At 38.6% G+C, this 53,632-nt stretch overlaps 1 protein-coding gene across 1 annotated transcript; it reads right to left on the bottom strand.

Moving 5' to 3' along the window:
* Positions 1 to 18,467: 18,467 nt before the first annotated feature.
* Positions 18,468 to 52,474, bottom strand: LOC140154546 (uncharacterized). The gene is made up of 3 exons (XM_072177112.1): positions 52,053 to 52,474; positions 19,928 to 20,021; positions 18,468 to 19,881 (listed from the first exon to the last, which is right to left on the bottom strand). The coding sequence occupies exons 1-3, from the start codon at positions 52,472 to 52,474 to the stop codon at positions 18,469 to 18,471; spliced, it is 1,929 nt and encodes a 642-aa protein (XP_072033213.1). The 3' UTR covers position 18,468.
* Positions 52,475 to 53,632: the final 1,158 nt, after the last annotated feature.

Below are 53,632 nucleotides of genomic sequence, written 5' to 3'. Positions count from 1 at the left end.
TCACGTTAATAATAGTCATGACGTCATCTGTACCATGGTTCATTGGCGCAATAGGAAAGAAAATATTACATGTAGGAGTGATGTCCGCATTGCTATGCCATGACCTACTTGCCATGATCATGTCAAAGAAAATAGAACAAAAAGAGGGATGCGCTGAACTACACGAAACAAACAAACAAATAAACAAACAGACCACTAGTAGCGGAACTTATAGGGTCACACTTTTGGGGAGGCTGCATGGGGCCGGGGTGTGCGATATCATCATAGTTATTGGAAGCCGAAGTACGATGATCCATCAGGCCCATTCTCCGATACATGGATGGTTTTGCAAGATAGTATGCAGTAAATCAATTTTGATGCCGTAATTGAGCCCAAGCTGATATCAAGCAGCAGAATTAGCAGAATTATATGTGACGTGTCATGTCAAAAGGAGACACTTTTTTGTGCAGGTTATTTTTGAGGTTTTTACATATTTTAAATATAGAGATATTTTGTTCCACAACGCCGTTATCCCCAATGAAATTGGACATTCCTAAGCGAAGATATTGACTTCGTAAGTTATGGTATCATAAAATTGGAAATTGAGATATCGGCCTTTAAAAAATGTTATTGACAATGTTGAGAGTAGGAATTACCTTCAAAATGTCTCAAAAAATACAAAATGCCAGTTATATTCCGGTCTGAAACTATCAGACAATATTTTAAACATTAATAACATCACAAATTCGCAACAAATCCAAATTGTGAAAAAATCACCCGGGCAGATCCTGCCCAAAAGTGTCTCCTTGTGGGTCACCTATGGTTTAACCAACAAGTTAGCCCCTTGTGTAATCCTAAAATTCCAAGGTCAACGTTTATATTGGGGTCAAAGTTGCTCAGGTTTGTTAAACTTATTCCAATAATATATTCCCCGGGTCATATACAGAAAATCTACGAGTTATGAGCTATACATGGGTCAAAACAGACAATTCCGTCCGATTTTATGAAATTGGCCTCAACATTTTCGTCTTGTAATAGCAATCAAGAAAAAGAATAGTTTGCACTATATTGAACATTTGGTTACCTAGGTAACACAGGAAAGTATAGTATTGGACAATACATTCAAAAACCGTCTAAACATTATTTAATCCTGTTACATCACTACTTCTACGGCGAATAGCTATATAATTTTAAAGAAATGTCAGTGCTTGTATGTGATCATGCCATGATATGTATGCCATACATGCAGGCACTGACATCCAGTCAGATTTCAGATTTAATATGAACGAATTTACATGGCAAATTATAATTTTCATCGCTTGTCGTTACTTCCGGCCTCTATTACATTATTTATGACAGAGAATATTTTAAATTATCAGAATATCTCTTAAAGACGAATCCAATTACACGCATTCCTATACCTCAATCAATGGCAGCCATAGCTGGGTCCCCCGTTAGGTCTGAAATGTGAAATGATGTGGCCTTGGCGGGGATGTTAAACTGCATTCTATCACCCGTGTTACACGTAGACAAAAGAATGATGAAAGTTTACAACACAATACAATTCAACATCGATTTTTAAGCGGATTTAATCCAACCAATTGGGCAGTAACAACACCAGTTTGGTGCAAACGGGACCCAGTAATGGCCGACTGAATTCTGACCATCACTTGGCTCGTTGGATTCGTCTGTAAGTCGAGAAATTACAGGACAATAAATATCTTTACTGGCGGCATTACTAAAGATATCAACAGACCTGTGCTGAACAGTTCCCAATAATAGAATAAGGCCCTCTCTTTGCCGGTGGTGTATTACTATTAAAGATATCAACAGACCTGTGCTGAACAGTTCTCAATATTAGAATAGGGCCCTCTCTTTACCGGTGGTGCGTTACTTAAGGTATCAACAGACCTGTGCTGAACAGTTCTCAATAATAGAATAAGGCCCTTTCTTTACCAGTGGACGGTGTATTACTAAATATATCAACAGACCTGTGCTGAACAGTTCCCAATAATAGAATAGGTCCCTCTCTTTACCAGTGGTGTATTACTAAATATATCAACATACCTGTGCTGAACAGTTCTCAATAATAGAATAGGGCCCTCTCTTTACCGGTGGTGTATTACTAAATATATCAACAGACCTGTGCTGAACAGTTCCCAATAATAGAATAGGGCCCTCTCTTTACCGGTGGTGTATTACTAAATATATCAGCAGACCTGTGCTGGACAGTTCTCAATAATAGAATAGGGCCCTCTCTTTACCGGTGGTGCATTACTAAAGGTATCAACAGACCTGTGCTGAACAGTTCTCAATAATAGAATAAGGCCCTTTTTTTTACCAGTGGACGGTGTATTACTAAATATATCAACAGACCTGTGCTGAACAGTTCCCAATAATAGAATAGGGCCCTCTCTTTACCGGTGGTGTATTACTAAATATATCAACAGACCTGTGCTGGACAGTTCCCAATAATAGAATAGGGCCCTCTCTTTACCGGTGGTGTATTAATAAATATATCAACAGACCTGTGCTGAACATATAACAGTTCCCAATAATAGAATAGGGCCCTCTCTTTACCGGTGGTGCATTACTAAAGGTATCAACAGACCTCCCGGACAGACCTGTGCTGAACAGTTCCCAATAATAGAATAAGGCCCTCTCTTTACCGGTGGTGTATTACTAAATATATCAACAGACCTGTGCTGAACAGTTCCCAATAATAGAATAGGGCCCTCTCTTTACCGGTGGTGTATTACTAAATATATCAGCAGACCTGTGCTGGACAGTTCTCAATAATAGAATAGGGCCCTCTCTTTACCGGTGGTGCATTACTAAAGGTATCAACAGACCTGTGCTGAACAGTTCTCAATAATAGAATAAGGCCCTTTTTTTTACCAGTGGACGGTGTATTACTAAATATATCAACAGACCTGTGCTGGACAGTTCCCAATAATAGAATAGGGCCCTCTCTTTACCGGTGGTGTATTACTAAATATATCAACAGACCTGTGCTGGACAGTTCCCAATAATAGAATAGGGCCCTCTCTTTACCGGTGGTGTATTAATAAATATATCAACAGACCTGTGCTGAACATATAACAGTTCCCAATAATAGAATAGGGCCCTTTCTTTACCGGTGGTGCATTACTAAAGGTATCAACAGACCTCCCGGACAGACCTGTGCTGAACAGTTCCCAATAATAGAATAAGGCTCTCTCTTTACCGGTGGTGTATTACTAAATATATCAACAGACCTGTGCTGAACAGTATCATATGGTACTTCAATACTAAAGATATTAACAAACCTGTGCTAAAGCGAGCAGTTCCCAATAATAGATTAGAGCCCTCTCTTTACTGTTGGTGTATAAGCAAACTTAGACTCAAACTTAGACATTTATTACAATGGGAAATTGAAAAGACTAAATTTCACTATCTTGCCACCAGAATTATGAACTTACAAACAACAGAACCTATGAAATGACATCAACAAATTAGAACTGTTACAATCTCCAGTAAACCTGATCTCAAGATAAACATCCAGGGTATTGTGGACAAAGATAAAGGCATTGCCAATGTTATTAATTCCAAGTTCGCTCATGTGTCTGATTGTTTAGATTCCCTCGACTAGCAGGTTGCCATCATACCTTCCTGCTGAAGAGCCAGGTCCTCCGTTATACCCATGGGAAGTTTATGCTGAGACGCAGTCTGCTAGATCTAGCGGCCTTGATCAAGTTCTAGGCAAAGAGTTTGCGTGTGAGTTAAGTATGCCTCTTACCCCGGGCACATTGTCATCGCCCCGATATCTTCATGGCAGAAAATGCCATGGTAGGTTGAATCCACAGCCACGCATGGCATTGTGTTACCACCTGTTTAATAGTTTTTAAATGCATAGTGGGCTGAAGGACATCCGACTAAGGCTAATGACATTAGCCTGTGACTGACCTCTGTACGGTCAGCGAGCATACATTCGCCATTGTCATCTGCCTATAGACTGCCTCTACTATAGACGAATCCAAGTAGCCAAGTCATGGTCAGGATTTGGTCGGACATCTTTGGGTAGCCGTTTGCACCAACCTGGTGTTTTGAGCGCTCCATTGTGCAAATAAAAGCACTCATCACCTGTGTATGTCTGCAATCATAGATTGAATACAATACCGCTTTTTTCAAAGATACTTATCGTACATGTGTGAGTGATCAGAATGATATGGTTCAATGCATAGATACCGCGTGTAGTTAATCCGATTATTATGTCACTTCAACAGCGAATAGACCATGTAAGCTCATGTAAAAGCTGTGTGTTTTGCCGAAGGGAACTGTAGGGCCTAAACTAATCATTCTTTTGTCTACCTGTGTTTTCGCGGAAGGTATAAAACGGGTGATGGAATGCAGTTTAAAATTTCCGCCAAGGGCGAATCATTTCACATTTTGGGTGCATTGTAGCCGACGGCTACCCAACTAAAGGCTGCTAGTCAGGTGTAGGAGTGCGTGGATTTGGATTCGTCTATAGTCTCCTACACAGCCAGTGTGTGTCAGTCGGTCTGACACTCGTCGATCCTGTATGTTCGTGATAGCTACATACAGTCTGGCCCGAGACTACCTCCACGAGGGTCTACGCTGCGCTATTTAAAATCTTGAATTTTGGTCACTTTTTCAGCTCAAGACGCAAGCTACTCTCTCAAAGCGCAAACTAACGACTATCATATCTGTTCAAAATATATATTCAAGTGCAAGGAACCACATCTGGTTTCTTTATACGAAATCATTTACGGGAGATATTCATCATTTTCCACCCCGGTATCCAAAGATTTATCGTCTGAATATCAATCGTGCATAGCACATTTACGTGTATCGATCCCGTTCCCGTATATTCATTTCAGTGTCTCTGGTTGAATAATGTCATTATTAACCGGGCGATGTCGGTGTGCCGGGGCCTCTTACCGATATTTAATTCATATTTCGAAGGTTATGTTCCTGAGCATTGGAAGCAATTGTCATTCCTATTCTTAAACAGTATCCACCAAGTATGGACAAATTGAGACCAACTCTGTTTCGCTCACTTCAATTTTTGTCCATTCATTTTGTTCATTTTCTCTTCCAGGGAGCAGAGAGGAGTCACAACATAGGGACAGTGGTACTTTCGGACTTCTCGAAGGCGTTTGACCTCGTTGACCACACGCTTCTTATTGGTAAGATCATCGATATTGGAATCTATACATCCATTGTTCCTTGGATTTGCGATTTCCCACACAACCGTCAACAGTGTTGTCTGATACAACAGTGCGCTTTCAGAGTAAAGAGCTATTCATGGTGGTGTACCCCAGGGTACAAAATTTGGCCCAATTGGGTTCTTGTTCTTAAAAATGAAGCTGCCCAAGACGACAAAAACAACCGTCTCTTAACACGCGATATTCAAAATTCCCGGTGATCGAAATTGTCTGGGGCAATGACGTCCCAGTATACAGTGATGGCTAACGACAATTGAGCACAAATAACCACGACGTCAATGTCCTGGACAATTTCAGAGCGGGAATTTTGAATATCCCGTGTTGAGAGCCGGCTGTTTTTATTCGTTTTTATGGTCAATATGAGTTTGTTTTAAATAAAACTATGTGATTCGTTTTTAACAATTATTTTTCTAACATAAATAAAGGCATACTGTTGTGATTCAGTATACTGTTCTGAACAGTTCCCAATAATAGAATAGTGCCCTCTCTTAACTAGTGGTGCATTACTGAAGATGTCAACGGACCTCGTGCTGAACAGTATCGTATAATAGAATAGGACACTCTCTTTACCAGTGGTACATTACTAAAGATATCAACATAACCGTCCTGAACAATCCATATACTAGAATATCGTCAGCCTCATATTCATAACAAAATTTCCAAAAAAGTCATTTTTCCATGTTACTTGTTTGCAATTACAATATAACCCAATAAATTGTTTACCACTCTCAAACCAAATGTCTAGTCCGTGGACTTTTGAATAGGCCAGTTTGTCACTTTTAAAACGGGACATTCGTCTAATCAAATGCTGCGGTTAAAAAGCACAGTGCAAGACCACTATGCCAGCTAAATATCTGATGTGAGACGTGTAACATTAAATCAGTAATAAAAGAAGTAGATTCTTATTTTGGGCTCAAATTGTAGAAAAGGGGAAATATTTGTCTCTGCTCTAAAGAAAATAAAAAATTGAGATCTTTAAACAAAACGGCTCTATTGAAAAAAAAAAGATTGATATCAAAATAACTTTAAATTCTTTTCACGAGGCGGCATTGTCACAGACGAACACTGTATAGGCTAAAAACTAGATCCTCACCACGAGACGATTCGTAGCACAGTGGTAGAGCATCAGACTGGTGATGCAAAGATTGTTGGTTCGAGTCCTCCTGTCAGCAATGTTTGTTTTTGTGAATGCAATGCTACGATACCATTTGTTCAAATTTTTCTTATTTATTTATTTTTTTTTTTATTTCTTTCTTTCTTTATTTGTTTATTTGTTTATTTATGTAAATAATTATGCATGTATTTATTTTGTTTAATCACTCACTCACACTCTTTAGAAAAAAGGGCTCTTGGTCGATCAGTTCATTTATTCGTTGTTTGATTGTTTGATATGATATGTCTATTGATCGAAATTGAATATCATATAATTTATTCATATTCATTGTTTGTGAATTGATTGATTAATTAACTGATTGATTGATTTGTTGAGCCGGTGCAAGTGAGTGCGTGAAATGTTAGAGGTGAGTTACTTGAACAAGCCTTAATAATTATAATAAATAAATAAATAAATAAATAAATAAATAAATAAATAAATAAATAAATAAATAAATAAATAAATAAATAAATAAATAAATAAATAAATAAATCGCTTTCCCCCTCTCAGCCTCCCAAAAATATTGTGACCACCCCCCCTGTTGGACATTCAAATTATTGGGATCCCAAATAATGATTAAATACATCAGATTTGTAGATGTAGGCCTACAGTAAAAAAAGTTTTTTTCTAAACTAAACCGATATTTTACTCATTATTGACCATGGTAGGCGAAACCGTCAATAGTGATTAAAGAATTTTTGTTCAAAATAAAATTTGCATATCATAAGCGTTTCCGGACCTTTACTATTATCCTCACGTATAAGGTTTTCCACGAAAAATCCTCAGACATGGGTCTCCCTTTTAGATTTTCCGTGCTATGTGTGAAAAACATGCCGGAAAACATGTTGCTTTTACTATTTTCAAGCTCAAATCCTTAGATATGGGTCCTTACTTTTCTGACAATCCTTAGATATGGGTAGGGGCCTACCTATTTTCGGTAAAATCGTGACCCTTAGAAATGGTTATGGGTTCGGAAGCTCGGGCCGCACATCTCCGTCGAAAAATAAGCCAAGTACCCGCCCCCCCCCCGGTTATCCTAAGCCTTTTAAAGCGTTTAGGCCAAAATCGCACCCCTCTCACCCCAATTTTACCCTCCCCATGACTCATAATTATTCACAGCCCCTGATAATCTCCTAAATTATTCAATTGTTTTTTCGATGGGCCTAAACTCCTGTATTATGCATGCACATATTGAATACAGCAAGCTACATTCAAATTATACATGCACGATGCAAGTGCTATTCCAGAAACGCTGCACATCAGTGACATCACTTAATTAATATTACTACCGGTAGTGAATAACAAGCTGCGAAGGTTGAAAGTGCGACCGCTTTACTACCTGAGAGCAATCCGGTAGTGGCGTTTTAATTTATTACGTGTTGGGAAATCCACAAGATCAAATAGAACGGTGAGTGATGATTATTTACTTGTTTTAAAACAAACTTCTTAGGCCAGTAATAAACTACGTTCACGGCCGACAACTATAGTTTGAATGATATTTATTATCACACGAGGAAATAAAAACAAACGAATATGGCGCCTCACGTGCTTCAAGTCAGGTCAGTGGTCAAAGGTTTTTTTATCGCTAAATCGCTGGCTGAATATCGTATCAAATTCAAGTGATACACTACCGTCGTATTATTGACACCAATTCGACATTACTATTGCGAAAGGTTATTCCTTTATCAAATTAGTAGACTTTCTGTAAAAAGCAAATCACTGGTGCCTGATGGGAAATACTAGTGCGCCATCACCGGATTGCTCCCTGCTCTGCTATAGCTGGCGCACTTTCAAGCTTGCTACTCGCATTGAACAGGCAGAGTTCGCAAAACTAACGGCGTCGTTATTTGCCAACCCTAAAAGGGATCGAAATTAATTATTTATAACCGATCGATAACTGGCCTCATTTTCTAACTAGCAAACCAGCGGGATTTGTCATAGGTTTGCGTTGATAATAGAACAACCGTGAAGTTAGTGTCACCCCCTTGACAGGACCCTCTCTTTACAGGTGCATTACTTAAGATATTAACAGACCTGTGCTGAACAGTATCATTTAATAGGGTCCGATTGAACAGATCTATCAGGATCGGTATGGTAAACTGATAAACAAAGTTCTTCGTATCTGATCCAGAATGTTCACTTACGTGTGTACGTTTCAACAACACCTTTTATAAACATTAATTTTCACCAGGTTCGCCGTCGCAAATAATAAAGGAGACAAGGAGAAAAAGTGATCCCGCCTGGGAATCGAACCCAGGACCTCAGGTTTACGAGACCTATGCCTTAACCACTTGGCCACGGGAGCTTCATGATTAGGCTGGTTGAAATTCGAACCCATAAGCGGTTACTGAAACTTATCTCCTCCCCACAAATAACCCATAGTAGCTAGGGCCGTAAATGCGAGAAATAAATTGCCGTCCTCCCTGTGAGGAAATATAACACGGAAAAACAGTGGCATGATCTTTGCGGGGAGGAGATAAGTTTAAGTGACCGCTTATGGGTTCGAATTTCAACCAGCCTAATCATGAAGCTCCCGTGGCCAAGTGGTTAAGGCATAGGTCTCGTAAACCTGAGGTTCTGGGTTCGATTCCCAGGCGGGATCACTTTTTCTCCTTGTCTCCTTTATTATTTGCGACGGCGAACCTGGTGAAAATTAATGTTTATTTTTTATAATTCCCGTCGATCATGCCACTGTTTTTCCGTGTAACACCTTTTATCTTATCAACACTGGTCTTGATGGGTAGTGACTGCTGTTAGCAAGCGACGCTAGAAGTAGTTCCAGCATTGATCTTGGAGTTGCGAGAGGGATTTTTATATCCCTGTTTCAGAAACTCATCAAGTATGTGAGATAGTTGGTATTGTCCTTCTTCTCTATTCATGGTGGTGCCCCCTTTCTTATTTTTATAGCCTCCTTTATCCAGCGAATGTATCTATTTTGCTCCGTGCCGATGACCTCCGCTTCGGCCCCAACCAAAGACGTGATTCTTGTCGACGACATGGTCATTTATCATGTTTATGGCTGACCTGTGCGTTGTTGCTAGCGATTCCTTTCTGTCTGCTCTGGTGTTTTGGTTTTTTTTTTTGCTCACTTTCTCTGCCTCACTTCTGTGCTCTTCAAGTCGCGTGCCAAACTTTGTATCTGTTTCACCTACAGGGTGTATCAAAATGATTGTACCCATCAATATCGAGTGAGTATGGCCAAGACTGCCAAATCAAAACGCAGTAAAATATCCACCGTGTTTGTAGATGTATGTCATAAAAGTTTATAAAACTATAAATTGTAATCATTTCAAGAGAATCTAATGTAGGACAAATCGCAATGTATCTGGTCTTTGGCCTTTTATAAAGGTCCAATCAGGATACCCATGTTCTAAAAGCTTCGATGGCTCTCTTCTCTTCTTCCACTTTGTCCTCCTCTTCCGTCACAACGCTATAGTTCCTGTTGTACAATGTGCGTATCACACTCTCAGAAAACAGCTGGTACATCCAAAAGACACGCTGCGACTTGTCCTACATAGGTGAAACAGGCACAACGTTTGGCACAGGAGTGAGGCAAAGAAAGTGAGCAAAACAGTAACCACCAGAGCAGACAGAAGGGAATCGCTAACAACACTTCTATAAGGAGTTTTTGCCCCCCCCCTTTGAAGACCTAAAACTTTTTGACCCCCTACATTTTGCCCAGCCTCCCCACCAAAGTATTTATGAACATTTACTAAAGATATCAACATGCCTGTGCTGAACAGTGCATCATACAGATGAGGAGCTAATGGGGCTCTATCTCTCTTTACCGGTATTACTTAAGATATTAACAGAATAGGGTCCTCTCTTTACCGGTGGTGCATTTAAAGATATAAGATCCCAGCAAACACAAAAACGTTTTAAATAAGTTATATTTTGGCTTTTGGTTTAGGTAAAAACGTTTTAATAACATTAAAATGTCGGGTTATATAAAGGTCATGATGACGTTTTAAAACCTTTTGTATGAAAACACACTACAACAATATTGTTAAATGTTTTCAAAAAATGTTATTGTAAACTATTTTTGCAAACATTTTTGCCAAATATTGTGTCAATACTAAATAACATTATGTTAAAATATTTGAACCCAGCAAACACAGAAATGTTCTTAAAATGTTTTTTCAAAACCTTTTAATAACATTTAAATGTCGGGTTATATAAAGGTCATGAAAACATTTTAAAACGTTATTGAAAATATTTTGGGCAAACATTTTTCGCAAAATATTTTTTCAACTAAAATAACATTCTGTTTAGAATGTTTTGTATCAAGTTTTCAAGAATGTTTTTGGAATGTTATTAAAACGTTTTTATACCCTTTATATAACCCAACATTTAAATGTTTTCTGTAAAACATTTTTGTTTGAATGTGCAATATTTTATAAAAAATGTTTTTTACAGAAAACGTTTTATACTCTTTATATACCCTTTATATAACCCGACATTTAAACGTTTTCTGACAACCTTTTATAACCTTTTGCGAATGATGTCGAAAACGTTTTGTGTTTGCTGGGATAGGACTCAAGTAGTACACAAGTACACGTCATAAACCCCCTCCTCCCCATACACACACCCTATCTCATTATAATGATTAATGTAAAGTAAATATTTTAATATGTTTGATATCAATGTTTTTTGCAAAAACATAATTACATAAATAACAATGCAGAACTAAATGTTGATCTTGAAATACCATCAAAGTAACGCAGGTTGAAACCATTTCTGGAATGTTGAGATGACGTTATGCTTGGTATGTTGAAATTACCGATGACTGTGCGAAAGTCACCAATAATCAATGTTATCCCAGCAAACACAAAACGTTTTCGACATCATTCGCAAAAGGTTATAAAAGGTTGTCAGAAAACGTTTAAATGTCGGGTTATATAAAGGGTATATTAAGAGTATAAAACGTTTTCATAACCTTAAAAACATTTCTTGATAATCAACTGCTCAGTAAACACAAAATGTTTTATAGAAAACGTTTAAATGTCGGGTTATATTAAGGGTATAAAAACGTTTTTATAACGTTTCAAAAACATTTTTGAAAACTTGATACAAAACATTCTAAACAGAATGTTATTTTGGGGTTGACAAAATATTTTGCGAAAAATGTTTGCCCAAAATATTTGCAATAACGTTTTAAAAACGTTTTCATGACCTTTATATAACCCGACATTTAAATGTTATTAAAACGTTTTGAAAAATACATTTTAAGAACATTGGGAAAAAATGTTTGTAAAAATAGTTTAGAATAACATTTTGAAAACATTTTAAAAATATTGTTGTAGTGTGTTTTCATACCAAACGTTTTAAAACGTTTTCATGACCTTTATATAACCCGACATTTTAATGTTATTAAAACGTTTTTACTGAAACCAAAAGCCAAAATAAAACTTTTTTAAAACGTTTTTAAAACGTTTTTGTGTTTGCTGGGATACTACTACGACGACGACGTATTTAGATTCACACACGAATTACGCGTACAAAGCAAAGGGATATATATAATGAGATCCAGTCAAATTAAAAAATACACTTAGAATAAAATGAGTCTTTATTGTAGCTTTACTGGGGTTTGCTTGCTGTTTGTTTGTTTTAAATGGTCTTTCCTTAGAAACTTGACAACAACCTATTATAGGAGAGGGTTACGGCTCGCACTACCCCCGGTCCTGGTCTATGCCAAGATTAAACACAACTTCTACAATCATTCCTTTCTCGTTGCCCAAAAGGCTAGAGCAAATACTGTACCGTCCAAAAAAGGATTGCTAATAAGCAAGTCTTACAAAATGGCATTTGCTGAAAGACGTAAAAGTTTGTAGAAATTGACCAAGTTGTGCCAAATTGGCGTAGACCGGCGATGGGGGTAGTGCGAGCTGTAACCCTTTCATATTATGGGTCGTTGTCGAGCTCCTATGGGAAGATCATTTTTAAAAAGCAAACAAACCTCACAAAAGCTACATCTGTCTTTTCATACAAGACCCACCCTCGTACGCTCGTATGTATGGTTGTACAAACATAAAATATCCATCTGAAACATAGGTGTAACGCTTGGGCCTCTACCATGTCTACTCTACGGCTGACAGCAAATATCTGCTTTTACATAAGACGATTTATACCTATAATTCATTCAATAACCATTTACACGTTTGGAGTAACCTGTATTTTAGGTATTATTATCAATTAAGGGTCTCATTAACTGCGAGCTACCGAGCTATACTGCTAAGAAGAGTTCAGTATTGTTTACTGGCTCCTTCCTCCCTATTTTGGGTAATGGTTAAGGTCCTACAAATATCTTCATGCTTAATTTTATAATCTTTTCTTGAAATTTCACTCAGTTAAAACTGTATACTTTGATCAGCTCGCAATCGGCGGGCCTTATAACATCGCGGATTAATATCAAAGTATTAAGACCAGACAGGTTAACTAATTGTAATCTAACGTGGATCTACTTTTCAGCGTAGTGGTAAAAGTTTAACACTTCCCGCCTATTACGAGCTGATCAAACTATAGTTATATTTTTGAAACCGTATGTATCACGGGTGTTAATTGACTGCATGACGCGCACTTCCAACCTTTGCTGTGCTCTCCCTACCTAACCCCTCTTTCTCCCTGCATGCTCTTGCCTTCCTCCCGCATGCTACTTACCCTTTGCTTGCTTTGCTATTCTTACTATACTATAAGGTTGTAGGCGCAGGAGGCAATACCATCAGCCCTCCTGTTCCTAATCGCCTCTCTGTAGTTACCAACCCCACGTTCACGAAGATTGCTAGTCAATCGCGTATCACCTGTTACGGCTTTGCCTTGCGGCATAGTTAACAGACAGGGGGCTCTGGGGGCAATACTCTATGACCTGAAGGCTGTTGGAGCAGTCTGAAGGTTATAGAGTATTGCTTGCTCGCTGTAGTGACATCTTACAGTTTCAAGAAATCTACATTCAACATCTGTAGTGACCTGTAGGGAGAGAAGTCAAGGTCCTTCGCTCTACCATGGTAAAAGACCACTGAAACCGAAAAACCATGAAGAAATCCAATAGCACTCGGGTTAAAGCCCCGACTAATAGACTAACTCCACGACCTCAGAGCCTGCAGGAAGCAGAGCATCATGATGCATCAGCCCCAAACCTAATCGGAAGGAATGATGGTCCTCCTACAGCAGGGCGAACACCATCCCGAGCCCCAATTAGAAGGACTGATGCTGACAAACCTGATGGGAATAGAGCCTTATTAAATGCGAAAAAAACCATAGGTATAGGTACGTGGAATGTAAGGACACTCCACCAAGGGGGAACTTGGAACACCTTTTACATGAGTTAGATCATCTGCAATGGGAAATACTTGGGATCTCAGAAACCCACTGGTGCGACTCAGGGGAGTTTACGAAAGATGGGTATCAAATATTGAGCTCAGGAAATGAGTCCATCCACAGAAAAGGAGTTGCTATCATCCTCAACAAGACAGCTCAACGATCACTGATGGGCTATAACCCAATCTCAGAGAGACTGATATCAGCCAGACTTCGCACGCAAATTGGTGCAGCGACAATTATTCAAGCGTATGCTCCAACTTCCTCATCAACCGAAGAAGAAGCGGATCAATTTTATGATCAGCTGCAACAGACTATTGACAATACACCTTCACAAGACATCTTGATCACAATGGGAGATTTTAATTCCAAAGTTGGAACTGACTGGGAAAGGAAAGCAGAGAGTGGACGTGGGAGTCCCCAGATGGTAAAACCAAGAACAAGATTGATTTCATCCTGATAAAGCAAAGGTGGAAAAGTAGCATTTCTATGGCCAGAAGTTTTCCCAGTGTTGACACAGGTTCCGACCACCAATTGGTACTCGCCAACTTCAAGCTTAGACTTAAAGTCAAGCCCAAACCATTGAGACAGAGTAAATATGACATTCAAAAACTTCAGGATTCTACAACCAGAAGTTCATTTGAGATCCAAATAGGGGGCAGATTTGAACCACTTCTAGATGTACCAGACACAGACCTTGAGGTGGAGGACCTATGGGACTCAATAAAACAAAGCTTCAAGGAAACATCTGAAAACGTACTAGGCCTCAAGAAACCAAAGCCACAAAAGCCTTGGATTTCAGCAGAAGTACTCAAATTATGTGACGAAAGGAGAGAGATTAAGCAACAAAAGCTTACAGACAACTCAAAAACAGTAGATACAACTTCCTGAACAGAGAGATCAAAAGACAGTCAAAACAGTGTAAGGACATCTGGATCAACAATCTGTGCAAGGAGGTAGATCATTGCCACCAAGCCTCTAAAACTAGACAGGTCTACCAAACAATCAAAACCCTAACAGGGAAACAAACTCTCCGTATGAAAAGTGTAAAAGATAAAGCAGGAAATATTCTCACTGACGAGGAAAAAATCAAGGATAGATGGAGAGAAATTATTCGGACTTGTATAACATGCCAGGTCCAACTGACTCAACCATACTACAGACATTATCCAGTACTCAATCCAGTGATACTGAACCAGGAATAATCAGAGAGGAAGTGGAACTAGCCTTGAAACACCTTAAGGAAGGGAAAGCAGCTGGACATGATGGTATCACAGCAGAGGAATTAAAAGCTGCTGGTGATACAGGAATAGACATGATTCATAAATTATGCCGAAGGATCTGGGAATCCGAATGTGTACCAGAGGACTGGGGCAAAGCAATCATTGTCCCCATTTTCAAAAAGAAGGACAAATTAGACTGTGCCAACTATAGAGGCATAAGCCTACTAAGTCTCGCAGGGAAAGTCTTCTGCAGCATACTTCACAGCCGGATGAAAAAGCAAACTGAGGAGATACTCTCCGAATCACAAGCAGGGTTTAGACCAGGCCGTAGCACTGTTGACCAGCTTTTTACACTAAGACAAATAACAGAAAAATACACCGAAATAGACAAGGCGCTGTATCTCTGCTACATAGATTACCAGAAGGCCTTTGACACCGTGTGGCAAGATGGACTTTGGGCAGCAATGAAGCACCTAGGTTACCCGGACAAGATAGTCCGACTCTTACAGGCTTTGTATGGCACATCAAAAAGTGCAGTGAGGGTGGACAAAGATATCACAGAGTGGTTCAGGACTGCCACAGGAGTAAGGCAGGGTTGCATCCTATCGCCACAGTTATTCAACATACTACTGGAATTAGTCATCAGTTTAGCAATCCAGGATCTGGACACTGGCATCAAAATCCAAGGCAAAACCCTCAACAATCTGCGGTTTGCCGATGACATTGTTTTAATGGCAGATTCAGAGGAAGATCTTCAATCACTTGTAACTCTAGTCCACACTCAAAGTAAGAAATTTGGCCTCACTCTAAATAAGGGGAAAACTGAAGTTCAGATCATCAACAAAGTCAGCCACCCAATAACCATCTTCATAGAAAGTGACCAACTGAAGCAAGTCCAAACCTTCACCTACCTGGGAGGAGTTATCACAGAGAATTCAACCAGTACGGAAGACATCAAACGGAGGATTGGACTGGCAATGGGAAGCATGCGGAAGTTAACCACAATATGGAAGTCAAAAGAAATTAGTATCAACACAAAAATGGAACTCTACCAGGTGCTAATCTTGTCAATAGCAACATATAGGGCAGAAGCTTGGACGCTTAAGAAAAGAGACGAGAAGAGATTGTTGGTGTTCGAGATGTCTTGTTTAAGGTGGATAATGGGAGTCTCCAGAAGAGATAGGCTACGGAACACATCAATAAGAGAGGCAACAAGCAGCCAGGTCACAATACTAGACAAAATCAAAGCCAAACAACTGTTCTACTTTGGACACATCGTACGGATGCCAAAGGACAGATACCCTAAACATGCCCTAGAAGGTAGAATACCTGGACACAGGCCTAGAGGTAGACCCCCAAAGCGCTGGCTTGACAACATAAAAAGCAGCTGCCAAGAACTTGGGATTACATCAATTTACAATGCAAGGAGTATGGTCACAAACAGAGGCATATGGACTTCCATGGTGAAACGGCTGCTAGCTCCAAGGTTCCCAGGATCCGAGGGAGGAAAGCAATAAGTCCAAGTAAGTCCAATGTATCACGCGGATTAAGAAAATTTCCAGAAATCTAATTTGGATGTGACAGTAATCTGTAATGATCACAGAACCGTCCAGAAGTTTTTCTTTCTTGTATATTAATAAGGTTATAAAATGCATCTCAATGTGGCCTCAAAAAGGAAGCGGGAGGGCGAGAAACATGTTTTACTCGCGGCCTATTCAATTTTTACGGGTTTAGTTCGATTGATTGTACTCTCATGGAAGAATCGGAAGTTTATCCGCGTTTCATTCTTCCGAAGAGAAGAAACAAGGTCCAATCGCTGTCAGGGCGCCGGCGGTTGAGTTTGAAGCCATCCCTTACAAATTGCTGACTCCATCTTAATAGACATAGTGATTGTCACGTCGTGCACGAAATCTTTAAGTTTATCAACTTCTGCAGTCGAATAGTTGTATACACAATCATACTGTAGAGATTCGCCTAATGGCGCATATGGGCTTCTTGACTTAACTTGAATTTTAGGCACAAAGTAAAAGTGCCCTTCCGTACAAATCCCACCAGCAAATAAGGACACGAACCCTTAATTCTTGTTTAGATTTCAAGGGGAAGTATAGCTCCTATTTGTGTGTGAAAATAACCTTTAGTCAAAGTAACCCCTTCGCGCCATTTGGCGAAACTTTACGGTATTGCGCATGATGCGCTAAAACATCATCCTATTATCCTATACTATTTGAGTTTATTAAAATATCTCAAAATTGAGTTTTATAGCTTTCAGTAATTTATTTTAAACAACTTCACACTATCTTCATCTGCTACTGCAAGTTTTGGAACAGCGTCTCTTGTAAACACCATATTCTGCGGATTTTGAAGGCCTTCGGCAACACAGCTTAGGAACTTTCCTGCCTCATTGTACTGTCTTATCTGCGCTGTGCCTTTATCCGGATAGTGAACCGCGACGTATAGATTACCATTACCATCGCTGCATACTCCTGAAGCCTTGAGACGATTGCCTTGCGTCATTGTATCAATGCTTGCTAGTCTTTGGCCCGTTAGACTTAAGACGACCACCGTTCCTGCGTCGTAATCACTCACAAGTATACGATTATCTTGCGTCACAGCGAGACAACCTGGGCGAATAGCTGGTGATAGTTTAGCGAGAACGGAACCTGTTTCTAGATTATGGATGGTGAGGGCAGATACTCCGTGGTAGCCAACAATCATATAATCTTTCTCACCCATCTGGTAAGCAGTGACAGAGCGAGGTCTTCCGATTGGATCCGGTTTGTCACCGATTTTAGGCGTAGCAATCTTGCGTAGAAACTTGCCTTCTTTTTTGAAACCGTATGTATCACGCGGATTAAGAAAATTTCCAGAAATCTAATTTGGATGTGACAGTAATCTGTAATGATCACAGAACCGTCCAGAAGTTTTTCTTTCTTGTATATTAATAAGGTTATAAAATGCATCTCAATGTGGCCTCAAAAAAGGAAGCGGGAGGGGCGAGAAACATGTTTTACTCGCGGCCTATTCAATTTTTACGGGTTTAGTTCGATTGATTGTACTCTCATGGAAGAATCGGAAGTTTATCCGCGTTTCATTCTTCCGAAGAGAAGAAACAAGGTCCAATCGCTGTCAGGGCGCCGGCGGTTGAGTTTGAAGCCATCCCTTACAAATTGCTGACTCCATCTTAATAGACATAGTGATTGTCACGTCGTGCACGAAATCTTTAAGTTTATCAACTTCTGCAGTCGAATAGTTGTATACACAATCATACGTAGAGATTCGCCTAATGGCGCATATGGGCTTCTTGACTTAACTTGAATTTTAGGCACAAAGTAAAAGTGCCCTTCCGTACAAATCCCACCAGCAAATAAGGACACGAACCCTTAATTCTTGTTTAGATTTCAAGGGGAAGTATAGCTCCTATTTGTGTGTGAAAATAACATTTAGTCAAAGTAACCCCTTCGCGCCATTTGGCGAAACTTTACAGTATTGCGCATGATGCGCTAAAACATCATCCTATTATCCTATACTATTTGAGTTTATTAAAATATCTCAAAATTGAGTTTTATAGCTTTCAGTAATTTATTTTAAACAACTTCACACTATCTTCATCTGCTACTGCAAGTTTTGGAACAGCGTCTCTTGTAAACACCATATTCTGCGGATTTTGAAGGCCTTCGGCAACACAGCTAAGGAACTTTCCTGCCTCATTGTACTGTCTTATCTGCGCTGTGCCTTTATCCGGATAGTGAACCGCGACGTATAGATTACCATTACCATCGCTGCATACTCCTGAAGCCTTGAGACGATTGCCTTGCGTCATTGTATCAATGCTTGCTAGTCTTTGGCCCGTTAGACTTAAGACGACCACCGTTCCTGCGTCGTAATCACTCACAAGTATACGATTATCTTGCGTCACAGCGAGACAACCTGGGCGAATAGCTGGTGATAGTTTAGCGAGAACGGAACCTGTTTCTAGATTATGGATGGTGAGGGCAGATACTCCGTGGTAGCCAACAATCATATAATCTTTCTCACCCATCTGGTAAGCAGTGACAGAGCGAGGTCTTCCGATTGGATCCGGTTTGTCACCGATTTTAGGCGTAGCAATCTTGCGTAGAAACTTGCCTTCTTTGTTGAACACCCTTACGTTGTGTGATTTATCGACTAAAAGAAGGGTTTCGTTTGAGGTGACTGCTACATCTGTAACATTGTGAATGCCATCACTAGGGTTTGGTGTCTGGAGAGTTAATTTAGATTGTCCAGCAACATTGAAGACAGAAACGCAGTCCATGTCATGATCAGCTATGACTAAGTCTCCATTTGGACATGCGGCTATTCCACAAGCGCTCTTGAAACGAACCGGAAATTCTCGACACTCCTCTACTATGGTACCGAGCTGGAGGTCGTCATCCCTGGAATTATTGGGGACAAATGCAAATGGTTTTGGATTTCTGTCTATTGGACGGGGCCTGAATTTCCCGTCGCAAAGATCTTGTATCTTGCTGTCTAATGATGGATACAGCGACAGGAAAGCCGCGGCGGGAGCTTGTGTTATGGCGTTCTTAGCGACGTCGTAAACGTTCTGAGCTTGCTTTCTCATGTACGAAGTTTTGTTCTTGTGGTCTTGCAATCCTCGAAGTCTAGCCGATTTGATGTCATTCACTTCAGCTAACATTTTTCGTTTTTCTTGATCTATCTTGGCATGCATAGCCGTGGCCGCTTCGTCCAGCTGGGCTTGAACAAGCTGTGCTCTGGCCTCGATGCTATGCTTGGTTTCACCGTCTTGTCTTTCAGCAACAAGCAGAGCCTCACATACGCGTGCCAAAGATGGTACTCGCTTCTGTAGCTCGACTTTCTTCAGTTTGGCAGCTTGTTGTGGATCAATGTGATGATGTTTGGAGGATTTGGATCCCGCTGGTTTACAATCTTTACAGATGAGTTCCTCACATGTGAGGCAGTATACTTCTGCTTTCCTGTCGGATGTCTCGAGCAGGTTGGTTGGGTACGGGCGTTGCTGAACGAGGAACTACCTTCCCAGAGCGCATGTCATCCATGGAGGCCACCTGGTGATGACGTAATGCATCAAGTCCTTGATGAGCTGTCTTGCATGCTTTGCATAGATACCTGTGTTGAGTAAGATAAAACAACACACACAATTAATACTTTTCAATTTCAGAAAGCATACAATACAAAATGAAACGGAACAGTTAAGTTTGATGCCTCATTTGCCTTAAAGATGATGCCCCACTTTTGGTCTAAGTTCCTTAGGGAATTAGTCCAGGTTAAAATGTATCCATGTAAATTCTGTTCTGTCTATCATCAAAGTAACAGGTGTAAGTCAGTTCTTCACAGAAGAACTGGCCAAGCGGGGCGTCCTCTTTAACATGTTTAATATTCAAAAGTTGCACCTAAACCCTTGTTGCTTTAGTTGCTTTAGTTGCCAGAGTGCCAACTCACCGCGGATATCCTTTATCAGTCATGTCAGGAAGATCTTCCCTGGTCAAGTAGAGAATGTAATCATGGTGGTACACCATGCATGGTACACGGGTAATGGTGGTACACGGGTAATGGTGGTACACCATGGTACACGGGTAATGGTGGTACACCATTGTACACGGGTAATGGTGGTACACCATGGTACGCGGGTAATGGTGGTACACCATGGTACACGGGTAATGGTGGTACACCATGGTACACGGGTAATGGTGGTACACCATGGTACACGGGTAATGGTGGTACACCATGGTACACGGGTAATGGTGGTACACCATGGTACACGAGTAATGGTAAACTTTTTTATCTGTTTCTTGTTTCATTCAAGTAGTCACCGTGGCTTCAATGTTGTGATTTATTTTTGGTTTATTCCAGGCGATTTTAACCACAAATCGGTACGTCGTCAGCTTTCACAGACCCGTCACCTCAAAATTCCGAGGGAGCATACCCGTACCCACCAAAAATGATTGAGGTTCCCTGAGTTCGAATCCCGGGTTCGATCCGACGAAATGCATATATCAATTAGGTAAGTAGGCCTACTCGTATTTTGGAGTTGGCATTTTCTGCAGACCATGTCCCAGTTGAATTTAACCCACTGTTCAATTGCATACAATTTTCTTGTTTACAAATACACCTTTAATTGTATCATTATACGGACCCTGATTCAATTGTATTCACGTGAACTTCAGACGTCATGCTTTAAGTTCGAGGTCATTTGCAGGTGTTTGTTTGTATATTTGGATAGTATTATTTCTAACTTTGACTTTGACATGTAAAATAATAGACTGCTGTAGAGAGAACTTGTCGAGGGACATCCACAAATTAAACTTTCCGATGAAAATTCAAGTCTTGTCTGTGACATGTACTCGATGTACACTCCTAGCAATAAAAATCAGTTTACGAGATGTAGGCCTACTATAATAAGGGTTGATGTGGGGATAGATCATAATTCATTGTTTTCAACCATAAGCAAAATGTTGACAGATATTTCTGGTCCTTAAGTATGTTAGGAATGCTCCAAAACTGTGTTTAACAATTAAACAATTTTTGTTGTTGTTTTTTTTGTTTTTGGGTTTTTGGGGGTTTTTTGGGTTTTTAGAGGAAAAGCATTTATTCAAATATAAACATTCCACATGTAAAGGTATTTTTCTAATTTATAATGATTTTCCAATAATCTTGCTTGAACATTGATCGAAGGATTGATTATTTTCTTTCATTTTCATTTTCTATAATTATATGAAATCCGCATAAAATTAGATACAATATAATTAGGACAAATGCAAAAAAAGCAAATTGTCTTTTTTCCAAGAAAGATTTATGTTAACTTTGTGCTCGATCAAAAATTTGCTAACCTCGTGACAATTGCAGAATGTATGAAGTCGTGATTTAGGAAATGGAGACATACTTTTCCATGAGAATTCGGTTTAGTTTTGGTTCGCATCATCATGTCAATGAAGTCAAAGAAATGAGCATGAATTGTTTTGAGGCTTAAGGGATGGGGTATGAACGTTTGGACAGTATTTATTGTGGGACATTAGAGCACATCAGACATATCGAATTGTATTCTGAATACGAAGAATGTCCTTCTGATATCAAATAATTTAGATTTTTGAAATTCGCAATGTAATACACATTTTATGGCAAATGATTAAAAATTTATATTTTGATATTTAACAGTACTCAAGTAAAATTTTGACCTTTCGTATTGAAGATATGGATTTTTTCCCCAAACACAAAAAATAGGTCTTTTGGGGAAAAATCCATATCTTCAATATGAAAGGTCAAAATTTTCAATTGATCATCGGCTTTTCCTCCCAGCTACATATACTTTAAGAATATATCATATATAAAATTTACTTCGAGGACTGTTATATATCAAAAATGTGAAAAATATCAAATTTTAATAATTTGTCATAATGCTAGCTCCAAGGTTCCCAGGATCCGAGGGAGGAAAGCAATAAGTCCAAATATCGTGAATTCCAAAAATGAAAATAATTTGATATCAGAAAGACATTCTTCGTATTCAGAATGCAATTCGATATGTCTGATGTGCTATCATGTCCCACAAAAAATAATGTCGAAACGCTCAAAACGCGCATTCCAGATCCCGTAAGTCACAATTCCTAATTTTTTGTTCTTATTTATAGTATATTGTATATAGCAAATTATATTGCATGTTTTGAATTGTGTCATCATGATTAGGTTCATTAAACATTTTCCATACGCGTATGATTTTGTGTATTATTATTTACTCTCTGTTTGACGTAAGTGATCTAGGAGGGAGTTGTCAATTTATACCAACGCTCCATGGTGACAGTGTCAAAATGCATGATCCAAAGGGTAAGGGAGTGTATTTTTAGTGGATCGCTAAATAAACATCTCAAAAAAAGTAACTACCCCCCTTAAATAATGACCATTATTCAAAAACGGGAGAGTGTATTACAAATCTGTAAAATGCGTTGGAAGCAGAATTAATTTCTGCACATTTTGACACCTCACTAGCAATTGACTAAATATTGACGTCACAGCGTACATTTAAATCAATGTAACCCAAGATTTGAAAGTTGCAGTAAATTGTATTGATTTTGTATTCAGTGTAATGGAAGGAAATCTGTGTAATGATATCTGAGTGTTTTTGTATTGTAAAAATTTGTATTCAAGTGCAACTTTCAAATCTGGACCTCACTACATTAAATTGACCGGTGTTTTATTGTTTTCTAGGCTATCGTATCAAATGAGGTGTCAAAATGTGCAGAAATAAATTCTGCTTCCAACGCATTTTACAGATTTGTAATACAATAGCCCTTTTTGAATAATGGCCATTATTTAAGGGGGTTATCTACTTCTTTTGAGATGTTTATTGCTGATTTATTTATTTGTTTAACATAAAAGATTCCATGGTTTCAGTATTTTCTTTCATACAGTGTGTTTTTTTAAAAGAAAATACGATTTAAATAACTTTTTTTCGACTGAAAAAAGGGATATCGGGAATATTTTGCCATAGGTGGTTTTGTTACATGCTGTTGGCCAAGGCAGCATTAATTGTTTCGTGTGGTCTTTTAGAGCTGTCTTTGGAGAACAAAGAATGATATCAGCAAATTCAGGGAATCCCCCGACTGAACACCGAAGCGACAGGTATTTCATTTTATTTGTTGGTAAGGTGGTATGTGAGGCATTTCAAACTTGATAAAGAATGTGGAAATATAATGAAAATGAAATGATAAGGGAGATGTATGTATTAGAATCATAAATAGGCTAAATTGTTTAGATGAGGTCATTTCCTATTTCACAAACAATGCATTTTAAAGCCATAAATATGTATGATTTTTGTCTAATTTTAATTTGTAATATTAGATTAGCAATAAATGATAGGAAGCTGTTCTATCCATTTTAAATGCCCATTCAGTGATTTGCTCATCCGGTCGATCGTAAAAATCATCAAAATTCAGACTTTGGTACCTTTATCGTACATAAATATGTAAACATAGCCTGCTAGTGGTTCTGCCGAAAGCCGTGTATTTAAGACAAAAATAACGAATTTACATGAATCTATAAATGTAGATACTGACAGTATCTAAATTAGCTACATGTATTCGAATGGGGCTTCAACTTCGTTATTACTGCTGTTTTCTTTGTTTTTTGCCAAATTTTTCCATTTCAAATATACCAAATGACAATTTGAATGACTTATCCTTCACTTTTAAGCAATTTATTAACAATTTTATTTTTATACACTTTCGCTGGGATCACTGAATGGGTCTTCAAGTCTAAATTAAAACAACGTAAATATTACTAATAGTCCAAAAAACTAGGTTTGAAAACAAAAATTAACTAACATCATTTTGAAAGTTTTGACGTCGCGTACCTAGAAAGAGCGCGCAATTCTTTTTCCAAGAAAATAGTTCACAAAACAGTTTTGGTTCACTGAAATGAAACTAAAGAAACAATTTCTCAAGTAATTTTGTGTGCATGTATATCACACTTCGGTTAAACTTTGAAACTCAATTTCATTAAGGGGGTACTACACCCCTAGCCAATTTTTTGTTTATTTTTGTATTTTTTCAAAAATGATAGCGCATTGTGACAAGTAAGATATGTATATTATAGGGGCAAGGACTACAACTACTGCACTGAAAATTCAGCAACTCAAGACAAGTAGTTATTGATTTATTGATCAAATATTGGTTTTCCCTCATTTTTGACTGTAACTCCACAGCTGTTGTCTGTGCTGAAATAAAATTTCCAGTGTAGCAGTTGTAGACCTTGCCCCTACATATCTTACTTGTCACCAATGCTCTATAAGTTTTGAGAAAAATGCAAAAATAGGCACAAAATTGGCCAGGGGTGTAGTACCCCCTTAAAGCGGTGGACAATCACTAAAATGTCAATTTAATATGTTTAATATATTTTAACATTCGCACCTTCATAACATTTAAATAGCATGTGAACTGCTGTACGTGTAGTAGTCACGACTACACGAGTGTTAAAATTCTAACATTTTTGTATTAAAATTAGTGATAAAATTCGTGAAATAAAAGTGTCATGTGTTAAACTTTCAACGAAATAATGTGTTAATAACAGTGTTAGTTACGTGTTTGAAAGGTGTTGCTCAAATAGTTTTCATGGGGCCTATTTAACACTATTTTTTTTAATAGTGATGCATGGTATGCTCGCGGTGAGTCACAAATGGTAGCAATGGTCAATTATTGACAAGTAGGTCCTATTGTGAGGAAAAGTATAAAAACTTCTATTTTAAATATGCGAAATTTATATAGCGGTTTAGGCAAAAATATTTCTTAGGCAAGAAATTCTATTCCTATGTGATGTCACAAACGTTATCTGGTCATTGGCCTTTATTTGACACCTGCTCTTGAACCAAATATTCGGAGCTTTTGTTGTTTGGTAGCTTTTGGTGTGACTTAACTAGACATTCAACAAACTTAGCCCTCTCCATGCTGGTGTTGACTGCAGACGACAAATTTGAAAAAAATAATTCATGACCATATTTTGGAATCAGCATGAGAAGTGCATTAAAATGAGCACAAACAAGCCTAATATTGGTTCAGTGGTTCTTAAAATAACTCAAAACTTGGGACTTTTTATGTTGAAGCCTATGGGTAGCATGGCACACCGTAGCATAATATGCGAGTGGAATGTCAGAAACTATATTTTACCAGTTTTAGCCATTTAACTTTTTTATAAGTTTAAAACTTAAAAGTTTAAAACTTAAAAGTCTAAAAGACATGCAGTGTAAAATATTAAATATAATACACATTGATCTTATATAGGAAATGAGTCAGAGCATCTGCATTTCAATAGGTCTCGGGGTTCTTGAGTTAAGGCCAATAGTAGGCCTATATCAAATCGAAAGTCACGTGAAATTACAATTCATTATGTCAAGCCTTGGGATATTCTTTATTTAGACCTCTCTCAGGTTTTTTGTCTCAATATTTGAGTGTAAACACCGCTATGCCATACTCCCCACCAACCCACCTTAAAGTTATTATATACACGTATTACACGTTATTACACGTATCATGAACAGTGGCGGCGCTACGGGTGGTAAGGGGCATCCCCCAATATTTTTCTTGCCCCCTCCACACTTTTGAGGCAAAAAACCCAAATCACGTAAATTTCCACTTTTTGCGGCAATTTTACGGAAAATTTGCCAATTCCCCCCCCCCCTGAAATTCACTTTGCCCCCCACCCCCGGATGCCCCCCCGAAAAAATTCCTAGCGCCGCCACTGATCATTAAGTCAATTATTATAACTATAATATATAATATATAAAATAAATTAAAAGTTACCTTTTTGTCACAAAGGTGACAAAGGTCATCAATATGTGACTCTGAAGAAATCACTCTCAAATCAACGTTTCACCATGAAAACATATAATCCAAACATTATAATTAAACAAAAGGCCTACACTCCTAAAAGGCCAGTCGAATTTGACTATTGTAGATTCCTAATGAAATAAAATCTCACTAGCTTCACATGATGTCCAGTCAAATTTGACTGGCAATCATGTCAAATTTGACTGGCAATCATGTCAAATGTGACTGGCAATCATGTCAAATTTGACTATGAAACCATGTCAAATTTGACTAGAAACCATGTCAAATTTGACTAGACTAACGAGATGCTATTTTACTATAGTTTCGACTAAACCTTTTAAGAGTGTACATAATGCTTATTCTGTGTTATAACATACCTGTTACAATCCAAACACCTCGCTACAGCTGGTATTTGTTTCTTACAACAATTACACATTAATGGTTGTTTGGTCTTTGTCATCATTAACTGACTCCTCACTTTGGCATTATCAATTAGTGAATTCATGAGAAAATTATCCTTCAAATTGCCCACTCCACCTCGAGGAACTCTTGTCTTATGCCGGCATTCTGGACAAGTTATCCAGCCTTCTTGTTGTGGAGTTCGCTCTAAACACGATTCACAATACGAATGTAGACATTTTAACACTTTAGGTCGAGTAAATTTCTCGAAACAAATTCCACATTGTAAGAAATTATAGTCAATTTCGGCCACTTTCTTGGAGGAGACCGCCATTGTCCTTTAAATTCACTCGCGAAGGTGTATAACCGAATATGTTGCAAGTTCTTAAAATCTGACAGTAATATATGCGCCTTGTACAGTACAGTATACTAATTAACCTTAACCAATGCCCTTGTCAGTGAGTCTGTTCTTGTACAGCTGAACAGCTGAAAGGTTCGGTAATTTTGCAATTCATGCAAATTTTGTTTAAGAATTAAATCTTTGGAGCGTAAGATTTTGTTTTGTTATTAAAATCACATGACCCTAGTCGTCATTTGTATTTGCAAATTCATTTGGCAGCCAAGTTCAAGTCCGAACCCAGTCATACGTGACATTGAGAAAGTTTGATGACTTATAGAATTGTGTAAGCATAATAAATAGACATGATGAATTTGAAAATGATCTGGCAACTGGTGTATTAAGGTTGATTCTAATAAATATACATTCGAGTTTAGACATGTAAACGGTCATAATTTTTTTCAATAACACTGTAAAAGATAAAAACTTTTAGGTAATGCTTTTTCTCCCTTTTTTCTGCTCTTTTTCACATTCACCCTTTCTATTCCCTCCTTTTGGGAGGGGGTCGGCCTCAAAAATCCGTCCCTGCCATGACAGACAAGACAAATGCAAATCAGAATCGTTCTGATCCTGTAAATATTTTGAGTTCCTTGGATAGAATATTCCGGACCAAGCGCGACACAATGGCACATTTTCTAAATTTTCTCAAATTGGCCCCTCCGACTGCTCTAAATCCGCCACTGTCTCATGGTCCTGACCAAAGTGTTTTAAATAGTACTCGGTTGCTAGGATATTACTGAATGAAATGACACTCATCTGATTTAGATATCCACGGACACTGTCTTCTGTAGATGGCATAAGATTAATAAAGACATCAGATTACTAAAGACATCCATGGATGCTGTCCACTTTAGATAGCACCAGATTAATGAAGACATTTGTGGATGCTGTCTACTGTAGATGGCATCAGATTAATGAAGATATTCATGGATGCTGTCTACTGTAGATAGCACCAGATTAAAGAAGACATCCATGGATGCTGTCTACTGTAGATAGCACCAGATTAATGAAGACATCCATGGATGCTGTCTACTGTAGATAGCATCAGATTAATGAAGATATTCATGGATGCTGTCTACTGTAGATAGCACCAGATTAAAGAAGACATCCATGGATGCTGTCTACTGTAGATAGCACCAGATTAATGAAGACATCCATGGATGCTGTCCTACTGTAGATAGCATCAGATTAATGAAGACATCCATGGATGCTGTCTACTGTAGATAGCATCAGATTAATGAAGACATCCATGGATGCTGTCTACTGTAGATAGCACCAGATTATTGAAGACATTTGTGGATGCTGTCTACTGTAGATAGCATCAGATTAATGAAGATATTCATGGATGCTGTCTACTGTAGATAGCACCAGATTAATGAAGACATCCATGGGTGCTGTCTACTGTAGATAGCATCAGATTAATGAAGACATCCATGGATGCTGTCTACTGTAGATAGCATCAGATTAATGAAGACATCCATGGATGCTGTCTACTGTAGATAGCATCAGATTAATGAAGACATCCATGGATGCTGTCTACTGTAGATATCACCAGATTATTGAAGACATTTGTGGATGCTGTCTACTGTAGATAGCATCAGATTAATGAAGATATTCATGGATGCTGTCTACTGTAGATAGCACCAGATTAATGAAGACATCCATGGGTGCTTCTGTCTACTGTAGATAGCATCAGATTAATGAAGACATCCATGGATGCTGTCTACTGTAGATAGCATCAGATTAATGAAGACATCCATGGATGCTGTCTACTGTAGATAGCATCAGATTAATGAAGACATTCGTGGATGCTGTCTACTGTAGATGGCATCAGATTAATGAAGACATCCATGGATGCTGTCTACTGTAGATAGCATCAGATTAATGAAGACATTCATGGATGCTGTCTACTGTAGATAGCATCAGATTAATGAAGACATCCATGGATGCTGTCTACCGTAGATAGCACCAGATTATTGAAGACATCCATGGATGCTGTCTACTATAGATAGCATCAGATTAATGAAGACATCCATGGATGCTGTCTACTGTAGATAGCATCAGATTAATGAAGACATCCATGGATGCTGTCTACTGTAGATAGCATCAGATTATTGAAGACATCCATGGATGCTGTCTACCGTAGATAGCATCAGATTAATGAAGACATCCATGGATGCTGTCTACTGTAGATAACATCAGAATAATGAAGACATCCATGGATGCTGTCTACTGTAGATAGCACCAGATTAATGAAGACATCCATGGATGCTGTCTACTGTAGATAGCATCAGATTAATGAAGACATCCATGGATGCTGTCCACTGTAGATAGCATCAGATTAATGAAGACATTCATGGATGCTGTCTACTATAGATAGCATCAGATTAATGAAGACATCCATGGATGCTGTCTACTGTAGATAACATCAGAATAATGAAGACATCCATGGATGCTGTCTACTGTAGATAGCATCAGATTAATGAAGACATCCATGGATGCTGTCCACTGTAGATAGCATCAGATTAATGAAGACATTCGTGGATGCTGTCTACTGTAGATAGCATCAGATTATTGAAGACATCCATGGATGCTGTCTACTGTAGATAGCTCCAGATTAATGAAGACATCCATAGATGCTGTCTACTGTAGATAGCATCAGATTATTGAAGACATCCATGGATGCTGTCTACTGTAGATAGCACCAGATTAATGAAGACATCCATAGATGCTGTCTACTGTAGATAGCACCAGATTAATGAAGACATCCTTGATGCTGTCTACTGTAGATAGCATCAGATTAATAAAGACATCTATGGATGCTGTCTACTGTAGATAGCATCAGATTAATGAAGACATCCATGGATGCTGTCTACTGTAGATAGCATCAGATTAATGAAGACATCCATGGATGCTGTCTACTGTAGATAGCACCAGATTAATGAAGACATCCATGGATGCTGTCTACTGTAGATAGCATCAGATTAATGAAGACATCCATGGATGCTGTCTACTGTAGATAGCATCAGATTAATGAAGACATCCATGGATGCTGTCTACTGTAGATAGCATCAGATTAATGAAGACATCCGTGGATGCTGTCTACTGTAGATAGCATCAGATTAATGAAGACATCCATGGATGCTGTCTACTGTAGATAGCATCAGATTAATGAAGACATCCATGGACGTTGTCTACTGTAGATAACATCAGAATAATGAAGACATCCATGGATGCTGTCTACTGTAGATAGCATCAGATTAATGAAGACATCCATGGATGCTGTCTACTGTAGATAGCACCAGATTAATGAAGACATCCATGGATGCTGTCTACTGTAGATAGCATCAGATTAATGAAGACATCCATGGATGCTGTCTACTGTAGATAGCATCAGATTAATGAAGACATCCATGGACGTTGTCTACTGTAGATAACATCAGAATAATGAAGACATCCATGGATGCTGTCTACTGTAGATAGCATCAGATTAATGAAGACATCCATGGATGCTGTCCACTGTAGATAGCATCAGATTAATGAAGACATCCATGGATGCTGTCTACTGTAGATAGCATCAGATTAATGAAGACATCCATGGATGCTGTCTACTGTATAGCATCAGATTAATGAAGACATCCATGGATGCTGTCTACTGTAGATAGCATCAGATTAATGAAGACATCCATGGATGCTGTCCACTGTAGAAAGCATCAGATTAATGAAGACATCCATGGATGCTGTCTACTGTAGATAGCATCAGATTAATGAAGACATCCATGGATGCTGTCTACTGTATAGCATCAGATTAATGAAGACATCCATGGATGCTGTCTACTGTAGATAGCATCAGATTAATGAAGACATTCATGGATGCTGTCTACTGTAGATAGCATCAGATTAATGAAGACATCCATGGATGCTGTCTACTGTAGATAGCACCAGATTAATGAAGACATCCATGGATGCTGTCTACTGTAGATAGCATCAGATTAATGAAGACATCTATGGATGCTGTCTACTGTAGATAGCACCAGATTAATGAAGACATCCATGGATGCTGTCTACTGTAGATAGCATCAGATTAATGAAGACATCCATGGATGCTGTCTACTGTAGATAGCATCAGATTAATGAAGACATCCATGGACGTTGTCTACTGTAGATAACATCAGAATAATGAAGACATCCATGGATGCTGTCTACTGTAGATAGCATCAGATTAATGAAGACATCCATGGATGCTGTCCACTGTAGATAGCATCAGATTAATGAAGACATCCATGGATGCTGTCTACTGTAGATAGCATCAGATTAATGAAGACATCCATGGATGCTGTCTACTGTATAGCATCAGATTAATGAAGACATCCATGGATGCTGTCTACTGTAGATAGCATCAGATTAATGAAGACATTCATGGATGCTGTCTACTGTAGATAGCATCAGATTAATGAAGACATCCATGGATGCTGTCTACTGTAGATAGCACCAGATTAATGAAGACATCCATGGATGCTGTCTACTGTAGATAGCACCAGATTAATGAAGACATCCATGGACGTTGTCTACTGTAGATAACATCAGAATAATGAAGACATCCATGGATGCTGTCTACTGTAGATAGCATCAGATTAATGAAGACATCCATGGATGCTGTCCACTGTAGATAGCATCAGATTAATGAAGACATCCATGGATGCTGTCTACTGTAGATAGCATCAGATTAATGAAGACATCCATGGATGCTGTCTACTGTAGATAACATCAGAATAATGAAGACATCCATGGATGCTGTCTACTGTAGATAGCATCAGATTAATGAAGACATCCATGGATGCTGTCCACTGTAGATAGCATCAGATTAATGAAGACATCCATGGATGCTGTCTACTGTAGATAGCATCAGATTAATGAAGACATCCATGGATGCTGTCTACTGTATAGCATCAGATTAATGAAGACATCCATGGATGCTGTCTACTGTAGATAGCATCAGATTAATGAAGACATTCATGGATGCTGTCTACTGTAGATAGCATCAGATTAATGAAGACATCCATGGATGCTGTCTACTGTAGATAGCACCAGATTAATGAAGACATCCATGGATGCTGTCTACTGTAGATAGCACCAGATTAATGAAGACATCCATGGACGTTGTCTACTGTAGATAACATCAGAATAATGAAGACATCCATGGATGCTGTCTACTGTAGATAGCATCAGATTAATGAAGACATCCATGGATGCTGTCCACTGTAGATAGCATCAGATTAATGAAGACATCCATGGATGCTGTCTACTGTAGATAGCATCAGATTAATGAAGACATCCATGGATGCTGTCTACTGTAGATAACATCAGATTAATGAAGACATCCATGGATGCTGTCTACTGTAGATAGCATCAGATTAATGAAGACATCCATGGATGCTGTCTTCTGTATATAGCATCAGATTAATGAAGACATCCATGGATGCTGTCTACTGTAAGATAACACCAGATTAATGAAGACATCCATGGATGCTGTCCACTGTAGATAGCACCAGATTAATGAAGACATCCATGGATGCTGTCCACTGTAGAAAGCATCAGTTTAATGAAGACATCCATGGATGCTGTCTACTGTAGATAGCACCAGATTAATGAAGACATCCTTGATGCTGTCTACTGTAGATAGCATCAGATTAATGAAGACATCCATGGATGCTGTCCACTGTAGATAGCATCAGATTAATGAAGACATCCATGGATGCTGTCTACTGTAAGATAACACCAGATTAATGAAGACATTCATGGATGCTGTCTACTGTAGATAGCACCAGATTAATGAAGACATCTATGGATGCTGTCTACTGTAGATAGCATCAGATTAATGAAGACATCCATGGATGCTGTCTACTGTATAGCATCAGTTTAATGAAGACATCCATGGATGCTGTCTACTGTAGATAGCATCAGATTAATGAAGACATCCATGGGTGCTGTCCACTGTAGATAGCATCAGATTAATGAAGACATCCATGGATGCTGTCCACTGTAGATAGCATCAGATTAATGAAGACATCCATGGATGCTGTCTTCTGTATATAGCATCAGATTAATGAAGACATCCATGGATGCTGTCTACTGTAGAAAGCATCAGTTTAATGAAGACATCCATGGACGTTGTCTACTGTAGATAGCACCAGATTAATGAAGACATTCATGGATGCTGTCTACTGTAGATAGCATCAGATTAATGAAGACATCCATGGGTGCTGTCTACTGTAGATAGCATCAGATTAATGAAGACATCCATGGACGTTGTCTACTGTAGATAGCACCAGATTAATGAAGACATTCATGGATGCTGTCTACTGTAGATAGCATCAGATTAATGAAGACATCCATGGGTGCTGTCTACTGTAGATAGCATCAGATTAATGAAGACATCCATGGACGTTGTCTACTGTAGATAGCATCAGATTAATGAAGACATGCATGGATGCTGTCTACTGTAGATAGCATCAGATTAATGAAGACATCCATGGACGTTGTCTACTGTAGATAGCACCAGATTAATGAAGACATTCATGGATGCTGTCTACTGTAGATAGCATCAGATTAATGAAGACATCCATGGGTGCTGTCTACTGTAGATAGCATCAGATTAATGAAGACATTCATGGATGCTGTCTACTGTAGATAGCATCAGATTAATGAAGACATCCATGGATGCTGTCTACTGTAGATAGCACCAGATTAATGAAGACATCCATGGATGCTGTCTACTGTAGATAACATCAGAATAATGAAGACATCCATGGATGCTGTCTACTGTAGATAGCACCAGATTAATGAAGACATCTATGGATGCTGTCTACTGTAGATAGCATCAGATTAATGAAGACATTCATGGATGCTGTCTACTGTAGATAGCACCAGATTAATGAAGACATCCATGGGTGCTGTCTACTGTAGATAGCATCAGATTAATGAAGACATCCATGGATGCTGTCTACTGTAGAAAGCATCAGATTAATGAAGACATCCATGGATGCTGTCTACTGTAGATAGCATCAGATTAATGAAGACATCCATGGATGCTGTCTACTGTAGATAGCACCAGATTAATGAAGACATCCATGGATGCTGTCTACTGTAGATAACATCAGAATAATGAAGACATCCATGGATGCTGTCTACTGTAGATAGCATCAGATTAATGAAGACATCCGTGGATGCTGTCTACTGTAGATAGCACCAGATTAATGAAGACATCCATGGATGCTGTCTACTGTAGATAGCATCAGATTAATGAAGACATTCATGGATGCTGTCTACTGTAGATAGCATCAGATTAATGAAGACATCCATGGATGCTGTCTACTGTAGATAGCATCAGATTAATGAAGATATCCATGGATGCTGTCTACTGTAGATAGCATCAGATTAATGAAGACATCTATGGACGTTGTCTACTGTAGATAGCATCAGATTAATGAAGACATCCATGGATGCTGTCTACTGTAGATAGTATCAGATTAATGAAGACATCCATGGATGCTGTCTTCTGTATATAGCATCAGATTAATGAAGACATTCATGGATGCTGTCTACTGTAGATAACATCAGAATAATGAAGACATCCATGGATGCTGTCTACTGTAGATAGCATCAGATTAATGAAGACATCCATGGATGCTGTCCACTGTAGATAGCATCAGATTAATGAAGACATCCATGGATGCTGTCTACTGTAGATAGCACCAGATTAATGAAGACATCCGTGGATGCTGTCTACTGTAGATAGCATCAGATTAATGAAGACATCCATGGATGCTGTCTACTGTAGATAGCACCAGATTATTGAAGACATCATTGATGCTGTCCACTGTAGAAAGCATCAGATTAATGAAGACATTCATGGATGCTGTCTACTGTAGATATCACCAGATTATTGAAGACATCCATGGATGCTGTCTACTGTAGATAGCATCAGATTAATGAAGACATACATGGATGCTGTCTACTGTAGATAGCATCAGATTAATGAAGACATCCATGGACGTTGTCTACTGTAGATAGCACCAGATTAATGAAGACATTCATGGATGCTGTCTACTGTAGATAGCACCAGATTAATGAAGACATACATGGATGCTGTCTACTGTAGATAGCATCAGATTAATGAAGACATCCATGGATGCTGTCTACTGTAGATAGCATCAGATTAATGAAGACATCCATGGATGCTGTCTACTGTAGATAGCATCAGATTAATGAAGACATCCATGGATGCTGTCTACTGTAGATAGCATCAGATTAATGAAGACATCCATGGATGCTGTCTACTGTAGATAGCATCAGATTAATGAAGACATCCGTGGATGCTGTCTACTGTAGATAGCACCAGATTAATGAAGACATCCATGGATGCTGTCTACTGTAGATAGCATCAGATTAATGAAGACATCCATGGATGCTGTCTACTGTAGATAGCACCAGATTAATGAAGACATCCATGGATGCTGTCTACTGTAGATAGCATCAGATTAATGAAGACATCCATGGATGCTGTCTACTGTAGATAGCATCAGATTAATGAAGACATCCATGGATGCTGTCCACTGTAGAAAGCATCAGATTAATGAAGACATTCATGGATGCTGTCTACTGTAGATAGCATCAGATTAATGAAGACATCCATGGATGCTGTCTACTGTAGATAGCATCAGATTAATGAAGACATCCATGGATGCTGTCTACCGTAGATAGCATCAGATTATTGAAGACATCCTTGATGCTGTCTACTGTAGATAGCACCAGATTATTGAAGACATCCTTGATGCTGTCTACTGTAGATAGCATCAGATTAATGAAGACATCCATGGATGCTGTCTACTGTAGATAACATCAGAATAATGAAGACATCCATGGATGCTGTCTACTGTAGATAGCACCAGATTAATGAAGACATCCATGGACGTTGTCTACTGTAGATAGCACCAGATTAATGAAGACATCCATGGATGCTGTCCACTGTAGAAAGCATCAGATTAATGAAGACATTCATGGATGCTGTCTACTGTAGATAGCATCAGATTAATGAAGACATCCATGGATGCTGTCTACTGTAGATAGCATCAGATTAATGAAGACATCCATGGATGCTGTCTACTGTAGATAGCATCAGATTAATGAAGACATCCGTGGATGCTGTCTACTGTAGAAAGCACCAGATTAATGAAGACATCCATGGATGCTGTCTACTGTAGATAGCACCAGATTATTGAAGACATCCATGGATGCTGTCTACTGTAGATAGCATCAGATTAATGAAGACATACATGGATGCTGTCTACTGTAGATAGCATCAGATTAATGAAGACATCCATGGACGTTGTCTACTGTAGATAGCACCAGATTAATGAAGACATTCATGGATGCTGTCTACTGTAGATAGCACCAGATTAATGAAGACATACATGGATGCTGTCTACTGTAGATAGCATCAGATTAATGAAGACATCCATGGATGCTGTCTACTGTAGATAGCATCAGATTAATGAAGACATCCATGGATGCTGTCTACTGTAGATAGCATCAGATTAATGAAGACATCCATGGATGCTGTCTACTGTAGATAGCATCAGATTAATGAAGACATCCATGGATGCTGTCTACTGTAGATAGCATCAGATTAATGAAGACATTCATGGATGCTGTCTACTGTAGATAGCACCAGATTAATGAAGACATCCATGGATGCTGTCTACTGTAGATAGCATCAGATTAATGAAGACATCCATGGATGCTGTCTACTGTAGATAGCATCAGATTAATGAAGACATCCATGGATGCTGTCTACTGTAGATAGCATCATATTAATGAAGACATTCATGGATGCTGTCTACTGTAGATAGTATCAGATTAATGAAGACATCCATGGATGCTGTCTACTGTAGATAGCATCAGATTAATGAAGACATCCATGGATGCTGTCTACTGTAGATAGCATCAGATTAATGAAGACATCCATGGACGTTGTCTACTGTAGATAGCACCAGATTAATGAAGACATCCATGGATGCTGTCTACTGTAGATAACATCAGAATAATGAAGACATCCATGGATGCTGTCTACTGTAGATAGCATCAGATTAATGAAGACATCCGTGGATGCTGTCTACTGTAGATAGCATCAGATTAATGAAGACATCCGTGGATGCTGTCTACTGTAGATAGCATCAGATTAATGAAGACATTCATGGATGCTGTCTACTGTAGATAGCATCAGATTAATGAAGACATCCATGGATGCTGTCTACTGTAGATAGCATCAGATTAATGAAGACATCCATGGATGCTGTAGATAGCATCAGATTAATGAAGACATCCATGGATGCTGTCTACTGTAGATAGTATCAGATTAATGAAGACATCCATGGATGCTGTCTTCTGTATATAGCATCAGATTAATGAAGACATTCATGGATGCTGTCTACTGTAGATAACATCAGAATAATGAAGACATCCATGGATGCTGTCTACTGTAGATAGCATCAGATTAATGAAGACATCCATGGATGCTGTCCACTGTAGATAGCATCAGATTAATGAAGACATCCATGGATGCTGTCTACTGTAGATAGCACCAGATTAATGAAGACATCCGTGGATGCTGTCTACTGTAGATAGCATCAGATTAATGAAGACATCCATGGATGCTGTCTACTGTAGATAGCACCAGATTATTGAAGACATCATTGATGCTGTCCACTGTAGAAAGCATCAGATTAATGAAGACATTCATGGATGCTGTCTACTGTAGATATCACCAGATTATTGAAGACATCCATGGATGCTGTCTACTGTAGATAGCATCAGATTAATGAAGACATACATGGATGCTGTCTACTGTAGATAGCATCAGATTAATGAAGACATCCATGGACGTTGTCTACTGTAGATAGCACCAGATTAATGAAGACATTCATGGATGCTGTCTACTGTAGATAGCACCAGATTAATGAAGACATACATGGATGCTGTCTACTGTAGATAGCATCAGATTAATGAAGACATCCATGGATGCTGTCTACTGTAGATAGCATCAGATTAATGAAGACATCCATGGATGCTGTCTACTGTAGATAGCATCAGATTAATGAAGACATCCATGGATGCTGTCTACTGTAGATAGCATCAGATTAATGAAGACATCCATGGATGCTGTCTACTGTAGATAGCATCAGATTAATGAAGACATCCGTGGATGCTGTCTACTGTAGATAGCACCAGATTAATGAAGACATCCATGGATGCTGTCTACTGTAGATAGCATCAGATTAATGAAGACATCCATGGATGCTGTCTACTGTAGATAGCACCAGATTAATGAAGACATCCATGGATGCTGTCTACTGTAGATAGCATCAGATTAATGAAGACATCCATGGATGCTGTCTACTGTAGATAGCATCAGATTAATGAAGACATCCATGGATGCTGTCCACTGTAGAAAGCATCAGATTAATGAAGACATTCATGGATGCTGTCTACTGTAGATAGCATCAGATTAATGAAGACATCCATGGATGCTGTCTACTGTAGATAGCATCAGATTAATGAAGACATCCATGGATGCTGTCTACCGTAGATAGCATCAGATTATTGAAGACATCCTTGATGCTGTCTACTGTAGATAGCACCAGATTATTGAAGACATCCTTGATGCTGTCTACTGTAGATAGCATCAGATTAATGAAGACATCCATGGATGCTGTCTACTGTAGATAACATCAGAATAATGAAGACATCCATGGATGCTGTCTACTGTAGATAGCACCAGATTAATGAAGACATCCATGGACGTTGTCTACTGTAGATAGCACCAGATTAATGAAGACATCCATGGATGCTGTCCACTGTAGAAAGCATCAGATTAATGAAGACATTCATGGATGCTGTCTACTGTAGATAGCATCAGATTAATGAAGACATCCATGGATGCTGTCTACTGTAGATAGCATCAGATTAATGAAGACATCCATGGATGCTGTCTACTGTAGATAGCATCAGATTAATGAAGACATCCGTGGATGCTGTCTACTGTAGAAAGCACCAGATTAATGAAGACATCCATGGATGCTGTCTACTGTAGATAGCACCAGATTAATGAAGACATCCATGGACGTTGTCTACTGTAGATAGCACCAGATTAATGAAGACATCCATGGATGCTGTCTACTGTAGATAACATCAGAATAATGAAGACATCCATGGATGCTGTCTACTGTAGATAGCATCAGATTAATGAAGACATCCGTGGATGCTGTCTACTGTAGATAGCATCAGATTAATGAAGACATCCGTGGATGCTGTCTACTGTAGATAGCATCAGATTAATGAAGACATCCATGGATGCTGTCTACTGTAGATAGCATCAGATTAATGAAGACATCCATGGATGCTGTCCACTGTAGAAAGCATCAGATTAATGAAGACATTCATGGATGCTGTCTACTGTAGATAGCATCAGATTAATGAAGACATCCATGGATGCTGTCTACTGTAGATAGCATCAGATTAATGAAGACATCCATGGATGCTGTCTACCGTAGATAGCATCAGATTAATGAAGACATCCATGGACGTTGTCTACTGTAGATAGCACCAGATTAATGAAGACATCCATGGATGCTGTCTACTGTAGATAACATCAGAATAATGAAGACATCCATGGATGCTGTCTACTGTAGATAGCATCAGATTAATGAAGACATCCGTGGATGCTGTCTACTGTAGATAGCATCAGATTAATGAAGACATCCGTGGATGCTGTCTACTGTAGATAGCATCAGATTAATGAAGACATTCATGGATGCTGTCTACTGTAGATAGCATCAGATTAATGAAGACATCCATGGATGCTGTCTACTGTAGATAGCATCAGATTAATGAAGACATCCATGGATGCTGTAGATAGCATCAGATTAATGAAGACATCCATGGATGCTGTCTACTGTAGATAGCACCAGATTAATGAAGACATCCATGGATGCTGTCTACTGTAGATAGCATCAGATTAATGAAGACATCCATGGATGCTGTCCACTGTAGAAAGCATCATATTAATGAAGACATTCATGGATGCTGTCTACTGTAGATAGCATCAGATTAATGAAGACATCCATGAATGCTGTCTACTGTAGATAGCATCAGATTAATGAAGACATCCATGGATGCTGTCTACCGTAGATAGCATCAGATTATTGAAGACATCCTTGATGCTGTCTACTGTAGATAGCACCAGATTATTGAAGACATCCTTGATGCTGTCTACTGTAGATAGCATCAGATTAATGAAGACATCCATGGATGCTGTCTACTGTAGATAACATCAGAATAATGAAGACATCCATGGATGCTGTCTACTGTAGATAGCACCAGATTAATGAAGACATCCATGGACGTTGTCTACTGTAGATAGCACCAGATTAATGAAGACATCCATGGATGCTGTCCACTGTAGAAAGCATCAGATTAATGAAGACATTCATGGATGCTGTCTACTGTAGATAGCATCAGATTAATGAAGACATCCATGGATGCTGTCTACTGTAGATAGCATCAGATTAATGAAGACATCCATGGATGCTGTCTACTGTAGATAGCATCAGATTAATGAAGACATCCGTGGATGCTGTCTACTGTAGAAAGCACCAGATTAATGAAGACATCCATGGATGCTGTCTACTGTAGATAGCACCAGATTATTGAAGACATCCATGGATGCTGTCTACTGTAGATAGCATCAGATTAATGAAGACATACATGGATGCTGTCTACTGTAGATAGCATCAGATTAATGAAGACATCCATGGACGTTGTCTACTGTAGATAGCACCAGATTAATGAAGACATTCATGGATGCTGTCTACTGTAGATAGCACCAGATTAATGAAGACATACATGGATGCTGTCTACTGTAGATAGCATCAGATTAATGAAGACATCCATGGATGCTGTCTACTGTAGATAGCATCAGATTAATGAAGACATCCATGGATGCTGTCTACTGTAGATAGCATCAGATTAATGAAGACATCCATGGATGCTGTCTACTGTAGATAGCATCAGATTAATGAAGACATCCATGGATGCTGTCTACTGTAGATAGCATCAGATTAATGAAGACATTCATGGAAGCTGTCTACTGTAGATAGCACCAGATTAATGAAGACATCCATGGATGCTGTCTACTGTAGATAGCATCAGATTAATGAAGACATCCATGGATGCTGTCTACTGTAGATAGCATCAGATTAATGAAGACATCCATGGATGCTGTCTACTGTAGATAGCATCATATTAATGAAGACATTCATGGATGCTGTCTACTGTAGATAGTATCAGATTAATGAAGACATCCATGGATGCTGTCTACTGTAGATAGCATCAGATTAATGAAGACATCCATGGATGCTGTCTACTGTAGATAGCATCAGATTAATGAAGACATCCATGGACGTTGTCTACTGTAGATAGCACCAGATTAATGAAGACATCCATGGATGCTGTCTACTGTAGATAACATCAGAATAATGAAGACATCCATGGATGCTGTCTACTGTAGATAGCATCAGATTAATGAAGACATCCATGGATGCTGTCTACTGTAGATAGCACCAGATTAATGAAGACATCCGTGGATGCTGTCTACTGTAGATAGCATCAGATTAATGAAGACATCCGTGGATGCTGTCTACTGTAGATAGCATCAGATTAATGAAGACATTCATGGATGCTGTCTACTGTAGATAGCATCAGATTAATGAAGACATCCATGGATGCTGTCTACTGTAGATAGCATCAGATTAATGAAGACATCCATGGATGCTGTAGATAGCATCAGATTAATGAAGACATCCATGGATGCTGTCTACTGTAGATAGCACCAGATTAATGAAGACATCCATGGATGCTGTCTACTGTAGATAGCATCAGATTAATGAAGACATCCATGGATGCTGTCCACTGTAGAAAGCATCAGATTAATGAAGACATTCATGGATGCTGTCTACTGTAGATAGCATCAGATTAATGAAGACATCCATGAATGCTGTCTACTGTAGATAGCATCAGATTAATGAAGACATCCATGGATGCTGTCTACCGTAGATAGCATCAGATTATTGAAGACATCCTTGATGCTGTCTACTGTAGATAGCACCAGATTATTGAAGACATCCTTGATGCTGTCTACTGTAGATAGCATCAGATTAATGAAGACATCCATGGATGCTGTCTACTGTAGATAACATCAGAATAATGAAGACATCCATGGATGCTGTCTACTGTAGATAGCACCAGATTAATGAAGACATCCATGGACGTTGTCTACTGTAGATAGCACCAGATTAATGAAGACATCCATGGATGCTGTCCACTGTAGAAAGCATCAGATTAATGAAGACATTCATGGATGCTGTCTACTGTAGATAGCATCAGATTAATGAAGACATCCATGGATGCTGTCTACTGTAGATAGCATCAGATTAATGAAGACATCCATGGATGCTGTCTACTGTAGATAGCATCAGATTAATGAAGACATCCATGGATGCTGTCCACTGTAGAAAGCATCAGATTAATGAAGACATTCATGGATGCTGTCTACTGTAGATAGCATCAGATTAATGAAGACATCCATGGATGCTGTCTACTGTAGATAGCATCAGATTAATGAAGACATCCATGGATGCTGTCTACCGTAGATAGCATCAGATTATTGAAGACATCCTTGATGCTGTCTACTGTAGATAGCACCAGATTATTGAAGACATCCTTGATGCTGTCTACTGTAGATAGCATCAGATTAATGAAGACATCCATGGATGCTGTCTACTGTAGATAACATCAGAATAATGAAGACATCCATGGATGCTGTCTACTGTAGATAGCACCAGATTAATGAAGACATCCATGGACGTTGTCTACTGTAGATAGCACCAGATTAATGAAGACATCCATGGATGCTGTCCACTGTAGAAAGCATCAGATTAATGAAGACATTCATGGATGCTGTCTACTGTAGATAGCATCAGATTAATGAAGACATCCATGGATGCTGTCCACTGTAGAAAGCATCAGATTAATGAAGACATTCATGGATGCTGTCTACTGTAGATAGCATCAGATTAATGAAGACATCCATGGATGCTGTCCACTGTAGAAAGCATCAGATTAATGAAGACATCCATGGATGCTGTCTACTGTATAGCATCAGATTAATGAAGACATCCATGGATGCTGTCTACTGTAGATAGCATCAGATTAATGAAGACATCCATGGATGCTTTCTTCTGTATAGCATCAGATTAATGAAGACATTCATGGATGCTGTCTACTGTAGATAGCATCAGATTAATGAAGACATCCATGGATGCTGTCTACTGTAGATAGCACCAGATTAATGAAGACATCCATGGATGCTGTCTACTGTAGATAGCACCAGATTAATGAAGACATCCATGGATGCTGTCTTCTGTATAGCACCAGATTAATGAAGACATCCATGGATGCTGTCTACTGTAGAAAGCATCAGATTAATGAAGACATCCATGGATGCTGTCTACTGTAGATAGCATCAGATTAATGAAGACATCTATGGATGCTGTCTACTGTAGATAGCATCAGATTAATGAAGACATCCATGGATGCTGTCTACTGTAGATAGCATCAGATTAATGAAGACATCCGTGGATGCTTTCTACTGTAGATAGCATCAGATTAATGAAGCCATCCATGGATGCTGTCTACTGTAGATAGCATCAGATTAATGAAGACATCCATGGATGCTGTCTACTGTAGATAGCATCAGATTAATGAAGACATCCATGGATGCTGTCTACTGTAGATAGCATCAGATTAATGAAGCCATCCATGGATGCTGTCTACTGTAGATAGCATCAGATTAATGAAGACATCCATGGATGCTGTCTACTGTAGATAGCATCAGATTAATGAAGCCATCCATGGATGCTGTCTACTGTAGATAGCATCATATTAATGAAGACATTCATGGATGCTGTCTACTGTAGATAGCATCAGATTAATGAAGACATCCATGGATGCTGTCTACTGTAGATAGCATCAGATTAATGAAGCCATCCATGGATGCTGACTGTAGATAGCATCAGATTAATGAAGACATCCATGGATGCTGTCTACTGTAGATAGCATCAGATTAATGAAGCCATCCATGGATGCTGTCTACTGTAGATAGCATCAGATTAATGAAGACATCCGTGGATGCTGTCTACTGTAGATAGCATCAGATTAATGAAGCCATCCATGGATGCTGTCTACTGTAGATAGCATCAGATTAATGAAGACATCCATGGATGCTGTCTACTGTAGATAGCATCAGATTAATGAAGACATCCATGGATGCTGTCTACTGTAGATAGCATCAGATTAATGAAGCCATCCATGGATGCTGTCTACTGTAGATAGCATCAGATTAATGAAGACATCCATGGATGCTGTCTACTGTAGATAGCATCAGATTAATGAAGCCATCCATGGATGCTGTCTACTGTAGATAGCATCATATTAATGAAGACATTCATGGATGCTGTCTACTGTAGATAGCATCAGATTAATGAAGACATCCATGGATGCTGTCTACTGTAGATAGCATCAGATTAATGAAGCCATCCATGGATGCTGTCTACTGTAGATAGCATCAGATTAATGAAGACATCCATGGATGCTGTCTACTGTAGAAAGCATCAGATTAATGAAGACGTCCATGGGTGCTGTCTACTGTAGATAGCATCAGATTAATGAAGACATCCGTGGATGCTGTCTACTGTAGATAGCATCAGATTAATGAAGACATTCATGGATGCTGTCTACTGTAGATAGCACCAGATTAATGAAGACATTCATGGATGCTGTCTACTGTAGATAGCATCAGAATAATGAAGCCATCCATGGATGCTGTCTACTGTAGATAGCATCAGAATAATGAAGCCATCCATGGATGCTGTCTACTGTAGATAGCACCAGATTAATAAAGACATCCGTGGATGCTGTCTACTGTAGATAGCACCAGATTAATGAAGACATCCATGGGTGCTGTCTCTGTAGATAGCATCATATTAATGAAGACATCCATGGATGCTGTCTACTGTAGATAGCACCAGATTAATGAAGACATCCATGGGTGCTGTCTCTGTAGATAGCATCATATTAATGAAGACATCCATGGATGCTGTCTACTGTAGATAGCACCAGATTAATGAAGACATCCATGGGTGCTGTCTCTGTAGATAGCATCATATTAATGAAGACATCCATGGATGCTGTCTACTGTAGATAGCACCAGATTAATGAAGACATCCATGGATGCTGTCTACTGTAGATAGCACCAGATTAATAAAGACATCCGTGGATGCTGTCTACTGTAGATAGCACCAGATTAATAAAGACATCCGTGGATGCTGTCTACTGTAGATAGCACCAGATTAATGAAGACATCCATGGGTGCTGTCTCTGTAGATAGCATCAGAATAATGAAGACATCCATGGATGCTGTCTACTGTAGATAGCACCAGATTAATAAAGACATCCGTGGATGCTGTCTACTGTAGATAGCACCAGATTAATGAAGACATCCATGGATGCTGTCTACTGTAGATAGCATCAGATTAATGAAGACATTCATGGATGCTGTCTACTGTAGATAGCATCAGATTAATGAAGACATCCATGGATGCTGTCTACTGTAGATAGCACCAGATTAATGAAGACATCCATGGGTGCTGTCTACTGTAGATAGCATCAGATTAATGAAGACATTCATGGATGCTGTCTACTGTAGATAGCACCAGATTAATGAAGACATCCATGGGTGCTGTCTCTGTAGATATCATCATATTAATGAAGACATCCATGGATGCTGTCTACTGTAAGATAGCATCAGAATAATGAAGACATCCATGGATGCTGTCTACTGTAGATAGTATCAGATTAATGAAGACGTGCATGGGTGCTGTCTACTGTAGATAGCATCAGATTAATGTAGACATCCATGGATGCTGTCTATTGTAGATAGCACCAGATTAATAAAGACATCCGTGGATGCTGTCTACTGTAGATAGCACCAGATTAATGAAGACATCCATGGGTGCTGTCTCTGTAGATAGCATCAGAATAATGAAGACATCCATGGATGCTGTCTACTGTAGATAGCACCAGATTAATAAAGACATCCGTGGATGCTGCCTACTGTAGATAGCACCAGATTAATGAAGACATCCATGGATGCTGTCTACTGTAGATAGCATCAGATTAATGAAGACATCCATGGATGCTGTCTACTGTAGATAGCATCAGATTAATGAAGACATCCATGGATGCTGTCTACTGTAGATAGCACCAGATTAATGAAGACATCCATGGGTGCTGTCTACTGTAGATAGCATCAGATTAATGAAGACATTCATGGATGCTGTCTACTGTAGATAGCACCAGATTAATGAAGACATCCATGGGTGCTGTCTCTGTAGATATCATCATATTAATGAAGACATCCATGGATGCTGTCTACTGTAAGATAGCATCAGAATAATGAAGACATCCATGGATGCTGTCTACTGTAGATAGCACCAGATTAATAAAGACATCCGTGGATGCTATCTACTGTAGATAGCATCATATTAATGAAGACATCCATGGATGCTGTCTACTGTAGATAGCATCAGATTAATGAAGACATTCATGGATGCTGTCTACTGTAGATAGCACCAGATTAATGAAGACATCCATGGGTGCTGTCTACTGTAGATAGCACCAGATTAATAAAGACATCCGTGGATGCTGTCTACTGTAAGATAGCATCAGATTAATGAAGACATTCATGGATGCTGTCTACTGTAGATAGCATCAGATTAATGAAGACATCCATGGATGCTGTCTACTGTAGATAGCATCAGATTAATGAAGCCATCCATGGATGCTGTCTACTGTAGATAGCATCAGATTAATGAAGCCATCCATGGATGCTGTCTACTGTAGATAGCATCAGATTAATGAAGACATCCATGGATGCTGTCTACTGTAGATAGCATCAGATTAATGAAGCCATCCATGGATGCTGTCTACTGTAGATAGCATCAGATTAATGAAGACATCCGTGGATGCTGTCTACTGTAGAAAGCATCAGATTAATGAAGACATTCATGGATGCTGTCTACTGTAGATAGCATCAGATTAATGAAGACATCCATGGATGCTGTCTACTGTAGATAGCATCAGATTAATGAAGACATTCATGGATGCTGTCTACTGTAGATAGCATCAGATTAATGAAGACATCCATGGATGCTGTCTACTGTAGAAAGCATCAGATTAATGAAGACATTCATGGATGCTGTCTACTGTAGATAGCATCAGATTAATGAAGACATCCATGGATGCTGTCTACTGTAGATAGCATCAGATTAATGAAGACATCCATGGATGCTGTCTACTGTAGAAAGCATCAGATTAATGAAGACGTCCATGGGTGCTGTCTCTGTAGATAGCATCAGATTAATGAAGACATCCATGGATGCTGTCTACTGTAGATAGCATCATATTAATAAAGACATCCATGGATGCTGTCCACTGTAGAAAGCATCAGATTAATGAAGACATCCATGGATGCTGTCTACTGTAGATAGCACCAGATTAATGAAGACATCCATGGATGCTGTCTACTGTAGATAGCATCAGATTAATGAAGACATCCATGGATGCTGTCTACTGTAGATAGCATCAGATTAAAGAAGACATCCATGGATGCTGTCTACTGTAGATAGCATCAGATTAATGAAGACATCCATGGATGCTGTCTACTGCAGATAGCATCAGATTAATGAAGACATCCATGGATGCTGTCTACTGCAGATAGCATCAGATTAATGAAGACATCCATGGATGCTGTCTACTGTAGATAACATCATATTAATGAAGACATCCATGGACGTTGTCTACTGTAGATAGCATCATATTAATGAAGACATCCATGGATGCTATCTACTGTAGATAGCATCAGATTAATGAAGACATCCATGGGTGCTGTCTCTGTAGATAGCATCAGATTAATGAAGACATCCATGGATGCTGTCTACTGCAGATAGCATCAGATTAATGAAGACATCCATGGATGCTGTCTACTGTAGATAGCATCATATTAATGAAGACATCCATGGATGCTGTCTACTGTAGATAGCACCAGATTAATGAAGACATTCATGGATGCTGTCTACTGTAGAAAGCATCAGATTAATGAAGACATCCATGGATGCTGTCTACTGTAGATAGCATCAGATTAATGAAGACATCCATGGGTGCTGTCTCTGTAGATATCATCATATTAATGAAGACATCCATGGATGCTGTCTACTGTAAGATAGCATCAGAATAATGAAGACATCCATGGATGCTGTCTACTGTAGATAGCACCAGATTAATAAAGACATCCGTGGATGCTATCTACTGTAGATAGCATCAGATTAATGAAGACATCCATGGGTGCTGTCTACTGTAGATAGCATCAGATTAATGAAGACATCCATGGATGCTGTCTACTGTAGATAGCACCAGATTAATGAAGACATTCATGGATGCTGTCTACTGTAGATAGCACCAGATTAATGAAGACATCCATGGATGCTGTCTACTGTAGATAGCACCAGATTAATGAAGACATCCATGGATGCTGTCTACTGTAGATAGCACCAGATTAATAAAGACATCCGTGGATGCTATCTACTGTAGATAGCATCAGATTAATGAAGACATCCATGGGTGCTGTCTACTGTAGATAGCATCAGATTAATGAAGACATCCATGGATGCTGTCTACTGTAGATAGCACCAGATTAATGAAGACATTCATGGATGCTGTCTACTGTAGATAGCACCAGATTAATGAAGACATCCATGGATGCTATCTACTGTAGATAGCATCAGATTAATGAAGACATCCATGGGTGCTGTCTACTGTAGATAGCATCAGATTAATGAAGACATCTATGGATGCTGTCTACTGTAGATAGCATCAGATTAATGAAGACATTCATGGATGCTGTCTACTGTAGATAGCACCAGATTAATGAAGACATCCATGGATGCTGTCTACTGTAGATAGCATCAGAATAATGAAGACATCCATGGATGCTGTCTACTGTAGATAGCATCAGATTAATGAAGACATCCATGGATGCTGTCTATTGTAGATAGCATCATATTAATGAAGACATCCATGGGTGCTGTCTACTGTAGATAGCACCAGATTAATAAAGACATCCGTGGATGCTATCTACTGTAGATAGCATCATATTAATGAAGACATCCATGGATGCTGTCTACTGTAGATAGCATCAGATTAATGAAGACATCCATGGGTGCTGTCTACTGTAAGATAGCACCAGATTAATGAAGACATTCATGGATGCTGTCTACTGTAGATAGCATCATATTAATGAAGACATCCATGGGTGCTGTCTCTGTAGATAGCATCAGATTAATGAAGACGTCCATGGGTGCTGTCTACTGTAGATAGCACCAGACATGAAGACATCTATGGATGCTGTGAATTTTGTTCATTTTGAATAATTCCAAGTAAAAAACGAAGACTGGCCAGTCTGATGAAGCCACTAGTGTAGTGGTGAAACGTCACTAAAAACGTGAGTAAATCAACTTTGTTTTTACTTGGAATTGTTCAAAATGAACAAAATTCACAGTTGATATCAACATTCCTAATGAACTTGTTCAAAGATCTATGGATGCTGTCTACTGTAGATAGCACCAGATTAATGAAGACATTTATGGATGCTGTCTACTGTAGATAGCATCAGATTAATGAAGACATTCATGGATGCTGTCTACCGTAGATAGCATCAGAATAATGAAGACATCCATGGATGCTGTCTTCTGTATAGATAGCACCCATGTTGAAAATCTAAGCCAATGCCGCGCTCGTGATGCCATACACTTAACCGTGTAGTGTAATGAAAGACTGCGTATACAATTTCACTGCTAGCTTGGACGAAAATGTGTACTCAGGAGTATCTAGGTGGAAACTGTGCATAGATGTTATAAGAGAATAGTTTTTGTAGCCAAACCTTTCCGTTATGTTTTAAGTTTTGCGGGAAGTTTTGGCCCACTGTGACCTTCGATCCCTCGTGGGAACCACATATGGGGCATAGAAAAAAATGGAACCAATCAAATTTTTATCCTTTTAGGTTTTCTTCCCAGCAAACACAAAAACGTTTTTAAAACGTTTTTAATAAGTTATATTTTGGGTTTTGGTTTAGGTAAAAACGTTTTAATAACATTAAAATGTCGGGTTATATAAAGGTCATGATAACGTTTTAAAACGTTTTGTATGAAAACACGCTACAATAATATTTTTAAAATGTTTTCGAAATGTCATTGTAAACTATTTTTGCATAAACATTTTTGGCCAAATATTTTGTCAAGACTTAAGGGATCTAAAATGAGCGTTTATTGCGTTTCGACCGTATTTTTTATGGGACATGAGAGCACCTCAGACCTATCGAATTGCATTCTGAATACGAAGCATGTCTTTCTGATATCAAATAATTTTCATTTTTGAAAATCACAATATAATACAAATTTTATGACAAATTATAAAAATTTGATATTTTTCAAATTTTGATATATAACAGTCCTCGAAGTAAATTATATAAATCTAATGATATATTCTTAAAGTGTATGTAGCAGGGAGGAAAAGCCGACGGTCAATTGAAAATTTTGACCTTTCATATTGAAGATATGGATTTTTTCCCAAAAGACCTATTTTTTGGGGTGTTTTGGAAAAAATCCATATCTTCAATACGAAAGGTCAAAATTTTCAATTGATCGTCGGCTTTTCATGAATTTCATCCCACCTACATACACTTTAAGTATAAATCATCAGATTTATAAAGTTTACTTCGAGTACTGTTAAATATCAAAAATATCAATTTTAATGATTTGCCATAAAATATGTATTAAATTGCGAATTTCAAAAAATCAAAATTATTTGATATCAGAATGACATTCTTCGTATTCAGAATGCGATTCGATATGTCTGATGTGCTCTAATGTCCCAAAATAAATACTGTCCAAACGTTCATACCACAGCCCTTAAATAACATTATGTTAAAATATTTGCACCCAGCAAACACAGAAATGTTCTTAAAATGTTTTTTACAAAACGTTTTAATAACATTTAAATGTCGGGTTATATAAAAGTCGTGAAAACATTTTAAAAACGTTATTGTAAATATTTTGGGCAAACATTTTTTGCAAAATATTTTATTTAGAATGATTTGTACCAAGTTTTCAAAAATGTTTTTGGAATGTTATTAAAACGTTTTATACCCTTTATAAAACCCGACATTTAAATGTTTTCTGTAAAACATTTGTGTTTGCTGTGCAGTAAATTACCAACAAATGTTATTTAATGTTATGAAAACGTTTTATACCATTAATGTACCCTTTATATAACCCGACATTTAAACGTTTTCTGACAACCTTTTATAACCTTTTGCGAATGATGCCGAAAACGTTTTGTGTTTGCTGGGTTACTTGCTTAAAACTGTGATGTCTTTCCACAACTTTCTGTCCTCCATTGCTGTCCTGAAGTCTGTTGCCTCCAGTCCAGTGTCATCTTCCAAAATGTCAATGTAGGTCAGAGCAGGTCTTCCAGGTTTCCGCCTCTCATGCTTGGGTATCCAATGAACCATTTTGATGCGGGCTCCTCACTTCTGGAACAGTGGCCATGCAGCAAACCGTGTTCTTCTGATCTTATGGCTTATTTTTGGAAGATCTTCATATAGGTCTGCATTTGACATTATGTTCCTTCCAATGCACATTCAGAACAGTTCTTAGCATGCGGGTATAACATTAACAGCCATCCAGACCCTTCGCAAGTTTAGGGGTGATGGTCCATGCTTCGCATCCATAAAGCAGCACCGACTCCACTGTTGCAGCAAAGATTCTAAGTTTGAAACTCCTGGTAAGAGTTGACTTCCAGAGACTGCACACCCTCCATGCTGCTGCCTTGCGTAACTTTACATCCCTTTCTGTGCTTTTCATCCAAGCGCCTAGGTATTTGAAATCATCGACCTCCTCTAGTACCGGTACTACACCCTCGTTTGTTATGATGCTACCTCTCCTGTTATTGTAGGACATATACTTTGTTTTACTTCCAATATTCATTCTCAGGCCCACTTTAACAGCTGAAGTCTCCACTCTATGAAGCAGTTCTTGTGCTTGATGTATTTCCTCAGACAACAGTGCAATGTCTTCAGAGCTCTTCAGCACTAAGTCTGTCACCACCACTGGTCCAACTCTCCTGCTTCGCCTCTTTTCCAGATGGAATCTATAGCTCCTCTTCATTTCCATCAAAAGCTATTCTCAGTGCAAAGTCAAGGACAATCAAAAATAGGTATCATGGGGCAAGAAGCTGCAAGAGTATCCCCCTGAAGAACTCCTGCTAAGATTTCAAATAATTCTGTCTCTCTATCTGGTGATATTACTTTGTGTTTTGTGCTTTGGTAGGCCCTACTTTTTGCCAATATAGCTTCAACAATGAGTTCCGGAATACCGTAGGCATGTAGTATCTTCAACATTGCCTAGGTACGGTGTACCATCTCCGCCAATTTCCCTTTTTTAATTTCCCCTTTTTTTTTTAATTTCCCCTTTTTTTTTTTAATTTCCTTTTTTTTTTTTTAATTTCACTTTTTTTTAATTCCCTCTTTTTTTTTTTGAATTTCCTTTTTTTTTGAATTTCCTTTTTTTTTGAATTTCCTTTTTTTTTTTGAATTTCCTTCTTTTTTTGAATTTCCTTTTTTTTGAATTTCCTTTTTTTTTAATTTCCTTTTTTTTTTGAATTTCCTTTTTTTTTGTTGAATTTCACCTTTTTTTTTTTTGAATTTCACCTTTTTTTTTTTTTTAATTTCACCTTTTTTTTAAATTTCCCCAAGTAAAATAAAGTTTGGCAGAGGCGGGGTTGAACTCACGGCGCAGGGCTTTGGATACTCCGTGGGCCTAGCGCCTTAGACCAGTCGGCCACTTGTCATATTATTATGTTTCGAAAATTATTTGAACATATGGTCGCAACTTCAACATAGGCCTACCACGTGACAAGCAAAGGCAGAAAATGCGGGAGAAAATGTACCATATTTTGGAATTTTATTTGTTAAAAACATTAATGTGTATTAATAGCGCTCAATTGTTGAGAAATCCGACATGATAAATGGGCAATTATTATACATGCATTATCGATTTGAACTCGCTAGGCCGTATGGCCGCACCGGCTGCACGTGCTATAATACTCCTATATACCGGGCCCGGGATACCGGGTTTTTATACATGTGGTTCACATTTATAGAACCTGCCATTTTTCGTGCATACACGGTCTGGATTTTCGCAATTTATAGTCAAAGTCACCGAAGCCTTCACCTGCACCACCACCAATGTCATTTACGCTATTCAGTGTACAAAGTGCAACATCTTGTACATAGGCGAGACCAAACGACGAATGGCGGATCGATT

This window comes from Amphiura filiformis, chromosome 6 (assembly GCF_039555335.1).
Source record: "Amphiura filiformis chromosome 6, Afil_fr2py, whole genome shotgun sequence".
Classification (NCBI taxonomy): Eukaryota; Metazoa; Echinodermata; class Ophiuroidea; order Amphilepidida; family Amphiuridae; genus Amphiura; species Amphiura filiformis.
Note: the sequence above shows the minus strand (reverse complement) of the source record. Positions and strands in the feature narration are given on the sequence as shown.

Bases quoted from the DNA above. Each gene is read 5' to 3' on its own strand.
- LOC140154546 (XM_072177112.1), bottom strand. From the start codon at position 52,474: ATGAAGAGGAGCTATAGATTCCATCTGGAAAAGAGGCGAAGCAGGAGA. The intron at 20,022-52,052 runs GTCGGTGCTGCT...TACTCAACACAG, and splicing joins ATCTTTGCTGCAACAGTGGA to GTATCTATGCAAAGCATGCA. The intron at 19,882-19,927 runs GTAGTTCCTCGT...AACCTGCTCGAG, and splicing joins ATGACATGCGCTCTGGGAAG to ACATCCGACAGGAAAGCAGA.